Source organism: Salminus brasiliensis, chromosome 14 (genome assembly GCF_030463535.1).
Source record: "Salminus brasiliensis chromosome 14, fSalBra1.hap2, whole genome shotgun sequence".
Lineage (NCBI taxonomy): Eukaryota > Metazoa > Chordata > Actinopteri > Characiformes > Bryconidae > Salminus > Salminus brasiliensis.
The window spans coordinates 33,967,941-34,040,029 of NC_132891.1; the positions used below are offsets into that span (position 1 = coordinate 33,967,941).

General features: G+C 43.1%; 3 protein-coding genes across 4 annotated transcripts in view; 2 read left to right on the forward strand and 1 right to left on the reverse strand.

Moving 5' to 3' along the window:
- Positions 1–14,382: 14,382 nt before the first annotated feature.
- Positions 14,383–22,937, reverse strand: LOC140577167 (peptidase inhibitor 16). Its single transcript, XM_072697009.1, has 6 exons — positions 22,567–22,937; positions 18,817–18,962; positions 18,637–18,712; positions 17,926–18,035; positions 17,550–17,650; positions 14,383–16,683 (listed from the first exon to the last, which is right to left on the reverse strand). The coding sequence occupies exons 1-6, from the start codon at positions 22,717–22,719 to the stop codon at positions 16,529–16,531; spliced, it is 741 nt and encodes a 246-aa protein (XP_072553110.1). The 5' UTR covers positions 22,720–22,937; the 3' UTR covers positions 14,383–16,528.
- Positions 22,938–37,913: 14,976 nt separating this feature from the next.
- LOC140577128 (uncharacterized) lies at positions 37,914–47,557 on the forward strand. Its single transcript, XM_072696961.1, has 4 exons — positions 37,914–37,970; positions 43,212–43,369; positions 44,204–44,390; positions 44,517–47,557. The coding sequence occupies exons 2-4, from the start codon at positions 43,283–43,285 to the stop codon at positions 46,565–46,567; spliced, it is 2,325 nt and encodes a 774-aa protein (XP_072553062.1). The 5' UTR covers positions 37,914–37,970; positions 43,212–43,282; the 3' UTR covers positions 46,568–47,557.
- Positions 47,558–61,179: 13,622 nt separating this feature from the next.
- scube3 (signal peptide, CUB domain, EGF-like 3) overlaps positions 61,180–72,089 on the forward strand; it is a 116,138-nt gene continuing 105,228 nt past the window's right edge. For both annotated transcript variants that reach the window (XM_072656547.1, XM_072656546.1), the window contains exon 1: positions 61,180–61,575. In XM_072656547.1, coding sequence (XP_072512648.1) covers positions 61,488–61,575 — 88 coding nt within the window. In that variant the 5' untranslated portion in view covers positions 61,180–61,487. The remainder of the gene's footprint in view (positions 61,576–72,089) is intronic.

Consider the following 72,089-nt stretch of genomic DNA (forward strand, 5'->3'; position numbering starts at 1 on the left):
GTAAGCTGTGAGGTGAGGCCTCTATGAGCATCAGGGGGGTTTCTAATAAAGTGGCCAGTAAGTGGATGCATAAGAGGGCAGGGGGGGGGTGTTTCTAATAAAGTGGCCAGTAAGTGGATGCATAAGGGGGGTGGGTGTTTCTAATAAAGTGGCCCGTAAGTGGATGCATAAGGGGGGTGGGTGTTTCTAATAAAGTGGCCAGTAAGTTGATGCATAAGGGGGGGGGTGTTTCTAATAAAGTGGCCAGTAAGTGGAAGCATAAGGGGGGATGTTTCTAATAAAGTGGCCAATAAGTGGATGCATAAGGGGGGATGTTTCTAATAAAGTGGCCAGTAAGTGGATGCATAAGGGGGCAGGGGGGGGGTGTTTCTAATAAAGTGGCCAGTTAGTGGATGCATAAGGGGGGTGGGTGTTTCTAATAAAGTGGCCAGTAAGTGGATGCATAAGGGGGCAGGGGGGGTGTTTCTAATAAAGTGGCCAGTAAGTGGATGCATAAGGGGGGTGGGTGTTTCTAATAAAGTGGCCAGTAAGTTGATGCATAAGGGGGGGGTGTTTCTAATAAAGTGGCCAGTAAGTGGAAGCATAAGGGGGGATGTTTCTAATAAAGTGGTCAATAAGTGGATGCATAAGGGGGGATGTTTCTAATAAAGTGGTCAATAATTGGATGCATAAAGGGGGGTGTTTCTAATAAAGTGTCCAGTAAGTGGATGCATAAGGGGGGAGGGGGGGGTGTTTCTAATAAAGTGTCCAGTAAGTGGATGCATAAGGGGGGAGGGGGGGTGTTTCTAATAAAGTGTCCAGTAAGTGGATGCATAAGGGGGGGGGGTGTTTCTAATAAAGTGTCCAGTAAGTGGAAGCATAAGGGGGGATGTTTCTAATAAAGTGGCCAGTAAGTGGATGCATAAGGGGGGGGGGGGGTGTTTCTAATAAAGTGGCCAATACGTGGATGCATAAGGGGGGGACGGGTCTTTCTAATAAAGTGGCCAGTAAGTGGAAGCATAAGGGGGGGTGTTTCTAATAAAGTGGCCAGTGAGTAGACGTACAAGGGCAGGGGAGAGTGTTTCTAATAAAGTGGCCAGTGAGTGAAAGTACAAATGGGGGTGTTTCTAGTAAAGTGGCCAATAAGAGTACGCGTCTTAGTGGTTACAGCATGCAGCGAAATCTGGTGGGTTGGTCGCTGTGACCTTGACCGTGATTCTACGCCGGTCCTGTTTTCTTTTCTGCTCTGCCCTAAGCATGGAGCTGTTGGGGGTGGCGGGGTGGGGGGGTAGCAATTACACACAGAGAGAGAGATACAGGATCCTTTGTCTGTTCTACACCCTTCAGAAAGAAACAGGACCAGCACCAGTTACACAATCGCTCCAGACATCTTTCAGAAGTTCTTAATGAGCATCTCCTTCTAATAAAACAAAAGATGGCAAGTTCTGAGCCGTAATCTCTTTCACAGAGAGCTGAAGCCTGAAAAACAGAGACGGACCACACACTCCTCTTATCGTCCATTAAAGACAGAACGCGTCCGAGGCCTGGGCGTCGGTCTGAATCCCAAGCCATCAATGTCAGACTGAGTCACAGCGCTGGTGACAAAAGGGATGTTGGCTTTGAAAGGAGAGAGTGGCGTGGCGAGCTGAAAGCGCAGAATCTAATGGAGCACCCTGCATTGTCTGACACCTTTTCACTGCACTCTGAATCACACTCCGCGATGGCACACCGCATCCGGAGCCCAGGGACGGCACGCCGGCATCAGCGTAAGAGAAATGGAGATGAAAAAGGGGCCGGAGGGCCGGGTGTCTAGAAAATGAACGGATCCTGTTTGTCACCAGAATCAGACGCCACATAATAACAGAGTATTGAGCTGACTCAGGACCTGTATGCAGTTGGGCTTAAAGAAATGGTTTGGCAAACGCTCAGAATTACACAGTGTCCCACCTACACCAGTGCCAGTCCACTGCCCAAGACATGATTGCAGTCTGAAGTTTGGTTCTTTAGTTTTAAGCTGGAGTTACGAGGCTAACGCTGCTAACAAGCTATAGAAGTCAATAGTCACCCAAAATCTTTTCTGTAAGGACAAGATCCCACAGCTCTTAACCCACAGTGGCCAGTGTACAAAGGAGGTGTTCCTAATAAAGTGGTGTGTAAGCAGAAGGGGCGCGAATGTGTTTCTAATAAAGTGGCCATTAAGTGGAAGCACAAGGGGTGTTTCTAATAAAGTGGCCAGTGAGTGGAAGCACAAGGGAGGTGTTTCTAATAAAGTGGCCAGTGAGTGGAGGCACAAGTGAGGTGTTTCTAATAAAGTGGCAAGTGAGGACAAGTACAAGGGAGGTGTTTCTAATAAAGTGGCCAGTGAGTGGAAGCAAAAAAGAGTGTTTCTAATAAATTGGCCAGTAAATGATAGTACAACGGTGTGTCTAATCAAGTGGCCGGTGAGAGGAAGTACAAAGAAGGTGTTTCTAATAAAGTGGCCATTTAGCAGAAGCAGAAGAAGGGTGTTTCCAATAAAATGGACAGTGAGTGGAAGTACAAGGGAGGTGTTTCTAATAAAGTGGCCACAAGTCTTCATAAAGCACAGAAAGTAGAGAGGGGCTACGGACAGAAAGACAGAAGGGGTCGGATTTGGACACGGCTCCATTAATGAGTGCAAGTGCAGGGCAGGCACAGGATGTCCCAGAACAGAGCACAGTGCCTGAGCCCAGCTGTGTGAGCATTGTGTGTGTGTGTGTGTGTGCCTAGCTGGATGGCTGCCTTGGGGCTGCAGCAATCCAAAAAAAAAAACTGACCCACTTCTGAGACAGTGCGTCTAGGCTGGCACATGGCACCGGCCGCCCTGGTGCTTAGACACCCACGTGCCCGGTGCAGCGTCTGGGATCTTGGCTTTTGCAGAGCTTGTATTGCAGGAGTGCAATGCTTCGTACTGGGTGCTGTGAGCATCCTGGCCAATCACGGTTCTAGATAGTTGTGTTTCTGTGGGGGTTCTGAAGTCAAGGTGCTCATAATCCAACATAATGCAGGTGTGTTTAAAGGACAACTCCACCAAGTTTTCAAAGTTTCTACATAATTCATTGGTTGCCATTCAGAGCGGGTTTGGTGTGAAATGGCTGATTTTGGAGAAACTTACCAGTTCTAATTGTTATCTTTACAATGGTGATGAATAAAACCAGGCGTCGCCATGACTACAGCGCAACTACAGCCCTTTTTACCCTGTACACCCTAGGTTTATCACTCAGTTATAAACCCTAATGCAGAAACCTGCACATGCTCTGAGTTTAACATGTAAAAAAAAACAAACAAAAGGGTAATATAGTGGTAAATCAACACCCCCGACACTAGTAAGGGCAGGACCCACACACACCCCCTTCGACACATGTGCAGCTAGCAATACCTCTTTTACGAACTGCCGCTGAAGCGACGTCACCAGGCAATCAACTAATGCGCCTGGAGAGAAGCACTGTATACCCGGCTCTGGCGCATGATAAGCAGCATGATAAGGATTTGAACCGGCCAAAATATTATTTCAAAATCTATAGTAAAACATTGTCTCAGGCATCGAGCAACATATTTAAAGCCATTTTATGTAATAATTATATTAATAAAGAAGTTTTAAGAGGCATGGAGCGCTTCAAACGTCTGGTTCCATTCACCACCACTGTGAAAATTCGAACGTTACTCTAACTTAGGTGTCTCTATAATGCAGCATTTCCCCAAAATCAAACCACTCAACATGACTCTGTCTGCATTTTAACCAACTAATCAGACAGAGAGTTGGAAAATTGGGTGGAGTTCCCCTTTAACATGCATGGCCTGTATTGTGTAATAGTATATCTGCATTGTGAGGCTTTTTCAGACAACACCTTTCAGACCCATCAGCACAGTGTCACATCTAACACCCCTAAAAAGTGAAAGTGTGATACCTGAACAGAGGTTATTTGCTCTCGGCAGGTGTGGAGTCACTGTGGCTCTGGGAACAGCTCGTCTGACTGATGACGACTGGGGAAGCAGGAGTGGAGTTTTGAATTTGCACTTTCCCATGAAATGCTGCTTCCGCTCAGATTACTGTGAATGACTCGCCGTCTGATACTCAGGCAATACCCGTATCAAACCGACGGTAATTAAGAACAGTACGCGCATGTCCAGCTCCGCACAGTGACGGGACAACCGGAACAGCCAGTAGTTCTTATAGGCCCGATATTGAGTCGGCCCCCCTAGTCCCACCACAACAACAATCTCTGACCTGTCGAGGCAAAAACTCCACAAGACCTCTGAAGGCGTCATGTGGCCTCTCCTGTCTGGCATCAGCAGATCCTTTAAGGCCTATACATTGTGAGGTGGGTGGGGCCTCCATCAGCATCAGTGAGCCTTAGCTGCCTGTGACCCGGATGTCCTTTCTTGGAGCACTTTTGGTAGGTGCTGACCACTGCATAGCAGGAACACCCTAAAAGACCTGCCTGCTGTTTGTTGGAGATGTTCTGACCTTCCAGTCGTCTAGAACATCACAGTTCGGGTCTCAGATTCTTACGCTTCTCCATTTGTCCTGCTTTTAACACCTTCATCACCTTCAGAAACTGACTGTTCACTCCATGCCTGATGTGATAGATGGATCCCATCCTGTGACAGATGCTGCAGTAGATGGAGATCTTGGTAAATGAGCAGATGCTAATGGAAATATTTTAAGGGTTTTAAGCCCCTCCCACCCTCCCACACATACACATGGCTGTGGTCCTACACCTCAGGCCTAAACCATAGTCCCCCTAAGTTACAAGTGCTACGAGCCGAAGGCCCGAAGGCCCGAAGGCCCACTTACACGCCCTTAAGAGGCCTAAGAGGTTAATACTGGGCTCCCTTTAGCAACATCTTGACATACACTGTAAAATCACAGCACTTCCTGTGTTAGCTTCTTGGCCAAATCAGACACATATGAGCTTACTTACCTCCTAATAAACCAATTTTAGCTATATATAAATATATAAAATAACCAAACAGACCATCTAGGAGTAGTCCAGACAGAGCAGAACTGGTTAGCATGTACCAGACGCTAATTATTTCGAGGGTTGAATGAAACAGCACCCAGAACAAACCCAAAACAGGACAGAATTCTCAACATACAGGCAGGTTTGTTCAGCTGTGGTACCTTTAAAACAGTGCCCTGTGCCCTGAGACCAGGTACAGCGGTGCCTCATTGACTAGCCTGCATGTCCGTTTCCCCTCAGGTTGGCTAAACAGGCTAATCCTAATCTGCCCGGCCCTGTAATCAGAGAGTGGAATAAAGTTGTGAGCCAGTCAGAGCTAATCTGTCCTTGGCCCTGAGAAAAGTGACGCGGCACAAGTAAAAAAGACGACACAACACACTAATGGCCGCTGAGGGCTAACGGCTAATGGCTGCATTAGCGCAGCAGGTGCCAGTGTGCGATTACCACTAATGCTACTGTACACGATTTTTACTGTACACGAGTCTGCAGGATGGCTGATGTGCTGCTGTTGCTGGGTATGTTCATGTAGAAGCTGCAGAAGTACTGGAGTGTGCAGGTGCTCGATACTGTACATTCATTTCATTCATTCAATATATATATATATATATATATATAAAATCTATATTGAATCTACTGAATCTATTGAATCTATATTGAATATACTGAATCTATTGAATCTATATTGAATCTACTGAATCTATTAAATCTATATTGAATCTACTGAATCTATTGAATCTATATCGAATCTATATTGAATCTACTGAATCTATTGAATCTATATAGAATCTATATTGCATCTATATTGCATCTACTGAATCTATATTAAATCTATATTGAATCTACTGAATCTATTGAATCTATATTGCATCTACTGAATCTATTAAATCTATATTGAATCTACTGAATCTATTGAATCTCTATTGAATCTATATTGAATCTACTGAATCTATTGAATCTATATTGCATCTACTGAATCTATTGAATCTATATTGCATCTACTGAATCTATTGAATCTATATTGAATCTATATTGCATCTACTGAATCTATTGAATCTATATTGAATCTCTCTCTCTCTCTCTCTCTCTCTCTCTCTCTCTCTCTGTCCGGCCAATGGAAGTCAATGGAAGTCAATGTAAAAAGATTTCTATATATAAAAATAGCATTTCTATTGGTCCATTCATCAGGAATTTTAAATAATATATAATATATATTTATGATATATAATAAATAACAACTTTCAGATTGTTAGAAAGTCAAAAACAAAAAAGCACATATATAACATATATGTACCATAATTGATAATTACTTATATGTTTATATGTATTTACCTACCATTACAAAAATATGTATGCTGCGTATATCATAAATAAGTGTCCAATATATCATACTTGCATATATATATTATATTTTATTATTATTATATATTTTTATTATTATTAAAAAACATTTTGATAAATTGCTGACTATTGGATATTACACAGTGGTATGTCGTATATTTAAGTATTTTAGGCCCCCTTTCTAAATGTCTGCTAAAGCTAATCCTAGCACTACACCACATTTCACAGTTCACAATTACACAAGTAATTTAACCATTTACAACAGTTTTGTTGATCTGTCTACTGTATATCGTCACTGTCGGAACAAAACCCTGTATCTCCGTCATCTGCCCTTAAAATGTCGTGACGAATGGACCCATGTCCATTGAGCCACATCACAAAAAACGTCCATTCAATTAAAACTGTTTGGTGACCCTGTACAGCACAGAAGGGCAGCATTCACTACGTAACACCTATGTTTATAAGCCTTTCATCACAACTGTCATAAAGCTTCACAGGAGGTTATTAAGGCCTTTTCCAATTCAGTGTCATCCAACACCTGCTGAGGAAAAATGACATCCCTTAATGCACAAATAACTACAGGGAGTTTAGGCCTGCTGGCGGCCCACAGGTCCACAGGAGATGCTGTTTAGGGGGTTATTATGGACAAAACCAGCCTTAATGACAACTGTGGCAGGTTGGAATAAACCTTTATAGGTGTGTTGGGTCTATGTTGGGTTAAAGCAGACGTCACTGCTGGGTAGTCTTAAAAAGCACATGGTACGAGCACTGAAGGGAGGCATTGGCAAGGCAATAGGACACGTCCTGTATGTAAGTATTCATTTTCGGAATAAGCATGTATAGATGTATGGATGCGTATAATAGTTGATGTCAGCTGTTTTGAGAGGTTAGGTTTAATCTAATGTCACAAGTTTCAAATAATTGGTGGGAAACTGTAATGAATATAATAAAGAATTAGAATAAAGATATATTAATGACATTTATATTAGGAAGTATACATTTTTAAGTGGTGATCAAAGCTTGTGGCCGAAAAGTTAAGATGAGAACTGACCTATAACTAAATTATTATAGTATTATTTATATTTTAATAACCTTATTATTCCCAAAGTCTCAGAAATATTGCACATTTGTTTTTGTAATATTGGGAATTTATATTTTAGAGTCCAGCAAATGATATTTTTGTCTACACTGTGTTTTTATTGAATAAAATAATGATGATTAATATTGATTAATATGACAAGCAATGCCAAATGTTTTGGTACCAGCAAATTGGGGTGAGCACCCTGCTTTCTCGTAGCTTCTCCACGACTGATCGGGCCACACCCTGAATCATTTCGCACACACAGCAAAATTACCAGGGCTTAACAAACGCCTGGAGGCCTTACCTGGTCAAACCGGTGTGCAGCGACTTACATAACTCAAAAAATGTTGGTGAAAATACTGAGAAGTGAATTTCCAGGTGCCGAGTTTTGGACTGCACTGTCTGGTGATGCCTCATGTATAATGGTCTAGAACTCTGATCATCACTGCTGCTCTTCACCCCTGAACTAACCAGCCTCCGTAAATCCCTGAATTATGTGTCATGCTTTTAAAAAGGATGGTTTGAAGTTGTTTTTTTTAATGGAGTTATGTAATAACTGAAGGTTTGGTGAGAAGGACCATGCCCACACCCCTCCTCTCCATTACTACGCACCCTATATAACATCTCTGAGCTACTGTAGCCTTTCTGTCAGCTCTAACCAGTCTGACCAACCTCCATTGACCTCTCTCATCACCGACTCTGGGGTTTCTGACTGCAGAACTGGGTGTGTTTTCTTTATTGCATCGTTCTGAGGAACTCTAGACACTCCCTTTAGGGGTGTTATCAGAATTAGCATTTTGGTTCTAGATAACTCAAACTGAGGCTGAAACTATTGACTATTGTTTGTCAAGCTTCAGTCTTCTTCAGTGTGTGTGGACAGCAGTGTTCCCTGTGAGCCACTGCTTATACAAAAAGGCCATATGTCTACAGCGTGTTGTTAAAAAAGCCTTGCCCACTGCAGTCCTGACCCTGCAGGCCTTTGCACACTCGTAGGAGTCGTCCCTTATCACGGCAGGACGGCACGCCCGTGGGGTTCCTCTCCGCCGCCCACCCATCTGCCAGAGCGTGATGGGCATCAAGGGCACAGGTCCCTGCTGACTGACCACAGCCAGCGCTTCAAGGCCCTTCAGTAAGACTGTTGTAGGAGGATGGACGCACTGGCCGAGGCGAAGAAGCCAATTTGGAAGGTGAGAGCTGCTGTAAAGTGAGGGGAGGGAGGAGTGGGGGGGGGGGGGGGGGTAGAAAAAGAGGACTGGAAGCAATGAGGGTGATGACGTCCTGACTGAGCACTCAGAACACTTAGTGCCAAATCTGGCCCTGAAAAAAAATAATAAAGTGTGTGACAGCGTCCCCTACTGTGCAGGAGAGAGAAGGTTTACTTGGCTACTCGTTTGGTCGGTAACCTTGAAACCTCCATAAATTCTGATGGACGAATCCTTATGACCTCATCTACCTTCCTGTGAGAATCGGAAATGGGACAAATGGCCATATATGCACATATGTCATAAATAATTGGACATATTTTTCCAAATATATGTACATATATACATATAGTACATATACCAGATTTTTGATTGACAAGAAAATATAAATATAAAAATGTAATCTGTAATATATGTCCAAATATGTTGTAATATATTACAGAATATATGTAATATTAGCATTACTAAGGATCTTGTGAGGTTTTATGGGTATATTACATATATTATATCCTATAAATGTAAATCTACTATAGTGAAGGGGTACCAAGAACAGACCTCTGGCACATTGAACGCCTCCCAACGGCACAACAGTGGTGCCCCACAGGTCATTGATGCCGGGGGGTGGGGGATGTCGGCTCAGGCCAGTGGTACAGAGCAATGCACGCCCCACCTTCCATCACCCCAGTACAGTTAGGTCATAATATTCAGATATGACTGGATGTATATATGTATATATATATATATATATATATATATATATATACAATGATATGACAGCATCACTCAGTGTAACAGCAGGCCCTTGAACCCGTTCCCCCAGTGAGCCACAGTGAGCTTTCTGTAGGAGCAGCCTGTGCTGTGTGTTCCATGGTGGGCCGCAGTGGTCCATAGGCATTAAGTGTGTGGCGTATTTACGAGGCTGGATTAGTGTGCTCTGTGTGGACGTGGGCAGTGGAGATGATAGCCGGTCATCTTTACGACTGAATAAATGTGTTTTATCTGTTTGTGCTCCGGCTGATCCAGTCTGTGTATTGCTTCTGCTCTGAGCTGCAGTTAAACAGAGCGGGAGCCGAGAGTGTGTTCGGCCGCAAGCTCGGGGGGATTCATGGCCTGAGGAGGGTCTTCCATATGAGCTGTGCTTCTTTATTTGGCAATTAAAATTCAGAGAGGGGGATATTTTTCACCAAGATGTATTTCATATTAACTCTGAATGCAGCTCCTCTCTCTCTCTGTCTCTCTCTCTCTGTCTCTCTCTCTCTCTGTCTCTCTCTCTCTCTCTTTCTTTTCTTTATTTCTTCTATTTTCCTTTCCTTCCTTCCTGTCTATTTTACTTTCTTACATTTTTTTGTCTTTGTATCTTTCTTTTCTATTTTTCTTTATTTCATTCTCCCACATTCCTTCTTTCTCCTTATTTCCCACTTTATTTCTTTTTCTTTTTTCTTTTTTTTTTCTTTTTTAATGCTTCATTCTTTCTCAGATCACCTCTATTTTTCTTTCTTTATTTCTCCCACTTCTTTTACTTCTGTTTCTTTTTTTTTTTTTTTTTTTTATTTATGTAATTTTTATTGTTTTATTTCTCATTTCTTTTTTTTGTTGTTTTTTAGGTTTATTGTAACATTTTTAGTTTTCTTTATTTTTACTTTCTTTATTTTTTATTTTTTTACCTTTTTTCTATTTTTCTCTTCTTTCTTTTTTCTTTCTTTCTTTCGTCTTTTTGTCTATTTTAGCTTTCGTTATTTTTTTATACTTTTTTAACCTTTTTAATTTTTTACTTTTTGTGGCTTTTTTCATCATCTTAAATGTATTATTTCTCTTCTTTCTTTCTTTCTTTCTTTCTTTATTTTCTATTTTAACTTTGATTTTTTTTAACTTTCTTTTCTAGGTTAACTTTATTTTTAGCTTTGTTTATTTTTATTTTTTATTTTATATATTTATATATATATATATATATATATATATATATATATATATATATATAAATTTTTTTCTTTATTTCTTTCTCAGACCACCTTTTTCTAATTCTCTTTTTCACACATACACACATTCACACTTACTCACACACACTCACACGTACAGATATACATGTATAAGGTCAGTAATTAACAGGGTTGAATGGGTCACCTCAGGCCTGAACTCATAATAATGACCACAGAAGCGTTTCTTTGAATTATAGATGACTTTGTCTGGATGTCATGTTACAGTGACACACACACACACACTGTTTATCAACAGAGAGAGGGAGATAAAGAGGGGCTGAAAAGTTCAGTTGTGTGTGTGTGTGTGTTTGTGTGTGTGTGTGTGTGTGTGTCCTTCATCAGCTCTTTGTCTCTCATTACTGTTGTGTGTCGACAGTTAATCTCAGCCTTTGAAGGATAATGAGGGGCCAGTCCATCGGGCTGAGGGTCATTAAAACGTTCATTAACACACTGCGGGGGTCCCCCGAGCCTCACAGTCAGGGACGTGTGTGTTTCAGCAGCAGTTTCAGGTCAGGAGGATTAATCAGCCATGCTGCTGTTTTCAGTTTGTTTCCTGCCATTAGAAAAGTTCAATTAAGACTCTTAGCTCTTAATTAGTGGTAATTACCCTGCACCTAAACCTGGGCTCATCTGCAGCTCTCCTGCACTGGACTGTGTGAAGGTCAGAGAGCGGTCCTCGTTCATTTAATCCACCCAGATCGGCCTGCAGGCTTCACTTTCAGGATATTCTGAGGAGCTCCACTGACAGTAACTCTGCAGCTCCTCGTTTGGCCCGCCCCCTGGTTATCTTTACCACCTGTGTCTGGTCTGTAGCCCCGCCCTCCTGCTCACTCTTTCTAGTTCATGCACAGTGTTTTTAACCCCATTGTTTGTCCACTGAAATGCTTTGGAATGTTAATTGTCACCTGGTTTGTTACCCTGCTTCATTCAATATGTCCAAAAGTTTGTGGACACCCCTTCAGCTATTTTAAGTTGTGCACCGATGTGCAAATGCACACACACACACACACACACACACATACACAGCTTGTCTAGTCTCTGTAAAGAAGTACTGCCAGTAGAATAGGACTCTCTGGAGCAGATAAACTAGGCGAACCTATCGGCACCATGCTGCCTAATGCCAGGCGTGGGCTAGAGGGGTATAAAGCCCCCCAGCATTGAGCTGTGGAGCAGTGGAAGAACTGGGTTCTCTGGAATGATGGATGATGGCGCTCCATCCAGTACTTTTAGGAGGAGTTGGAGGAGTGGGGATGATGAGGTGGGCTGGTGATGATCATCATCCAACATCCTGACCTCACTGACCTCACACTCTTGTCACTGAACGCTCCAAAATCTAGTAGAAAGCTGACTCCATCAAAAGCAAGGTAAATAGCAACCACCTAGTAACACCCTAGCAAACAACACTTATACCATAGAAACCCTTTTAGCAACAACCTAGCAACACATTAGCAACCAACACTTATACCATAGAAACCCTTTAGCAACAACCTAGCAACATCTTAGCAACCAACATCTATATCATAGCAACACCTTAGCAATCCCCCTGCAACACAACTAAATTCTATACCACAGCAAAAACTTAGCAGCCACCTATCAAGACCTTAGCAACCAACACCTATACCATAGAAACCCCTTAGCAACAACCTAGCAACACCTAAGCAACTTCATTACTACCTTAGCAATCACCCTGCAACACAACCAAATTCTATACCATAGCAACATCTTAGCAGCCACCTAGCAAGACCATAGCAATCAACAGCTATGCCACAGCAAAACCCTAGCAACCAACATCTATACAATAGAACCTTTTTAGCAACAACCTAGCAACACCTTAGCACCTATACCGTAGCAATCACCCTGCAACACAACCAAATTCTATACTATAGCAACACCTTAGCAGCCACTAAGCAAGACCTTAGCAACTAACTGCTATACAATAGCAACACCCTAGCAACCACGTAGCAACACAACCAACTCCTATACCATGGCAAGACCTTAGCAGCCAGCAGCTATATCAAAGCAATACGTTAGCAACCAACACCTATATCACGGCAACACTGATGAGCTGCAGGCACACCCCCATTCTCTTCAGGAAATGCACTTTCTGGTCTATTTCTGGATTGTTGAGCAATAGTCCAGCATGTTCTTACATCAGCAAGCCTGACTCCCCACTTCAGCACTGTGCTGCCTTTTCATCCGAAATAACAAAGAGCTCAAGTTCAGGTGATATGACATGAATAAGGCAGCTGATGTGTCCCGAATGCCATTCGTGTGGTACTACAAGCGTCTGAGCTGAGCTAAATGTTAAGAAGCCCTGCAGGAGTGGTTTAACACCACCACAATATGACAGCGGGATCACAGCAGCTCAAACCTGGCTCTAGTGTTTTATAGCAGTGCTTTAATTCTGTAATCTGGGGTGAAGTAAGGATAGCAACTGGACTTTTGCCTGAGGGCCCAGTTCAATCAAATCAGCCCAAGATGAGATCTCTGTCGGGACTTTGGTCTCAGGATCTCTGAAGGCCATTGATGCAACAGGAAAGTCTTTGATGGTTTATGAAGGTAACGTGGAGAAATGATACATGGAATCAATACTTTGGGTTTCTAGAATTTTACCACCCTGTTATTCTACCTCAAAACGGGCCACACTGATTTTCCTTTTATTAGCTGGTTATAGCATTGGCACTAGCTCACAGAACCCACATATTACAGCGTAGTTTTAACACCGTAACAAAAACACAGTCAATAGTATTCAGTGTTAACAGATGTAGAGAGCTGCTGTCCTCTCATTGTGTCCTCTCTGCGCGATGTGCAGTTAGCAAGCTGCAGAGATTGTAGCTGGTTAGCTTTTAGCCTTCCCCTCACTCACTTTCCTGGGGTTTGTCTTTCTGGAGTCTTACTGGTACGAAAGTGAGCCGGTGTTTTCTCTCCTGATGTGAGTTCAGCTCCAGTTTGTGGAGGTCGAGCTGAGGTAGTTTTATAGTTAGTTTTCAGGGGAGCCGAAGCTGGAGAGAAGAGATGGCACAAACTAGTGTGGACTAACGCTTACTCCCCCAGATTTCGCTTCGCCGTGTGCCGAATTTGAGCTCAAGTTCTGGGGACACTGGCACAGAAAAGTCAGGGCCTTGAGCGCCTGGGTTCTGTAGCAACCTGTATTCCCCTAACTGGAGTCTGGAGGTGATGAGCTGCTCTCTAGTGTCAACACCACCGAAGTCTCCTGAAGTCACCTTTGACTAGTGCGTGGGGTTTCCGTACATTTTGGGGGTGCAACTATAACGAGTCAAGACATTTTTGATGTTTAGGATTTGGCCTGTTTTCTAGCCCTGTTTCGGTTCTGCTGGATGTTCTTCTGAAGGAGGAACAACAGTGTCTGAGGGTCGCGGTTTGTCACCTCCATGTACCGAACATCTCAAATATTACTTAGTGACTACGCCAATATAAATACAGTCTGAGATTCTAGAGGAGCCTTAAAGGTCTTGTCATGTTAAAGGACAAGTTTATTATTATTATTATTATTATTTATTTATTTATTTATTTATTTCTAATTGATCAATTCATTCAGACCCAGGTCCAAGGAGAACAAGGCCAACACAATGGACCATTAGCATGAAGGTAGAAAAGGAGGTGAGGGCTGCTGTTTGAGTAGTCATTGCTGGATGTCTCTTTTATTGGTCTCTATCTCCCTCTGGTGGACTCTGGTGGAACATTTTTAGCAGGGCCTTTCAGGCATGTACGAGTCTATTTACCACCCTGTTATTTTCTCCCAAAATGAAACACAATCATGCCCAATCAAACATGCACAACAAGCCAATATATACACACACACATAAATATAGTCATTTATTACAGCCTAGTCCACTAATATTACACTGATATGACTGCGGCAGCAGAAAACCCATGAGGAAATGCCACTGACGACCAGAAAGGGTAAAGAAAACAAAGAAAACAAAAACCAGCTATCAAAAATATTCTGCATTTGGGACATTACACAAACTGCTGCACTTTCTGTAAAGCATAATACAAAATACGATCACTTCAATAACATATACCTGACTGGATTTTATTCACACACACACACACACATACACACACACATTATTTATTTATGCAATTATATTCAATCATATATAAATCAGCAACCCAGTTCAGTCACTTCACTATTCAACAGTTCCAGTTACTCCATTTCATTCCTTTCTATTCCAGTCTGTACATTTTCCCAGGAAGCAGGAATGATTTTCCACTCATTTAGGTGAAATCTCTTATTTCAGTGCACTTATTTTTAGAGTTAAGGGCAACACAAGGGGGGCTGCCCTATATTAGGCAGGGGGTTTTAATGTTATGGCTGATCAGGGTAACATATATAGCTACACATATACACACAGACGACAAATTAAAGGAACATCCCGCTGCATGAGTGCGTGGAGAAACATGAGGACAAGTGGATAATTCCAGATATCCCACCACACCACGCTCTGTGGCATGAAAAACAAAAAAGCCCACCTTGATTTTGGGTCCAAAGAAAGTTGTATAGAAACAACCATCTGAGAGGTCAGTGGAGTAAAAGCCACAGGTACTGATCTTACTGATCTACAGAGAACCAGTGATCTGGTCAGATGAGTCACCTAATTCTCTATGAGTGGGCAAGTGTCCCATGTGTGGCGTAGGCCAAGAAATCAGTGCAGGCCTAAATTGTTGGACCTCTAGGGCTCTAGGCACCCTGTCCTGCACATGTTAGTGCTTTTCCCTGCTCCCAACACACCAGACTCAACGAATCAGCTCGTTAATAAGCCCTGTGAGAGTGGCAGTGGTTGTGTTAAGGCAGGGAATATCTGCTAACGTGCATGACAGGGTGAGGTTGGCTGGTTCACTGTTTGCTAAGGGGAGTTGGGAAGTCTCTTCCAGGATGACATTGGCCTTCATGTAAAGGCCACAAGGGTTCACTGAATAGTTGAATGGCTTCTCAACCCAGTAAAAAAAAGAATATGGAGGACCTTTGACTGATCTGTAAGGAACGAACCAATATCCTCATGAAAATATCAGCTGAGGCAACATCTTGTAGAAGAATGGTGGTCCCACAGACTTGTAGGATTTACTGAGGTGGATTGAAGATGTTCTAATGGCCTCAGGTGGCACCCTAAAGCACTTTATATTAGTTCCTTTAATTCCTTTAATTTTGTCACTTGTCTATACACACGTAGACAAAATTGTTGGTACCCCTCGTTTAATGAAAGAAAAACCCACAATGGTCACAGAAATAACTTGAATCTGCGACTGAAACCAAGCTTTCTGACACTGGGCAGCACATTTCTCTCTAGAATCCCTTGATAGTCTTGAGATTTCATTGTACCCTGCACAGATTGAAGACACCCTGTGCCAGATGCAGCAAAGCAGCCCCAGAACATAACTGAGCCTCCTCCATGTTTCACAGTAGGGACAGTGTTCTTTTCCTAATATGCTTCATTTTTCCGTCTGTGAACATAGAGCTGATGTGCCTTGGCAAAAACTTCCATTTTTGTCTAATTTGTCCATAGGACATTCTCCCAGAAGCTTTGGGGCTTGTCAACATGTAGTTTAGCAAGTTCCAGTCTGGCTTTTTTATGATTTGTTTTCAGCAATGGTGTCCTCCTTGGGCATCTCCCATAAAGTCCACTTTGATTCAAGTTCTGTGACCATTGTGGGTTTTTCTTTCATTAACCGAGGGGTACCAACAATTTTGTCCACGTATGTATATACAGCAGACTATGAGCTTGATTGAGTACATGCTGGTAAATTGTTCACATGCTAATTTCTGCTCTGGAAAATTCTGTTCTGTAAAAGCTATAGCCATATTTCAAACAACGTAGATGAGTTACATGAAATGCATGGATCACCAGATCAGAAGACCTCGTCCACCAGGACTGGCTGGTTCTCACAGGCAGGCCACTGATCCTAAAACATGACAGAGATTCAGTTGTCCAAATATAAGCAGGAAAATTACAGCCATACAAGAGAAGCCAGCAAGCCAGACAGCAGTAGCAAAGCCGCACAGGGTCTTCCAGACCCGGAGTCAGCCCATTCTACAGGCCAGGTGTGGGGCATGTCCGTCATCCACAGCTCTGTAGGCTCCAGTGACGGAAATTCATCACGAGCTGTAGAAAGGAGAATAGGGTTTTCGGATTAGGACACCGTCACCAGGTACAGTACGTTCAATGGAAGTGTACCCTATACAACAAGGTCCAATTACGTCCAATTGGAGTCAAGAGTGCATGAGACTCAACATCCTACCATTGAGGGCACCACCAAAGTGAGGGGTACCCGTCCCAGTGATACCCTAGCACCCCAGTACCTGTTAAACACTGGGTGGGGTGGATTGGGATGGGCGGGGCTTATTGCTATGACTTTTCCTGAGTTTGGTGCTAGCATTGGCCAGGGTATTCTTCCTGGACTTTTTATCTAGAGAAACTAGGCGTTGTCATGTTGCCACGTTGCCTTTTCATAGACCAATCAGCCATAATATTAGCACCACCTGCCCAATATTGAGTAGGTCCCCCTTGTGGGGCACCAAGTCGCTAGCAGCAAATCTTGTAAGTAGTGTAGGTTGTGAGGTGGGGCCTCCATGGAATATCTAGCTGCCTAGCTGCCTGATGTTTTGAAGATGTTCTGACCCAGTTTAGTTTCTGGCCCTGTCTAGCCATCATAGTTCTTCAGCACCTTTATCACCTTCAAGAGCTGACTGTCCACTGCCTCGTTTGAAGAGCCCACACCTTGACAGGAGCCACACTGTATATGATGATAATCAATGTGGTGCTAATGTTGTGGCTGATCGTTGTATGTGTTGGTAAAGATGGTACAACTGGGTTCTAGGCCACCAGCTTCTCACAGCAATCAGGAAGCCTGTTCAAAACCGTTGAGACGTGGCGTCTAGAGGCTGGGTGCATTCACCACCACCACCATTCCAAGAGCATTTCATGGACTTTCCCTGTAAATGTGTATGTAGTGTGAAAAGAGAGAGCACCTGTACTATCACAGATCTGATCCACGCAATCCCCCAGTTCCACTGGACATTTCGAACACGGTTCTCCTGCCTCATATGGTTTGTGTCCAATTACATTGCCTCTGGAATGAAGGCGAGAGAAGGTTGGGTTAATGCAAGTATTGTCAGGTATGACCCCTTAGCAATCCTCTCAGCCTTCAGCAATGGTCAGTTTTCTTAGCAGTTGACACTGATGTGTGTAAACAACCCAGCAACACTACTGTGCCCAATACATGACCACATGACCGGTGGGACCAGAAACTGACCAGTGATGAATGGGGTAGAGGATGAACAGATGGCCTACAGTCTGTAACAGTAATGATCGGTTTGCATGGTACGGTAAGCCTGACGAACTTACGGTGGGAAGTAATTGCAGACCATCATGGTGGCTTTCTCAAAATGCAGGCCTTCAACAGACTCGCAGAAGTGTGTCCCACAGCCTATCCTGTTGGTCCTCGCCCAGACCATCTGAAACAGCGACAGACACGTTACCTCGTCATGTTAGGCAATAGGTCAATGAATGAGGATCATTGAATAGACTAGAACTGAAGACAGAGCAACTCCTACAGGTCCTTGTCCCCAGCTATCTCCACTATATAGACACTGGACAAAAGTATTGGGACACATCTTCTTCTTCTTCTGTAATCAAGAGTGTTAAATAGTGTAGATCCTGCTTTTGTTGGATTAACTGTCTCTACTGTCCATGGAAGAAAGCTTTCCACTAGATTATGGAGGAGGAGCACTGCTGTGAGGATTTGATTGCATTCAGCGACAAAGTGATGATCTCCACCCCACCTCATCCCAAAAGTATTGGATGGAGCTCCACCATCCATCATTCCAAAGAGCTCTACAGCTCAATGCTGCTGGGGGGCTTTATACCCCTCTTCGACCCCACGCCTGGCATTATTAGGCATGGTGCTGATTGAGTGCAGTTCAGTCCATGTGCAGTTGAACTGCATCTTTCTTTAGAACTGTCCGAAGGGTCTCAGACTGTACTGGACAAGTAACTGGACTGAGAATCAGACCCCCATGTCGGTGTGATCTAAGATGGGCTTATCTTTGATCTCACCTGAGTGTAGTGGCCACACATCTTATCTTCAGAACAGGTGTTATTATCGTACGTGTAGTCCATACGTTCTCCAAACCTGGCAATAGAAGAAAGCCATCTGTCAGTCATCCAGTCTTTAGCTATGATAAACTCAATGATTTCTGTGGTTCAGGTGATGGGAGTGCGTTATGTCTTCCATACCAGTCAGACAGAGCTTTCTCAATGTCTATTGTTCCAGTGGTGATGAAGAGGTTCTCCCCCATTGTGTTCTTCACATCCGGGTTGTGTTCCCATATGCATTTAGTGGCATATAATACTGCCACTGCAGCAAGTTCCTGACTCCATTTCTAGAGCGCCACACAAAAGACAAGGTGACAGCAGGTGTGTTAGGTATCGTGTTTTTGATGAGAGTCATTTGCATGCTAATAAAGGGCCAGATCTTCCTGCTTGAAGACCACCGGACCACTCGGGCCCCTAGATGTAAGATTTTTATCTCCAAAAAAAGAAAAAAACTTAAATAAATAAAAAAAATTATCCATTTCTAGAGCATTTCTATTGGTCCATTTATCCAGAATTTTTTACATAGGGCACAGAAGCAGCTAAAGGTTTCAAACGATGGACAAAAATGGAGATACATGTTTTTCACTGAACAGCAGTGATTTATTTGATCAGGACCTGTGTATTCGTGGTGTATCTACACACATTCTACACACTCCTGCCACATTTCTGCACTGATAACCGCTGAATAAGCAGAACCCATCTGAAGGCCCATCTGCCCGTCCACTGAACACACACCCCTGAGCTCATGCTCTGAATTCCACCCCTAAAACTAGCAAAGCAGACCGGCCACATGGGGGTTTTAACTGTACACACACACACACACACACACACACACACACACACACACACACACATGTTGGAGTGGTCTCAGATAACACTCACATTCCTCAGTCTGCTTACTCTCACATATTGCGCAACATAATCCACAGAATCAGGGCACACCCCCACCCCCACCCCTACAGTCTAAACCGCTGCACACACAGATCCGTCCTCAGCGAAAGTCGTCCATGTGTACCGTAACCACCGCAGTGCCGGGACCCCTGTGGCCTGTAGCTATGGATGGTTCGGGTGGGGAGTTGGGTGGGGAGTACCCTGCTGATGAGCCTCTGGTTACTTCAGCTATGGTTGTTTTCAGTGCTGGTTTTGTTACTGCAGTGTTGCTAGGAGGTTGCTATATAATCTTAGGTGGTTGCTATGTGGTTGCTATGGCATTGCTAGTCAAGTCAAGTCAGATTTATTTGTATAGCTCTTTTTACAACTGTTGTCGTCACACAGCAGCATTACATAAATAGTGTAAAGTTGCTATAGTGTTGCTAGGTAGTGTTGCTAGGTAGTGTAGGTGGTTGCAATAGTATTGCTAGGTATTTGCAATGGGGTAAGTTGCTAGATGGTTGCTATGTCATTGCTAGGTAGTTGCTATAGTGTTGCTATGTGGTTGAAATGAGGTTTTCTAGGTAGTAGCTAAGTGGTTGCCATAGTGTTGCTAGGTAGTTGCAATGGGTTTTCCAGATAGTTGCTAGATGTCTGCTATAGTGTTGCTAGGTCGTTGCTATGGCATCGCTAGGTGGTTGCTATAATGTTGCTAGGTGGATGTTATACTGTTGCTAGGTAGTTGCAATGGGTTTTCTAGGTATTTGTTAGATGTTTGCTACGGTGTTGCTAGGTGGTTGCTATGGCATTGCTAGGTGGTTGCTATAATGTTGCCTGGTGGTTTCTATAGTGTTGCTAGGTAGTTGCAATGCGATTTCTAGGTAGTTGCTAGATGTTTGGTATGGTGTTGCTAGGTGGTTGCTATGGTGTTGCTAAGTGGTGGCAATGTGGGTTTCCAGGTAGTTGCTAGATATTTACTGTGGTGTTGCTAGGTGGTTGCTATGGTATCCTAGGCACAAACCTGTATTCCATTAATTCATAAAGTGGGGGATTATGACACATCTCATTATAAGGAGGTCATTTTTCATAATTACAAGATGTTTGATGTTCATCATTACAACATACAGGGTTTTTAATAAACTTTAATGAACTTAAGACACTACGGTCATTAGTAATTCTGAATGCTTCGTCTCCTCATTAGAAGCAGATCATTACTGTTTACAGTCACTAACGCTTTCATGCGCATGACTGACAGCAGTGTGGTTTGGAACTGTACTGGTCACACATGTTGCAGAATGTCCAGGAAATCTGTGGTTTGGACTCAGCCGAAGTGCATGAAGCCAGAGATGAGTTTATTTAATGATTCAAACCAGACTCCCACTACAGCAATAAACAGAGTCGGATCTCGGTTCTGGTCGACATTTAATCATCTTCCAATCCGGTCAGAGTAAAAAGGGTCAGGGTCACGATGGGTGACCATAGCACAGATCGAACCCACAACCCCTGATTTCCTAAAGGAAATGCAGAATGGTTCATCTTAAGTGATGCAAGCTGTTGCTAGGTTTCATGGTCACTAGGGTGTTTTTCCTTGTTGTGGTTGCTGTGGCATTGTTAAATGGTTACTATGGGGTTACTAAGTGGCTGCTAGGTGGTTGCAATGGGGATTCTAGGAACGTCTTCGATTAGTTGCAATAGTGTTGCTAGGTGGTTTCTATGGCGTTGCTTGGTGGTTGCTATGGTGTTGCTAGGTGGTTGCTATAGCGTTGCTAGGTAGTTCTAAAGGGTTTCCAGAAAGTTGCTAGATGTTTACGGTGGTGTTGTTAGGTGGTTGCCATGGTATTCTAGGCACAAGCCTGTATCCCATTTATTCATGAAGGGGAACACATCTCTTAATAACGAGGTCATTTCTTCTTACTACAAAATATTCTTGTGACATATGAGGTTTTTGCGACATATCAATGTCAATGTTCAATGTCATCTTTACGACGTGTTTTATTTTTCTTTGACATCCCTAATTATAATGAGGTACTTTTAATATAATTACCAGATGTTCTTTGCCATAATTATTATATAGAAGGTTTTTATGATGCATTTTTATGATAAATTCTACAAGACATATGAGGTTTTTACAGTGTATCGTTTAATATTTAGGGATTTCCTCTCATAATTATGACATTAGGGTTTTAAGACATATCTCAATAATAATTCTCATGGCTCTCATAATTACAGTTTCATCGTTATTCCTACATTATTTGCCATAATCATAACATAGGAGGTTTATGTGTCATAATGTCGTAATAATTAGGTTTTTTTCTTTTTGTAGAATTACAATATGTTCAATATAATCATTATGAAATCTGAGGTTTTAAAGATGTCACTATGAGATATTTTCTTATAAAAATACATTTGTCATATTTTCAACATAACGTCATAAAAATTAGATACTTTTTTATTACAAGATTTATTATGCAATTATGAGATTTAATAATAAGATATTTTCCAGTAATAATTCCACCAACAAGCTAAAGAGACTTTTATTTACCTGGCTTGGCAGAAATCTGCCTCCGTACACCAGTGAATGATACCGATAGCTACAAAAACTTTTCTACATTTACATTTACAGTAGATTTCATTGCTGTCCAATGAAAACCATGTATCTCCATTTTTGCAGTGTGCCATTAATTCTGGATGAACTGACCAGTAGAAATGCTCTAAATGACTCAGACTAAACTCTTACATTGACTTCCATTCAAAGTTCAGAGCATTTTTGCCTTTTACTGTCAAGTCTCCATTTAGGAGATACGTGTTTTTCATTGGACAGCAATGCTTTGCTTCCTGGAACTGTCTCAGATCTCTGATCTGACTTAATGTTAGGGTTAACCGCAGTACGTAAGATTCCCTTTCATGTCATTTTAGGGGAAGAGAACAGAACAGCTTCATCGTTTTATTATGTTATGAAGTTATGAAGGACAGCAAGAGCCTGTTGGCGGGCAGATCTGAACAGAGACAGTAGGTACTCACCATGTGTGTCATGTCTGCAGCTGGAGGTTCAACCACAGACCTGTACTGGTTGTGCAAGTGCACGATCTGCTGGTGGTCTTCCAGGAAGTGGCCTCCTCCTACAGCCACAAGCATCCAGATTCCAGCGCAGATGAGGGTCCATCTCGGAGCCATCTGCACGTGCAGGGTGGTTGAAGGTACGTCCAGGTTTCTGTCTTTGCTAGCCTGTCTAATATGTGGACCTGTACTCTACCTGTTGCCTTTGGTGGTGTATCTCATATACTGGTGAAACTGGCTGTCTGTACATCTACCTTTGTCCCTTGTGAGCATCTAACTGAGCAGGTAAGTGTCCAGTCCCTGGCTGAGAAGGAGCCTCCAGGTTTGTGAGTATGTGTATGAGTCCAAAAGCACTCTGGACCCTCTCAAAGCAAAGCCTTCAACCGTAACTCCCACCCCTGCCGTCCTTGCTCAACCCGCCCAGGCTCATGTTACATGTTTTACTCACACGCACCCAAGCTCACACTTACACCCTTGGCTGCCTCCCTGCCGGCTGTCAATGATCCTGTTTAGTCATCGACTATCTGCCCCAAGAATCGGAAAAAAGGGCCCGAATCGGAAGCGGTGAATCAACACGAAATGTCCATCTCAACCCACGTCAGTTTGAGTCTCAATCTGTGCCCTAACACCCTGGCCCTGTTTCCTCCTCACTGTCTGCTTCATAAGGAATGGAATGCTCCGCATAACAAAGGATGCACTCACATTCAGTCCACCCTTGTTTTCCCAGAGATCGTGCTGCGGCTTCTCCAGTCGCTTTCGTAATTTCCTCAGCACCAAGCTGCAGAGAGCCATGGGCCAAGGCTTATCCTGGCAGACGTGAGGCAAAACCCCCAAAGGATGACTCGATTACAGGTCAGAAAGACACGAGTGACCTCCAGGATGTTCAAAATGTTGGCGGACACCCCTTCCCTTAACGCTTATTGCTGACACAGATGTGCAAATGCACCAACACATACAGCTTGTCTAGTCCCAGTAGAGAAGAAGGACTGCCAATGGAACTGGACTCTCTGGAGCAGATAAATAAGAACCTATTGGCACCAGGACCAATGCCAGGCATGGGCTAGAGGGGTAGATAGATAAAGACCCCCAGCATTGAGCTGTGGAGCAGTGGATGAACTGTGTTCTCTGAAATGATGGATAGTGCTCCATCCAATACCTTTGGGATGGCTTGTAGAGTTGAGGATGAACGTTCTGATCTCACTGACTGCACTGAGTGCAATCAAATCCTCACAGCAGTGCGGATTTTCCTCCAAAATCTAAGAGAAAGCCTTCTTCCCTGGACAGTAGAGACAGTCACTCTAACATAAATAGGATAAATTATTTTTAATATCCTTGATTTCAGAAGAAACAATGGATGCTCAGGTGTCCCAAAACTTTTGTCCAAATAGTACATTTGTTTCTAGCACAAGGCTGTTCCAGCAGTTCCTAATTTAGCCTTCTATATATGTTAGAAACTAATTCCGAAAGGGGTGTGATGAGAGTTTCAGTATTTTCTCAGCTCTACAACACCTGACTCAGCTAATGATGCCTTCTTCAGTAATAAAGCGGTGGATCTTCAGGCATGTCACAGCAGGATCAGCCCTAAAACATGCTGCACCCACACTCTTCGAGGGACAAGCAGTGGTCTGTTCTGTCTTGTCAGAGGATTTTATTCCAGGTCATTTCGGAACATTTTTATTGAGATACAAGGTTTTTGCAGGACAATACACCATATGTCCAAATGTTTGTGGACACCCCTTCTAATGAATCTATCAGTTACTTTAAGTTGGAGCAGATAAAAATGCACCTATTGGCACCAAGCTGCCTAATGCCAGGTGTGGGCTAGAGGGGTAGAAAGCCCCCCAGCAGTATCAGTGGAAGAACTCGGGTTGGTGCCCCCCATCCAATACGTTTGGGATGAGTTGGGGAGTTGGGGATGAAGTGGGGTGGTCATTATCCAATATCCTGACCTTACAACATTCAAACACTCTTGTCACTGAATGCTATTTTCTGGACAGAGAGAAGAAATACTGAAGAGCAGGTGTCCCAATACTTTTGTCCATATAATATATAGGTATGTACAGTATTTGGAAGCGTCAGCAGAATTTCTTAGGTCTGTCCGGTCTGGTAATTGACTTGGCCAGTCTAAAACCTTCCACTGTTTTCCCCAGATGAAGTCCTCTATTGTGTTGGCAGCGTGTTACGGGTCATTGTCTGGCTCCGTGCTGAAGGTCCTCCAGATTAGACTGATATGTGTCTCTTTAAATTGGCAGACAGAAGGTTTCTCCAGGCTCCTGAATCCACTCCGCTGCTGCCATCATGAGTTAGATCATCAACAAAGATTAGTGAGCCCGTTCCAGGAGAAGCCATGCAAGCCCAAGCCACGGCACTACCTCCGCCATGCTTGATGAGCCCACCAGATTACGAGCTGATCCTTTCTTTCTTTATTTATGGCTTGTCCATCTTTTTGGTGGAGGTTTGTGTTGGTCCCACCACACCTTAACTTTGCCTGGTTGTTAGTACACTCAAGGTTTTTTCATTTTTCAGGACGTTCCAGCCTGTTGTATTGGCTATGCCCAATGGCTCTGATCAATCGTCCCTTCTTCCACAGCTTCAAAATGGCTCGCTTTGCTGCCATAGGTAACTCTGTGGTCTTCATGTTGGTTTATCCTTTTTAGCAACAAATGCTAAATGTTTCCTCCAGCATCACTGAGGGATTAAACCAAGAGTATCTATCAATTGAAGCAATCTATTAATTGAACAAGCATTAATTGAACTCTGGGTGCTCCGAGTGGCCCACTGGGTCATGAGTTCGAATCCCAAGCCATGCTGCTTTGCCATCAGCGGCCGGAGTCTGAAAGAGCACAATTGGCTGTGCTTTCTCCAGACAGGCAGATGGCGCCCCCCAGAAAGCCCCCCAGCAGCATTAAGCTGTGGAGCAGTGGAAGAACTGTGTTCTTTGGAATGATGGTGGTGGAGCTCCATCCAATACGTTTGGGATGAGTTGGGGAGTTAAGGATGAGGTGGGGTGGTGCTCTTTATCCAACATCCTGTCGGCACTAGCGCTCTTGTTGCTGAATGCATTCAAATCCTTACAGCAATGCTCTTCCAGAATCTAGTAGAAAGTCTTCTTCCCTGAACAGTAGAGACAGTTACTCCAACAAAATGTTGAAATTTTACCCTTGATTTTAAAAGAAACCACAGAAGAGCACATGTCCCAATACTTTTGTCCATATAGTGTATGTGGAACATAGCCATACTAGTTTACAGTTAGCAGGAGTGTACGTAGCCTAGTGTGAGTAGTGCAGTAGTATGTATTTGGACACAGTCAAAAGTTAACTCCAGTTGCCACCAAACCACCTGAGCGTAATAGCCAGGTCTCAAAAGCATGAACGCCCCACCAGGAGTCCATCTTCTCCTTTCTTACTCAAATATTCCAAAGTGATTTCGGAAGTCCCGGTCGTATCATTGGTTAAGCATAAATTCTTCCTGAGCAGAAACCTCCATACGCTGCAGGGTGCCACCTGACCGAGGAATGCCAGTGTGTGTGTGGGAGGATCAGCAAGGCATGCAAGGAACTCGTGTGAAAACTTCATGAGAGCTTTATAAATAGGAGCCTCTCTCCAAGATCTCCAGTGTTGAACAGACACACAGTTAAAAGTAACAGGTTTGAGGCTTTTGTAACATTTAACCTGTCGTGATCAACAGAACCAATACAACCAACAGAACGCCAGAACGTCCGCTGGGGGTACTGTACCTCGAGACTGTAAATCTGCCCCCTGCAGTGCTTCAGTCCAACATCTAGTAGAAAGCCTTCTTCCTTGGACAGCAGAGACAGTTACTCCAACAAAAGCAGCATAAACTCTATTTTAATACCCTTAAATTCAGAGGAAACAATGAATGACCAGGTGTCCCAATTTCTTTTGTCCATATAATGTATTTGCAAAACATTAACAGGTGATAAAACATTGAAACTGTATGTATTTACAAGTGGTGGCACAGTGGCCTAGCAGCTTCAAGGGCCTGGCGCTGTGGGTCCGGGCCTTATCCTTACCGTCTTCCTCCCACCTCCTAGAAAAACACACATGATAAGGGTATTCCTGCCTTCCTGTGATGTCCAAAACATTTTTAATCAGGATCAGATGTGATTTCAGGTGAAATTACATTTAGTCTTGCTTATTTTCTCTCAGCTGCCGGCTGCTGGGTGTGGACCGTCCCCGCTCTCAGTCGAGCCAGCTCAAGGGCGAGAAACTAGCGTCCACACATAGCAACCAAGTACTGCTCAGCGGCTCAGCGGTTAGAGCGCCGGGATATTGATAACAGGGTTGTGGGTTCGATTCCCGGGCTCGGCAAGCTGCCACTGTTGGGCCCTTGAGCAAGGCCCTTTACCCTCTCTGCTCCCCGGGCGCTGGAGTTGGCTGCCCACCGCTCTGGGTGTGTGTGTGTACTCACTGCCCCAACACATGTGTGTGTGTGAGTGTGTGTTCACTACCAGATGGGTTAAATGCGGAGGACACATTTCGCTGTACAGTCCACACTGTACAGTGACAAATACGTGCACCTTTACCTGCAGACCGACAGGGCAGTGATAAACCCACTAGCACCACTTCAGTTCTGATATTTGTGCCCAAAGAGACGTATTAAGAGGTCCAAACTATTGTTAATGTGAATTTTTGATAAGCAGTAAAAGTACTGAATGAATCCTAGACTGCTTACAAACCTATGCTAGTCCTAAACAGTTTGCTAGCCTAGTGTTTTACTTGCCTTGTGCTATTCTTGCTTTGTGCTAGCAGGTAGCAGCTACATCACTGCGTACAACAGTCCAAACCAGAAAGGACTGTTCATAGATCATCATAAACATATATTTTTTTTACATTTTGATGAACTTTTACCTCAGAAACAGTCACGACAACTGATGCTAGTTGAAATAAGCCTCTGTAAATATTCACGCAGGTCTTTTTTAGGTGTCATGAAGGGTTTATTAAAGGGTAAAAAACATGAAATTTTGATGAGCAGTAAAAGTACTGAATGAACGCTAGTCTGCTTACTAATTGAAAACACAACCATAAGCTGTTCTATGAAACACACAGGCATTAAAAACTAACCTATGCTAGTCCAAAACAGTTTGCTAGTCTAGTACCTTGTGCTTTACTTGCTTTGTGCTAGCAAGGCTAGTCTTGCTAGCAGCTAAATCACTGCGTACAACAGTCCAAACCAGAAAGGACTGTTCATAGATCATCATAAACATAATTTTTAAAAAATTTTGATGAAATTTTACCTCAGAAAGAGTCACTGCAACGGATGCTAGTTGAAATAAGCCTCTGTAAATATTCATACAGGTCTATATCAGGTGTCATGAAAGGTTTATTGAAGGGTCTAAACCTTTGTGTGTGAAATTTTTATGGGCAGTAAAAGTACTGAATGAACGCTAGTCTGCTTACTAATTGAAAACACAACCTTAAGCTGTTCTATGAAACACAGAAACACACATGCAGTAAAAAAAAACAAACCTATGCTAGTGCAAAACAGTTTGCTAGCCTAGTGTTTTACCTACTTTGTGCTTTACTTGCTTTGTGCTAGCAAGGCTAGTCTTGCTAGCAGCTAAATCACTGCGTACAACAGTCCAAACCAGAAAATACTGTTCATAGATCATCATAAACATAATTTGGAAACAATTTTAAAGAACTTTTACCTCAGAAACAGTCACGACAACTGATGCTAGTTGAAATAAGCCTCTGTAAATATTTATGCTTTTTTAGGTGTCATGAAGGGTTTATTAAAGGTTAAAAACCATAAAATTTTGATGAGCGGTAAAAATACTGAATGAACGCTAGTCTGCTTACTAATTGAAAACACAACCATAAGCTGTTTTATGAAACACACATGCATTAAAAACTAACCTATGCTAGTCCAAAACAGTTTGCTAGTCTAGTACCTTGTGCTTTACTTGCTTTGTGCTAGCAAGGCTAGTCTTGCTAGCAGCTAAGTCACTGCGTACAACAGTCCAAACCAAAAAGAACTGTTCATAGATCATCCTAAACATCATTTTTAAACATTTTGATGAAGTTTTACCTCAGAAACAGTCAACTGATGCTAGTTGAAATAAGTCAAGTCAAGTCAAGTCAGATTTATTTGTATAGTGCTTTTTACAACTGTTGTCGTCACAAAGCAGCTTTACATAATTAGTACTTAATTACATAATAAGTACTTAAATAAGCCTCTGTAAATGCTTAAGCTGGTTTATATCAGATGTCATGAAAGGCATTAGTAGTGCATTTTAACATATTTTGTTAGATTCAGTTCAGTTTTGGCCTTAAACACAGAAAATGCTTGGGTCTAGTTCAGTCTAATTGGAACGTGGTGCTGTAAATTGGGCTGAAACAGAGCATCCTCAAGACACTTGGAGTTTACAGCCCGGTTACAGTCGTAAAAGGAGACAAGACAAAGTGCTAACTCAGATGTTTTTCACTGCGACCGATTCGCAGTGAAACCAGTGGACATGTGAACACTGTTTTCCCTTCTGGGGCCTGTTGGATTCAACTCGCTATTTAGCCTAATTATCAGGCTCTGCATGAGCTGAATCAGGTGTTTCAAAGCAAGATAAGCATCGAAATGTGATGCTCATATGGGGGTCAGCAGTTACCGAAACTGAGAAACACTGGTCTGACAGTGGAAGTCTTGGAGTTTTAGAAAGCATGGAGACAAAGGTGTGATGAAGGCTGAAGGCTTTAGCTGAGGTTCAACAAGTTCAGTTTTGAATTTAAGGTGGCTAAATTTAAATAATGATACTTCAACGTTGGTTGATTTGCATCTTAAAGCAGCTACTCAAACTTTTTATGCATACCTAATGCCCAGAAGAAATGCTACTAGTCCCAGCTGAGCTTATTAAGCTTTTATGTATAAGTCACAATAACCCGTTTAAGTCTTATTTGCAACTAGGAGCCTACATGTACAAATACAATCAACATGAAGAACTTCGTATTTCTGTGTATTGATCTGTATCTACGACCCTGCATTAGCAAACAATAGGCCTTATTCACCCATTTTTAAACCACAGAATTGTTTGCAGCCATGCTCCTATAATGATGGATCTCATTGTCCTCGTAAATTGTTTCAAAATCGTGAAACTTGAAGCAACTGAAGGTAAATATCTGAAAGATGTTCTGTTGATGCCGTACTGACGTTAAGTATCTCTGCTGGTCTGTAACATCAAGTAGACTTCATATATTACTTCAATTAAGCAGAACCTAAACCACCCTTACCCAAAACCTAACCCTAACCCTGGCCCTAATCCTAATCCCTTAACCTCAACCCAAAGACTAATCCTAACTCTTGGCCTATCCCTTTTCCTAATCTTAACCTCAACCCAAAACCTAATACTAACCTTCATCCTGGCCCTAATCCTAATTTTAACCTCAACCCAAAACCTAACACTAACCATAATTCTGGCATTTTTCTAATCCTAACCTTAACTTCAACTCACAATCTAATCCTAACCTCATTCTGGCCCTAATCCTAACCTTAACTTTAATCCCAAATCTAACCTTAACCCTCACCCTGGGCCTAATCCTAATCCTAACCTCAATTTAAAACCTAATTCTAACCCTCATCCTGGCCCTAATCCTAATCTTCACCTCAACCCAAAACCTAATCCTAACCATCAACCTGGCCCTAATACTAATACCTCAACCCAAAATCTAATCCTAACCCTCATCCTGGCCCTAATCCTAACCTCAACCCAACACCTAATACTAACCATAATTCTGGCCTTATTCTAATCCTAACCTTAACCTCAACCCAAAATGTATCCCTAACCCTCATCCTGGTGCTAATTCTAACCTCAAACCAAATCCTAACCCTAACCCTCTGCGTGGCCCTAACCCTAATCTTCACCTCAACCCAAAATCTAATCCTAACCTTCACCCTGGTTCCTTAATCTCAGCCTAATCCAGTTAGTCTCTAGTTCCAGGTTGGTCTCAGCAGCAGATCTACAGCAGCCGGTAGAGGATGGTGAGATGGTCAGTATTAGAGCTGCGAGATGACGGAGAGTCAAGCACCACTCTGAATAAAATGTCCCCAAGAACATTTGGTCAATAAGGCCGATGACTTTTTCATCTGGATTCGATTCATCACTCTGAGCTTGCATGGATGTCATTTGTCCTGACTACATCGAAACACAGGAACATGGGAATACTCTCGCGAACTGCTGACACCACAGTACGTGGACGTCAAACCTGTTTCACCCACAGTAGTAACAGTAGACCCATTTTTCCCCACAGGAGGCAAAAACCTGCTGATGTTGCATGGGACAGGTGAAGTCCAGAATCCACCCTACACCCGAGATCTTTACAGATTTGTAAGCCAGTGTTTTCTCATGGACGCTGATCACACTGAAAGTTACTGATGTGGACTTTACACCTCTCTTCTCACCTCTTTAATTCCAAAATGCCAATATAATGCCAGTTCCTCTTGCTGTAATGTGTGTATGGTGTAATTTTACAGCTTGATCCTGAACTTCCACTCATAATAATGAGACACCACTCAACAAATCTGCCAGGTTTGGGGAGGCTAGTCACTTCCAGTTCCACCTCCCATTCTTCCAAAGAGCTAGAGGGCGCTCTCGAGTGAGTCCTTATAGGATGAGGCTTCATAGGGCTGAAAATAACAACGTACATAGGTTTCTAGTCTTTGTAGAAGTAGAAGAATTGAAAGTTGAAGAGTTTTCTTATGATGACTCTTATTCTATGAAGGTCATACAGCAGGTGTCGCTGCACAGTAGAATAGTGCACCTCTTACTTAGCTACTTAGAGTCTGCTAGGTCTTCCTGAAGTTCTCACTTTCCCTTAAAAGCAGTCCTGCTACTAAGATCCCCATAAAACTTGTGCATATACAGTCAAGGTGTACCCCGATACACTACAGCTCCCGTCCACTGGTGGCGCTGTTTTACCAAATACACACGGCCTGTTTGCCAACTTGACCTCCACCATTAAGAACTGTTATTTGAACTCCCATGCTGACAACCAAGCAAGGCCATGGAATTTAACCCCTTAGACCTGAGAGGTGGTAACACTAGCCTTAGAAGCCATATGATGGTAGTGTGGGCGCTGGGTTGGGACAAAACAGGTATTGCCACAGGTGAGAAATGAGCTTCTGTCAGCTCATCCCAGAACAAAGCCGGACTCTCTCTGAACAAGCAAATCTGAACAACATGTTGGTCCAGGAGATCCAGGAGAACCAGGAGATCCACCACCCTTTAGAGATTAGCTCCACAACCTGATCCAGGTTATGAAGGAGGATCTAAATATAATCTGGGATATGGGTGGATCTGAAGGGTGCTAGATCTAGGTTTGGGACCAAGGTTCTAGATATAGTGCCGTCTGGGCAGATGATAAGGCGGTGACAAGAAGCAAACGTGATGATGCCTATTGCTTTTTAATTTAAGCATTTTTTAGACCAAACTGCAGAGTTTAGACCAAGGTTAGAGTCTAACTAACCCCAGTTCTTATGCTGAGACATGCACCAGATTTTTGGACCTGCTATTAAGTCTCACAGCTGCAGCTGCTGGATGCATCCATGTTCTGTGTGTCAATAAAGGCCAAAGCATCTGCTATTGCAGTGAAAGTGAAAAGGGAGCGACCTGCAAGTTGATGTGAATCCCGGGGATTTCCTGATGGGTCAAAAAAAAGAGTTCCAGTGGATTTGAAAGAGCACAAATAACATGCAGTGAGTGGTACAGCCCCTTTTTTTGTGTAGTTGTCTTCCAAGTGTTGTTGCAACACACTCTATACTCCCCACTGGGTGGCGGTATTTTATGCACACAGACTATTGCTCTGAATTTCTTCACAGTAGAGAATATCTGGGCAGTAAGCTTTTATTCAACCTAAAACGTTACAATAAAATTAAACAAACAAGCCATTGTGATTTTAAGTTCTCGCGGAGGAAGGCCAGTATCCCCAGTTCCTATCCGACAGCTAGTTTATCTAATTAGTAAATAAGTAAACCATGCAAGCTGCTGGTGGAGCTGAACTAATCCGGACAGTGTCTGAAATACACTAATTAAGGTGCCAACATGGGTCCTATGGAGTGATGGTCATTATTGGAACTCCCCTTGAAGATGTAAGATCCTACCATGGGTTCTCAACTCGTCCTTTCTCTTTCTTTCTCACCTCGAACCTGGCACCCAGGCTTCAGTTCGCACCTCAGCATGTTTCGTTGACATCTCGTCTGGGATGGCAGCTCACCACCTTAACCTCAGCCCCAGCAAGACCAAGCTGCAATGCATCCCTGGAACTGCTGGAGTTCACCATGATCTTGCCATGCCTTTAAGAACTCACTGGTCACTCTACCTGCAGGAGCATGAAGTTTTGGTGTAGCCATGGATGACCAGTTATCGTTCTTGACCCATGTTGCAAAGCTGACTCGGTCAAGCAGATTTCTCCTTTACAACAACTGGAGAATCCGAAAGGTTCTTCTATGGCCCCCTCTCAAAGAACCCTTTGTGGAACCTGTTCGAGGGTGCAGCAGCCTGCTGAAGTCATTTCATCTTTAAATCTGGTTCAAATGGTGCTCTGAGTTGTCATGGTTCTGTACAGAACCTTTAAAGGTGTGGATGTAAACATTGGCGTGTGGAAGTGTTGAGCTGATGCCGTGTGGAAGAATGTTCCCACTACTTCACTCAGCCCAGCCCAGAGCTGCAGAACTAGGGGCGACGCCTAAGCGTACTAAGCAGTGATCAGCTCCAGATGTGTGGGGAGTGTTGGACCCGATCTCCATGGGCCTCTTCCATCACAGCTGTTCTCCAGGTCACCGGAGATGTCATCGACTGGACACCCCACCCTTAATCTGTATGTATTTCAGTTTTGTTCCCAAGGCAACAAAGGAATTCAGAAGAAGAGAGGTCTGAACTTTCAGAAAACATGTTGACGTTGCCAGTAAATTTGACATTGCTAAGTATACTCTCGCTGTTGGTGATTTAATAGGGCAGAGCAGAGCTGTGACAAATGGCTTGTCCTTCATGGCTTTGCCCTGAGGGAGCGTCTGTCTGCTGACCACCCATGAGGTCAAGTGAATAACACTGATGATCTGGTTCCAATGGCACCTGTCAAGGAGTGGGATCTCCACATTAGGCAGCAGGTGAACGGTCAGTTCTTGAAGGTGATTATGTTAGAAGCAGGACATGCATATGAATCTGAGACACTTTGACCAGACCAAACTGTGATGTTCTAGACGAGTGGGTCAGAACATCTCAAAAGCCAGGTCTTCTGGGGTGTTCCTGATATGCAGTGGTCAGTACATACCTAAAGTGCTCCAAGGAAGGATCATGGGTGCCCAAGTCTCATCTCACAATTCACAGGACTTGAAGGATCTGCTACTAACATTAGTCCTGGTGCTAGATAACTCGGAACACTTTCAGAGGTCCTGAGGTCCTGGGTTATATTCAAGGGTGCTGCCAGGGATTTTGGACCCCGTTAGGAAATACAACACTGGGCCCCACAAGCCAGTCACAGGCCCTTACATTCCTTATGTAATCGGGGCTTGAGAACCTCTAAATACTCTAAATGTTCTAGGAAGAACCATTAAACTGGTTGACAACCATTATTCTTTAACCTTATGAATCTCCAGTTTAGCAGGAAGACCTCCATGAGCTGATCTGTGCAGCATGGACAGTCACCAGGCCTGGAGTTAAAAACCATTGCTTTAGAGAGTTGTTGTTTGCAACATTGTCCTCAAGGGGTCGCTGTAGGCCAAAGACAGAACAGCAGAGCTTCTACATCTTGAGTGTACAATTGTGGGGAATCCATACCCACCATGTGTCAACAGATCACCTAATTATTCATTTCCATACAGAAGATGGAAGGAGAAGGAACGCTGTAGATCACGTCATGCTAAAACAGTGAGCCATAGTGGACTAGTGAGGTCATCTCCCAGCACCAGGAACGCACTGGTATGGTTTATCATGAAGAGCAGTTCTCAGCGCTTACCTGAAGAGTGGAAAATGTCAAACAGTGAGAGAAACCACATTGGCAAATGCACTGGACAAAAGTATTGGGACACCAGTGTATGGGTTCAGTGTTTCGTTCGAAATCAAAGGTATTAAAAAGATTTGCTCCTGCTTTTGTTGGAGGAACCATCTCTACTGTCCATGGAAGAAGGCTTTCTACTAGATTCTGGAGAGCATTGCTGTTGGAATTTGATTGCATTCAGCGACAGAAGCGTTAGTGAGGTCAGGATCATCAACCCAACTCTCCAACTCATCCCAAACGTTCTGGATGGAGCCCCACCATCATTCCAGGGAACACAGTTCTTCCACTGCTCCACAGCTCAATGCTTAATAGCTACCCCTCTAGTCCATGCCTGACATTAGGCAGCATGGTGTCAATCGGTTCATGTTGATCTATTGATCCAGAGAGTCCCATTCTATTGGCAGTACTTCCTCTCTATAGGGACTAGACAAGCTGTGTTTGTGTGTTTGCACATCTGTGTCAGCAATGGGTGCAAATTAAAGTAGCTGGATGCATTTATTAGAAGGGGTGTCCATAAACATTTGGACATACAGTATAGTGTATATTAGAGTTGACTTAACAGCACTATGTGGTTAGCTCCTCAGGTCAACCCAGATGCTTTCCTGACAGCTGTTGTGAGTTCGATACCCAAGTTCACCAAGCTGCCAACTGTTGGGCCCCTGAGCAAGGCAAATTTGTTAATGGCAGAAGGGTACTTACAGAGTGTTATGCAGCAAAATAGTCCTTGAATAGTCTATTTATAGATTTTTGACTATTTTACCATTGTCAGCATTATATATAAAACTCAGAAGACACGTGTAGGTTGAGTGTTGGCTTTGGAGAGTCAGTAAAATGCCTATATTTTTAAGGGCGTTAAGAGGTTAGTCCATCAAAACTGTGAAGAGTGAAGAGAGATGGTTAAGGGAAGTAATTCAGGCTCATTTCTGGCCTCGAAATAGGACGGGGGAATGTGATGCAAGGCATCTTCATGGGCCGGTTTGACTAGTCACCCACTCTGAATGCATGAACACACACACACACGGATGTAAAGTGTGTCTAATAAGAGATCCCTGGGTCTGGGTCATTGTTTATACCATTAACGAGATGAATGATCTAGTTCCAATGGCACTCGTCAAGGGGTGGGATCCACATATTAGGCAGCAGGTGAACCAAACTGTGATGGCTAGCCGACTGACTGGGTCAGAACATCTCCAGAACATCAGGCAGGTCTTGTGGGCCTGATGTTCCCGGTATGCAGTGGTCAATACCTACCAAAAGTGCTCCAAGGAAGGACAGTCGGTAAGCGTTTGCCCTGTGAAGGTAATACTAGCTTCCACTAAGCGAGCCAGGGCCGTGCTAACGCCCATCTAGCTTGCTACCGTGGCATTAGCATGGCTGGCATGCAAATACGGAGCCAATCAGCAGACCTCTATGTCATTAAGTCTGCTAAGCTATGGTTCTGGTTAGCTAACCATGCCGAGCCTGGTTTGTTAGCGTTCCGTGCCGAACCGTGTCCCTGTGGGGGGAAATCCGCAGGAGCGGTTACCCTCGAAAGCGGCCATAGATGCTCATGGAGGCCCCACTCACCTCACAACTTACATACCTTCGAGGGTCTGCTGCTAACGCTACCACAGGTGACCTTCAGAGGTCTTGTAGAGTTCATTGCTTATTGGGTGAGAGCTTTTTTGGTGGCACAGGGGGGCGGGGGGGTCTACTTAGTCTTAGGCAAGAAATATCCACCCTTGTCACGTTTCCCTCCCTAAATGAAACCCTTCTTACCGGTCTTATGATTCTAAGGAATGCGGAAGAACGCTTGACTGTCATCATTAATGTGGCGTGAACTTTCATTTTTTACCTCTAGGCCCACGCATAAAACACACCTGTACGACGGCTAGCGGCTTCTGTTCCTGCATTTTAACAGTGATCTAAGTGACACAGCAAAAAAGCCCCACACCAAACAAACACCACAGGGCTGAGTGATAGCTTAGTCATGAGGCTGTAAAGTCATATGTACACACTGCAGATACACATTACCAAAGCCCGTACTTCCCTACAGGAATGGGAAAGGCTCAGATGCTTTGTACGTAAATACAGGGGAGGAAGTCTTCATGTGGGGTTAATAAATAACCCGGACGAATGTCAACGTTGCCATGCGCCGCTCACTCCGAACCCAGCTCCTTTGTTTGCAGCGGTTCTCTTGTAGAACACTTGACCCTCGCTAATATCCACATCCTGGATTCTGGCTTTGTTGGCTTTCTGGAAGTGAAGAATAACGCTGTGTTTACCCACAGCAATGTCCCAGCCAACATGCTCACGTGGGGCTCGCATGGGTGGAACGTGGGTGTGGTGGGTTCCGGATGGGCCATGCCGGTCCAATCATGGCCCCGTATGCAGTGCGCGACCCAGATGGTTGTTATGGTTCTATATAGGACCACCACTTTCATTAAAATGACATGTATATAAATGAGATGGACAAAAGTATTGGGACACCTGCTCGTTTATTGCTTCTTTCGAACACCAAGGGGTTGTTCCCCCCCTCCCCCCTGCTGTCCAGAGAAGAAGGCTTTCTATAGATTTGGGAGGATCACTGCTGTGAGAATTTGAAAGGATGTTGGATGATGATCACCACCCAACCTCATCATCCCCATCTCACCCCGAAATCCATCCCAAAAGTATTGGATGGAGCACCACCACCACCATCATTCCAGAGAACAGTTCTTCCATTGCTCCACAGCTCAATGCTGCTGGGGGGCTTTTTATACCCCTCTAGCCCACACCTGGCATTAGGCAGCATGGTGCCAATAGGTTCCTCATATTTATCTGCTCCAGAGAGTCCTATTCTATTGGCAGTACTTCTTTCAGCTGTGTGTGTTTGTGCATTTGCACATCTGTGTCAGCAATGGGTGCAAATGAAAGTAAGCTGAATGCATCTATTAGAAAGGGGTGTCACCAAACAAATGAGGTATTAGCTGCACCATCCACTGATGGTGGATCCCTGCACCCCAGCCTCTTTTAATGGCCTATTAATATGTGCAAATCAGCCCCATGCAAAGCAGATGTCAAGAGGCGTGTGGGTATTCCCAACTAAGGGAGGTGCAAAGGCCTGTGCAGATCCCTCAGGCTGATAAAGAGATCAGATACAGCACGGCTGAAGTGAGTCCAAGGGCAAACAATAGCACTGATGTGAAACCATTAGACCCGGAGCCATGAGGAAGGGAAGGTGACACGCATTCTCAGCATTTGCTGCTCTCCCATTGGCCATCTGATTGGCTGAGGGGCGTGTACTAGCGCGTGAGTCAGGTGGAGGACTTGGCTGAGGTGCTTAGGTGAGTGAGGGCGAGCGAGAGCGCGCGACAAGCAACAGTGGCTGCACGTCTTTCTGGCCAGGTAAGAGTTTACCTCAGGGCTGTTCTGAGGAGAAACGTTTGTAGAAAGGTCGCCCATGGTCGTTTTACATGCCTGCTCTGGCTGTTTTCCTGAATAGTCGACGTTTCCAAATGTTTTGAAGATGTTTTTTAATACATTTTTGTAATTTATCTTAAAAAATGAACCTTAGAGGGATAACATGGAGGACAGCCCTGTTGGAAGTAGCTAAATAAGCATGTTTTCAGCTGTGCTTTCACCTGCATGTCCGGTTCTGACTGGTTGGACTGGAGTCCAGTTGGAAATGTGGCCTTTGCTGCCTTTGGGAGTCGGAATCTGACCAAGACTTGGGGTTATCCCCTCAGAAGGTGGGTCAGGTAGCTAGCTAGCTCACTAGTACAAGCTTAAACCAGGAAGAGCATTTTCCTATATATTGTTGTTATGAGGTAAACACCACGTATCTCCAACATGGGAGAACTTTCAGTGGAAGTCAGTGTACACATCTAATCTCAAAAATCAGTCTGTTGGTCCATTCTTCATGGAAATTGGACAGGATGTGAAGAACGACATTCAGAGAAAAGTGAAAAATGGTTGACATAAATGACGATTAGGGTTTAATCCACAGATTTATCAAATGTTCTACACAAACTAACGTCTGGACAAAGCTATTCAGACTGGTTTGCTTCGGGTAGCATTGTGAAAGTTTGGAGAATGGTCCCAGACATCTGAAGAGCTTCTCAGAAAGAACGCTGTCCTAAGAAATGTCTTGTCTAATGTTTGAGACATTGGTTTATTAAGGGTTTTGAGATCTTCTATAAAGCAAAAATGGTCTCTAAAATAGTCCCCCGCCCAATAAAACCACCATTTAACATCAACATTAGAATACATGAGAACCATAGAGGAGATTATGAGTTATGATTCACTGGCAATTTTGGTCCGGAAATCTGTTTGAACCTCCATAATCCACCTCTTAGAGCAAGGGAAGGTAGACGCACCGTTGAGGAATATCACTGTTTAGCTGGTTCCAGTGGCTCCTGTCAAAGAGGTGGGATCTAAATATTAGGCAGCAAGTGAACAGCCAGCGCTTGAAGGTGATGGAGATGATGAAGCAGGACCAATAGGCAGGCGTAGATTCTGAGAATTCGAGCCAAAACATCAGGCAACATCAGGAACCACTTTGGGACAGTGGTTGGAAAGCGACATTGGTGAAGTTTAAAGAACCTCCACATACTGCTAAGGTTCTATGAAGAACCCTTAAATTTCTATAGAGTCTTCGCATTAAGGTTTATGTGGCCCAAAATCTTTGGGCAACCGAAACTGACTCTTCTATGGGCCATAGAAGCCTTTTTTGGACACTTAGCTCATTATTAGCCCAGTACTACACTATGTTTACTACACGGTCTACAAACAGTGTAAACAGATTAGTTCAGAGGGTTCCAGCAGTGTTCTCAGTGTTTGGTCATTTTAAGGGTTAAGGTCCACTTGAAGGTGGCGTGCAGCGTCCTTCAGAAGCTGAGTTAATGTGTGATAGTGAGGAGGGTGACCGAGGGAGTGTTTCGGCCAAACAGCATATGCAGTGCCAAAGCATGGGTCAACTAAGGTCCATCTTTACTAGGGAGGATGTTGATGGACGTGTTGATGGGTCCACACAAGAGGCCCTTACTCCACAAGACCCCTGAACATGTCCTGGGTATCTGGCACCAAGTCAGCAGCAGATCCTTTAAGTCCTGTGAGGTGGTCCAGTTGTGAGGTGGGGCCTTTACTGATGAGCATTACTGAGCCTTGGGCACTGGTTGGCTCTTCCTTGGACGTTTGGTAGGTACTGCCCACTGCATACCAGGAACACCCCCCAAGACCATTCTGATCTTTTGGAGATCAGAGAATACTATTGATTATATGGTTCCAATGGCATGGCACCTGCCAAAGGGTTGGGATCTACATATTAGGCAGCAAGTGGACAGTCAGTTCTTGAAGGTGATGGAGGTGTTGAAGACAAGAACTAAACTGTGATGTTCTAGACTACTGGGTCATCGCATCTTCAAAACATTAGGCAGGTCTTGTGGGGTGTTCCCGGTTTGCAGTGGACAGCACGCACCAAAAGTGCTCAGAGGAACTGGAGACATCTGGTAAACCGGCTTACGACAGGGTCATGGATGCACATCGAGGCTCCAGAGCTACCACATATACCACAGGACACCTTCAGAGGTCTTGTAGAGTCCATAGCAAGTGAGATCACACCAAGATATTCCACTCCAGAGATCATTTGTTGATGTTCTGATGTTTGTTACCAGCAGGCATGTAAAACATACAACTCAGAACCAGTGGTTCGTTAATGAACCGTATATGGAAAGGTTCTACAGGCGTCGCACCAAAGAATCCATTGGTGGCGTTGTTTGTAGTGGCACATACGTGCCTCTGCTGACCGGACTAGGCCACTCTGTCTTTGTGTATCTACTGTAAATGATTGTCCAGCCTTGATGGCTGCACTCAGAGGACACATAGTTCACATTCCGTTCAGCTTCCTTCATGTCAAAAAAGGCCTTCATCCTTTTCTGAAGGCCATTTCTTCTTACAAAGATTAAACCCTCATCCTGAAAACTCTCAAAGCAGTCCAAGACTGGTCTGTATGAAGGAAACCACTGTGCCCGATGTGCAATGTGTTGGTGCATGCCATTCCAAAGGCTTGATGTGTTGGTGCATGCCGAACAGGATCAGAAAAACCGTTTGAGGAGATAATTACTACTATAATTGGAATGTCACATTACTGGGAGTGCCCTTGGTGATGGAGCAAACTGTCACCTCTAATAATAATAATAATCAAATTAAAACACATAAGATTAGGCTTAATCTTAGACCAGAAAGACTGCTCAGTGGTAAATGATCATTAATGCTTCAAGTTGATCCTAAGAACAGGCCTAATCCATGCCTAGGAAACCAGGCCATTGGGTTTATATCTGAATATTATGACAAACTAGTGGGCCAGAGTGGTATAAAGCCCCTCAGCATTGAGCTGTGGAGCAGTGTTCTCTGGAACAATGAGTGATGAGAAGGTGTGAATGAGAAGGTGTCCCAATACTTTTGTCCATATATATATATATATATATATATATGTATGTTCTAGTATGTTCTTGCCAGAAAACACAGCACCAGAGCATAAGAGCTAGCCCTAGTGCTCGTCTCTACGAACAAGAAAATAACAAGCATGATCTATGATGTGTGAGTTGAGGTGTAGGCCCAGGCTCTGCCTACTGGATCTTCAGGTTTTCAGGGAGGACTCACACCGTGGGCCTCTATTGTGTATTTCATCTACGCCCAGCAAGACGTGTGTGCTCTTGCAATTAGCACTGTTTAACGAGGCAAGATTGAAGGTTTGGTATGCTGAACAACTTGAAAACCTCCCCACATGAACAATGATTGCTATTCATGCGCGCTTGTGTGCCTCCTAGCTGCCCTCCCCGTGCTTCAGCTGCTCGGGAAGCCTGGGTCTGCACCGAGGTTCCTCATTCAGGTTTCTTTTGGGTGTCTAGTGCACTGTTCTGTAGCTGTTCTGTATTATAGTGGCTGTTATATCAGATTAGCCTTTTCTTCTATAGGAGGTAAAATTAAACAGCTAATTATTAAGCCCGGTGGACGAGGTCTGATGGAGAAGGGAACTTGCTGAAGCTCTCGGAAGTTCTCGGAGTGCCTATGACTGTGGGGATGTAAGTGCAGCACGGTATTGGCATTGCTCATGTAGTTGTCGTCGTTGTTGCTGCTGTTGTTGCATTATCAAAAGACAGGCTGTGGCCAGGGGTGCCATACGGGTAGGGGTCAGGACAGGAGCCCCAATAAATGCATTAGTTGAGTATTTTGGCAGTATTGTTGTTAAGTTGTTGAGTTGTGGGGACCAGTGTAATGTCTTTTCATGGGGCCCAAAATCCCTGGCAGGGCTCCTGCCATGACTAAGACTATAATCACTACTGATTATATTAGTAATTCAAATGGACTAACCATGCATAGAAACAGACCATGCATAGTTTTTCAAATATTCCAGATTCATCTGTTGGAAAATGAAAGAAGAAACAGGCTGTGCAAAATAGGCATTTTAAAAATCCAGCCTGCCAACTAATCGCTGCCAATTTATTGACAAAGTTGACACGTTAATTAACCTCATTACTTTTATTGAAACCCGGTTAATGTGCTGTTAATATATTTTCTGAGCCATAGTAGTTTGAGTGCAGGGTACTGGGTTTGTTGCTCTGACAGAATCCGTAATTGTAGACCTCAACGCTCACTCTGAGCCCTCTTGATAAATCCGTCAGCATCAAGTTAACAGAATCAGCAGCAAGGTGAGCTTCACATCCCCTTGAGAGCCTCCAGGAGGAATCTGGGAACGTTGCTTGCCCAAGTATCACAGTGCTGGGGGGAAGCTGTATCTTCAGATTTGTGCTGCCTGGCCCTCTTAGGGCATCAATCTCAGCAGCAGGAAATCGTTAAAGTCGATGGTAATTGGCTTAGGGTTTGAAGGTGTCCTCCTCTTGCTTTGTTAATGGTTAGCTCTGAAAGTCACTGGAAGCTTAGGAATGGATGCCGAAGTTATCAAAATCGCAAATAATAAAACAGGATACTTTTTTAAAAAGTAAAAATTTAACTTATGTTGAGAAAATTGAAAAGCTAATGACATAAATGACTTTAATAATTAATGGCTGTAAATTGTGAAGCTTGATCGATCTGAAAGTTTCTAAGCAAAACCGTTCACACTGGTGGTGAATTGAATCAGACGTCTGAACTTAGTGAATTTGAGTGCTGTTCCTTTATTGAAATATCACGACCTTGCAAACACTGTAGCACCCATCTAGCAAGCACAGCATAGCAACTACCCTGCAACCAAGTAGCAACACCATAGCAACCACCTAGCAACATGGTAGAAAGCACCTGGAAAACCACAGCAACCATGTAGCAACTGGAAGTGTGCAAATATAAAGTTTCCTTCAGGAAATGCACTTTTCTAGTTGTGATTGATGATTTTCTGTATTATTTGTATTGAATAAGTGGGTTGTGTATGTGTCAGCTGATATTTCAGACTCCTGTTAATGTTAATGACTGTATTTGTTGCCGTGGTTTCAGTCAATCATCAGTTGGAAGTGGCTGCATCTGCTTTGGACAATTGAAACAGCCCATGGGGTCAACATGGCGACAATTAGAGGACTAAAGCCTGTTCATATCATCATTAGTACAGAATAACGTTGCTGTTGATCACCTTTGCCACATTTTCCTCCCACACAGGAAACCATTGGTCCGACAACCGTACAGCTCCCTGAAAGTCTTGCGCCAGGAATCACCGTGCCTCATGTGCCATGCCAGCAACTGACACCTGGCCATGCAGCGTCAGCATGAACAGTGCAAGCAGCTGTGACAGCATGGTCAGCACCAACTCTGGCTTTGTGAGTACCAAAATGAATGATGCATTCCAGGGCTCTGTTACTAGAATCTGGAATGGCCCAGAGATGTCTAAATGAACCCTAATGAAAATAAGCAGCTCAGTGAAGACCAGGCAGATGAGCATGCAGGAATGTGAAATGCCTAGTTACACAATATCTGTAGCATAGATTTATCAAACAATCTTGTGACGTTTAGGCAGTGACGTGACACCTTTTGCCCAAAGCAGCTAACTTTCCTGTATCTACAGAGGCAGGTTTTTGGGTGAAACTGAAGTTCAATACTTTGCTCAGGGGTGCTTTAGTAGGAAGCTTAAGCCGGGAACAGCCGCAAGACAACACACCTATTTATTATCAGTGTACAACACTCAGATTTGGCCGAACTGACCCAATGCATGTAAAAGTGAGCTCAGAGGCGGTGTTGTGATGAGTAGGTTAGCTTGTCATTCCATCAGGGAAGTAAGAAAGTCAAGGTTCAGGTCTGCTCAGATTGGTTTGCGGTCTTTCATGCCCTGCCGTAAAACCACAGAGGGAAGTACTCAGAAAACTATGGTAAAACCAACCCCCCTGAACTGTAAATGATGCCTCTGTGGTCAAAAGAGGAACATTGAAACTAGGAACTAGCTTGTCAGATAATCAGATTATAATACTGTGCTCGTTTGAAAGCGAGGAAGTAGGCATTAGTTTAGAAGTTTGAGACAATGGTCAAACCAGTCCCTCCCAATGCTCTGATCATCCCACATTGTTCAGGAAAGTCAAATAATCAGTGCCACTAATGAAAACTGCCACTAATTTGTTACAAACCGTCACTAATTCAATTCTGATCCTTTCTGAGAGTAGAGTGACGACAGTATGGAGTACCTCTCTGCTGAGGAACGTGCATGCCTCATGTTCCTGGAGGAGACAATCGAATCTCTGGAGGCAGAAGATGACAGCGGTGTCTCCAATGATGAACCAGACGTTTTAAATTACAGTCCAGCAACCAAAGTGGCCCACCTTAGCCCCATTAGCCAAACCAAAACAGAGGGTGAGTACTAGCAGTCTTGGAGTACCACAACTGTTTGTTCTTCTCCAGTTACATTGAGGGGCCCAATCTCAGGATCTTCTTAAAGTTCTGTATCTGTCGTTTCTGTATCCCACTTTTGTCTTTCAGAGTTATCGTCCTATGATGATCCCAACAAGGTTTTGGGAAAGGACCATAAACCAAACAACAGTTTGTTTGTGCCAACTCCACTAGTTCTAGCCAATGGTAAAATTCTGAAAAAAGCTGATGAGGCCAGCGCATCAGAACGAAAAGTAGTTCCATCAAACTCTCACCGTCCTCCAGCTAGCTTACCATCTGCAGATGAACCTGCCAGGTCAGCAACAAATCCTGCGACATCCGAACCAACTGCTGACCGATCAAATGAACTACCTGACCTGCCACCGCCTTTCATACCTGAGCCTCCAGTTAAAGCTGGATCCTCCATTCATTTGAAAACGAATGACAGTCCTCTTAAGGCCCAACTGGATCCCAGGCTGGTTCAGAAGTCCAAGAGTGCTTCAACGAATATGCTAATGGAGCTGATTCCACCTCCTTCAGACTTTATGGATAAGCCAGATCCCTCTCCCCCAGTACCAGCACAGCTACCAAAACAGAGTCAACTACAACCTCAAACACAAGCCTCAGCCAAACCTCAAACACAACCCCAAACCCAAGCCCCAGCACAGGAGCAGGTCAAACCCCAAACACTAACCCAAACTCAAGCCAAACCTCAAATGCAGCCCCAAGCCTTAGCACAAAATCAGGCCAAACCTCAAACACAAGGCCAGACCCAACCCCAAATGCAGCCTCAAACCCAAGCCTTAGCACAAAATCAGGTCAAACCTCAAACACAAGGCCAGGCCCAACCCCAAATGCAGCCTCAAAATCAGGCCAAACCTCAAACACAAGGCCAGGCCCAACCCCAAATGCAGCCTCAAAATCAGGCCAAACCTCAAACACAAGGCCAGGCCCAAACCCAAGCCCCAGCACAAAATCAGGCCAAACCCCAAACACAAGCTCTGGACAAACCCCAAATTCAACCTCAAGCACAAGCCAAAGCCCAAATGCAATCTTCAACACAAGCCCAGGCCCAACCTCAAACCCAGCCACAACCTCAGCCCCAGCTTCCACTCCAACTACAGACACAACCACCTGCAGAAGGCATGACAATTGCTCCTCCACCTGGTTTTGGTGGGCAAGCTGAAGGTGATAAACCTCAAAGCACAGGGACTCCATCTTCAAGAGGGCCGCTGTCTCCCAGCCAACTGGATGTTTTGCGCAAAAAGGCCTCCCTAAAGAAAGCCCCTGAAAAAGCTCCTGTAGCTGCAGTACAACCCTCTAGCCAAAAGGTGTCAAAACAGGCCAGTTTTCCTGTTTCATGTCCAGAAGGCCATCCTGCTACTGCATTAGAACACAGCGAACCTAGAAGCCCGCCAGCGGTGGCACCCAAACCCAAGAAACTCCCTTCCACAATTGTCCTCAAAAGCCTCAAAGACTCTGGGCCTGGTCATTCTCTTGTTCCACCGAGCGATCGCGTGATGAACACACAGAAGGTTCACATCGAGGCCTTGAAGAAACTGGGCTTGCTGAAGGCTGATGAGCCTGACTCCGCCCCCAGTCTCAGCTCCAGTGCGCCCGAGAGACTCCCTCCACCTCCTGCCTTTAACATGAGCACTTATGCAGCGCCATCAACTGGAGATGGAGGCCAGGAGATGAAGCATGCAGAAGTGGAGGCGCGAGGGAAGATGGATGCGATTTCATCAAGTCCTCTGATCCCAAGGGAGAGCCCAAAACCCTTTGAGATCAAATCGGCATCCCTGGAGCGACCAAGGATAGGTTTTAAAAGCGTCACAGCTGACCATTCCTCCCTCATTATGGGCCCAGAGAAGAATAACGTGGAACTGTCCCCTGGACAGATGCGAAGGAGCCGACCTCGACCTGCTTCTGCAGGGAGCCGGAAGGAGATGGGAATCGATCAGCTGCCTTCTGATTCCGGGCAAAACAAAGATGTCAGGAGGTCTCTGGGCTCTTCGCCCATTCCTCCACCAGTGCAGCCAAGCACAGACTCGCAGGTGCCTCCCCGTTCCCATGGCATGATCAGCGTGGTATTCACTCCACATAGTAAAAACGGGGAAGAGCGCAAGCAGGCCCTGAGGAGACTGGGACTGATAAGAGACTGAGGATCAGCCTGTCTTCCCAACAGACTGCTCTACACTGTGTTGTACAAACGTCTGACAGTAGGAACACTTATCAGTGTTGGACCTTTAACTTTCTAATTGTTGGGCTGGAATGTTTTTGATCTTTTACACCCTTATCTGAGACGAAGGTACCCATGGGTCACTGTATATGTATCTACACTGGACATACTGATGCATACAGGACTGTGTTTATTGTATTTGTACCTGAATGAGCTCCCACTGAGATTTGCTGAGCAACAAAATAATGCATAGCAATGCAAAGCAACTTCTTTAACTAATCATTCATCAGGAAGTAGATATTCATAAGACTCCAAATAACTTGCACTAGAGCTTTTTCCGGACCCAGGTCTGCTTGCTCTGTGAGTACGGTACATTTGATCAAACCTGGTTTTTGAGCCTGAGAGCAGGCCAGAGCATCGATCTTCGGTCCTCCTGAAATCCGTGGTGTTGGGTTCGCTTCTAGCAAACTCTGGTAAGGCCCACTGCAGGTGTGCAAGCTATCTGCATTTTTCATGTAACTGCTTCAACCCCCTACAAGAAGGTCTTCTTGTTTGCCGGTGGTTCTGCACGGTGAAAGGAAGGCCACGACTCCAGAAAGCGCTGTTCTTCACTGCTTGACTGTTTGTATCCAAGGACAGGTCCTACTATTTTGAAAAGTGACGTGCAAAATTGCTCAGTCGATCCACGGTTCGAATGGGATTCTTCTGTGTGAAAGCAAACCAGTGATGATGAGGCCCTCCCCCAAACAAGCCCAGAATCGGTCCTGGCTGTGGTTTTCATGTATTTGGGGCAATTGTGAAAACACCCTTAGGTGACTAAAGGTGTCTAATCTCGATTAAGTTCATGAATATTCAAAAACCTGTGCATCTTTACTAAAGTCTATGCAATTTTCAATTTTTAGAGACAGAATTCTATAGTTCTCTTTTTGGATAGCACTTTAATAAACACTTGGTAACATAATAATAAACGTTATCATCACAAAACACTAAAAATAAAAAATATGTAAAAAGCCAGTTACCCTTTTTTAAGATGGTCTAGTCATGCTGCAGGTATTGCCTTGTCAACAGTGTATTGTATGTATTCGGGATAATTAGCAGTGCTGAGTAATGTGGAGCTGTATCATGACCCCTTGTTTTCACACCCTTGGGCAATAGCCTTCGAAGATGCCCTTTCCTACAGTTCACACAACAGCATCAGCAATCCCAATCACAGCCTGAATTCACCAATCACCTCAGAAGTAGGAGTGCTGAACTAGAGTCAGTTTTTTTCCCGATGTCTGTGACCTTCATAAATACAGGAGAACTGATCCGACATCAGCCCTGTTCCTCGGATTCCTTCGCCAATACAAGCACAGGCGTGAATGAGGTGCGTCTACAGCAAGGTCTTGAGTCATCAAGCCAAGTTCTGTCGAGTCCTACAGATGCCACTCCGTGTTTTGCATGTCAACACGAGGCTGGCATACTGAGGGTTCTTCTCATAGCTTCAGCTGATTCTAATCTAATCCTGCAGAAACCAGTCAGACCTGCTGCCAGGCACCAGGCCCTCATGGTTTTAAGTTCAGTCTTCTGTAACATAATTCCTCCCTCGCTTTGTAGTTCTGAGTTCTAGCATGTATTGAAGACACATGACCTCGTTCAGACCTCATTCACTTTCACAAGGTCCAAATATCTGCAAGATGGCATGCTTTCCATCGTAAACATGTCACATGAGGCACATTTTTGGGGTAAAATGGCCTCGGTCTCCTTCTTGCTGGAGAGGTAGCGCTTTGCCCTTGCTTTTGAACTTGAACTTCAGAAGCTTGAACCGGTTCTTGCTATTAAACTCCTTGATCTTTGGACAAATACTGAGGAATTCCAGAGGAATTCGCTCCTGAACCAGAACCAGACCTCAGTGGTTTTTAGATGGGTTATTTGACTGAAATAGGATGTACTACGATCTGTGTTAAAGGTGCTTTAGCAGGTTCTTTGAGAGATGCCATAAAACTCAAGTCAAATTCAAATCATGACCTTGAATCCAGTTTCTAGTCCTGGACTTTGAAATGCTTGGTAGGTGTGACACCACACGTCCGTTAACTTTCAGCGAGGACACGATTCAGGAGAAGGTTCTTCACACTCTCTCACACATCTCTAGCTCAAATATGCTTCTTTATAGAACCAAAAGTGGTTCTTCTACGACTTCCCTCAAAGAACCATTTGAAGCACCTTCATTTTTAAGAATGTAACATGATAATGTGGGTGCTCCAGTTTCATCGTACCTTTCAGAAGCACACATTGGCTATGCTAAATTACCCCAGGGTGTGAGCAAATGGGTGTGCTATGGACTACTGATCTGTCCCTGCCTTAGGCAATGCACAATTCAGGTCCAGACAGTAGAAACCACCCCAGGGTTTGGTTGTTGTTGGAGGACGAAAGCATGATAAAATCATGTAGACCATGTAAGACAGGTGCGCTTGCAATGGTGTGCCACTCACAAGTCCAATGGAAAAGGCTTGCAGTGCCCTCTGGTGGATGTAGGATAACAGCACCACTCTCAGAAGCATGGCTACCTACATTCCCTACAACTGATCTGAGCATTCGAGGGTTCGGGTTAGCTGCAGATCCTCTTAAGTCCTCTTAAGTTGTGAGGTGGGCTGGGCCTCCATGGATCGCACCAATGAGCCTTAGGTGCCGGTTAAAGATGGTCCAATCCACTTCCAAAAGTATTACCATAAACTGTCAACACTATTAGCAGTTTTGCTAACAGACCTAAGGCTCTAGCTCAGCTTAGCTGACACCACGATGGGGAAATGGAACACCCCGAAATGGCCAATCTACCAACCAACCATGCAAACCACAAGCGCTCCTCTAAGCATCATGGGAGCACTGCTATGCCTTGTCAGTGGGGGGCGCCCTGATTCATGTTTGTGAGTTATAGGCAGGCCACTGCTTGGGAAAGTAGGACTTGGGGAGAAGGGGGCAGGTTGGAAAGGTAGGAAATCTGTCAAATAGAGTGAAGTAGCCCCTGGGCCGGAATCAGTGAATCATACCCCTGGACAGGGTGCTAGTCTTTTACAGGGTAAACCCCTAGAATCCATCCATCCATCTTCATATCAGCTTCTTTCTGGTCAGGGACGTTCAGTGGTTCCAGAGCCTACCCAGAATCATTAAGTGCAGGGTGGGAATACCCCTGGACAGGGTGCCGGTCCTTCATAGGACTTAGGTTGCCAAGTCCTCTATCAGTAATGTGATGGCTAATACAAGGTATTGTACCATCGGCATAGAAGGAGACTTGGGACAGCAGGTTTTTCGCTGTAATGGGAAAACAAGAGGTTCTTTAAGGAACCAACGACTGAGCTGAGTCAGTTCAGAATCAGTGGGTAAATGATTCACAAAAATATGAGTCAACACACACACACACACACATACATATACATAGTAGACTAAGAGCAGATCTGATCGTGGCAAGACCGCCAACAGTCAAGCAGCCAACCTGCTCCCAGCTGGCTACACCCGTCCAGCAGGGCCAGGCGTAGTGCTCGGTACCCTCTGGGCTCTGTCTCTGCTTAAATTTTATCGATGCACTGCTCGTCTTCTGGCTAGACGACACAGCACCCCCTAGCGCCTTCTTCGATCTTCGCTTTCAGGTTCATTGATGCATTACTCGTCTCCCTCCAGCTTAGCAGCAACATCCCACTTCTGACACCAACTAGAGGTGGACGCCACATTATTGCATTCAGCTAGCTTGCGAACTAGCCAGCTACAGGCTACATGGCTAACAACAACAAAAAGGAAGGCAATACACTCCTGATTTTTGAACCAAAGGTTTAAGTTCATTGTGTTCAAGTTATTTCCCAAAATCATTGCAAAGTTTGAACAGCTAGCTGATTAGCACACTGAGGCTAACTTAGCCAAGATTAAGTGAATTCCAACTGAAAACCCCTGAACACTCCTTGGTGTTGCATCGTAGGTGGGACGCATTTCAAAGTGATTAGTTAAAGGACATGTTAAAACAGTACTAAAGCAGGCCCTGGGTGGTCCCGCCACTGTGATCAGAGGATCACTGGTTCGAATCCCGGTCACACTGCTAGCCATCAACGGGTTCGAATCCCGGTCACACCGCTAGCCATCAACGGGTTAGAATCCTGCTCACACCGCTAGCCATCAACGGGTTTCACTGTGTACTCTGTATATAGTTGAAATGACAATAAACCCACTTGACGACTTGAATCCTGGTCACACTGCTAGCCATTAACGGGTTCGAATCCTGGTCACACTGCTAGCCATTTATGGGTTCGAATCCCGGTCACACTGCTAGCCATCAACAGGTTCGAATCCCGGTCACACTGCTAGCTATCAACGGGTTCGAATCCCAGTCACACCGCTAGCTATCAACGGGTTCGAATCCCGGTCACACTGCTAGCCATCAACAGGTTCGAATCCCGGTCACACTGCTAGCTATCAACGGGTTCGAATCCCAGTCACACCGCTAGCCATCAACAGGTTCGAATCCCGGTCACACTGCTAGCCATCAACGGGTTCGAATCCCGGTCACACTGCTAGCCATCATTGGCCAGGGCCCCAAGACAGTGCAGTTGGCCTTGCTCTCTCTAGGGTGGGTAGATGGCGCTCTCCCCCCACATCACACTAGTATATAGTGCTTTCCTCCAGGCATGTTGCTTCGAAAAAGAGGTGAGGCTGGCTGTGCACAGGGATGATGGTGGTGGTTGGGTAAATGGCGACCTAAATTGGTAAGGAGGTGGGTTAGCACAGTGCTAGGTTTCATGACAGCATCTAACCCATCTAACTCAACTCAGACTGCAGCTGGGAGACATAAACCATCACCAGGCCACTAACGTTAGCCTCATAGCTGCAGCGTGAAAGTAAACAAGCAAACCTCAGATCAGCCCTGCAGACGTCTTTTGGGGAAATGAGGGAATTGTGCAAATGAGGCGCTTTTGCCAAACTGTTCCTTTAAGCGGCTATCTCCTCTCTGTCTGTTCCCTTCAGGAAGAGGAAGTGGCAGGATTGGCCGAGAGCGGTTTATTGCGACACCCTGGCGTGCTCGGGCCGCAAGCCCTGAGCCCACACACCAGGCCGAGGACGATGAGTAACGTTAGTGGCCTGGTGATGTGGTTTATGTCTCCCAGCTGCTCCTTCCAGCTCCTCTGCATGGGGTCCTTTCTGACTAACCCACATAAACAATAACCGAGCGCTTGCGGTTCACCAGCAATCTCCTTAATAACTCCCACCAGGCACTGCATTAATGACTGTACAGAGGTTCCCTTATTTGCGGAAATGAGGCTGTGGCTGGACTCTGATCTGATGCTGGTATATTAGTTCATTCTCCTCGTCCTGTTGACGTGATGAAAGCAGAATGACCATTTTAGGGCATTTTAAGGCCTCGCTTGGCTCTCTTGGATGTTGCTGTAAGAATCTTAAAGTCAACCCGAGATCAGAATTGAGGATATTGGGTTATTAGAACATTAACGGTACCACAGAATTCATTTATTCAGTATTTACATTGTTGTTTGAGGTATAAATACCAAGCATGTGGCTTTGATTGGGGTGAAAAATGCCCAGATGAAGCCTTTACCATTTACCACCCTGTTATTTTACCTCAGATTATATCAAATCACACATTAAATATACAATTAAATATAATAATAAAAAAAGGTGAGCATACTCAAATATATATATATAATTTTTTTGTTAAAAAAGGTGAGCATACTCAAATATATATATATATATATATATATATATATATATATATATATTTGAGATTCACACTCAGAACTGGTCAATATCCCACAATGCAATGGGAAACAGAAAGGGAGGAGCTACACCTGCCTGGAACAATAATAAGAAAAAATGTCGGATAGCGATGCAAGGGCAGCTGCGACGGAGGAGGCTGGAGAACTTGCAGTGATGCATGTTGGCATAGCAACGCTTCATCGTTTCCTGTTAGCGGAAAAAAATGGGTTAGCATGCTAATACCGAAATTAGTATATAGTCTGTACCTTATAGTGTTAGTGTGTGGTACGCAAGTGGGCCGCAGCCTCCGTTTTTCCCTTTATGCTGGGCTCGCGAATAATTTAAGAGCTCTGATTGGTTGGTTTACATCAGCATGGCGGCTAATTTGAGCTATGTAGCATAGCATAGCTTTGTTTTTAGCGCTATAACACAAACATTGTAATGACGAATGTTTTTTTATATATGCACATTTCCCACGTCTTACCAGACTGGGTTGCTGTCCTCTCTGTGTCCTCTCTGTGTCCTCTCGGTGTCCACTCAGTGTCCACTCGGTGTCCTCTCCGCACGGTGTGTGGTTAGTTAGCTGAAGTGATTGTTGCTGGTCGGCTAGGGTTAGCTTTTTGCTTATCTTGAATACTCTGTGCAGGGCTTACCTCAGCAGGCTAGAGTTAGCCTTTAGCCTAGCGTGGGCTCCTCTCTGAGCGGTGCTTGTCCTAGTTGGCTAGGGTTAGCTTTTAGCTTAGCACAGATTTCCGAGCGGTGCTTCCTTGGTCGCCTTTGCTTAGCATGGATACCCGCTCGCTTCCATATATTCTCCTTTGAGGAAGTGTTTAATGTTTTAGACTAAGCTGTAATTAATTGACTCATTTTTTTTATTTATCATGTTTGTGATGTCATAACCATCCACACATTTACACATGACTGCCCATTCTACCTACATGGGCGTCCTATATGGGCCCTTTAATGTTGGCTAAAGCAGGGATCCCCAAGCCAAGTTCAGCTTGTGTGTAGCCACTCTGGATTCCGGTTGCCTTCGTTGAATAAAGAAGAAAAAGACTGGGAATTTCCACTGGTGACCCCCCACCCTTCACCCTCCACCCTCTACCCTCCACCCTCCAGCACCTCTGATTACCTGTACAGGTCATTTCTCTCTTCATTCGCTCTCTCAGAGATTAAAGACTTATCTGTGATTCCCCGCCAGCATGAAATCAGAGACGGAGAGGGGTGCTAACACAGCTGGGGATGACGAAGCACTGCCCAATGACTGTCCATACATGCCTAACCCTTAGGCCACACACACACACACACACACGTCTGCTCGTATCGAAACTCTTCCCACAGGAGGGGGACGTCAGATCGACGGAACATCAGAAAACAAACCTGCATCACTTACAGATTAAAAGCCGAAGAGGTGACATCACTTCATCAGAGGACACTCGGGCCCGCGTTTGACTCACCTGTGGGTTCTGGCTGCCAGGCAGGGCTCTAATGCAGCGGCTGACGTGTGGAACAGGCCAGTGAAGATCAGTGTTTGGTGTCCACGCCCTCACCATGTCCGACTATAGCAGCTGAGAGAACTCTGAGAACTCCTGCTTTGAGCTACACCCATGCAGGGCTCTCATGGGTGGAACATGGGCTAGGTGGGTTACAGCTGGGCCTGGGGCTCTGAGTGGGTTTGTACATGCATTTTTTTTTCCTGGGACCCAGCTGGGCTTCCCAAATGGGCCCCATCGTTACAGCCCACTTAATCTCACATGGATCCCATCTAGGCCCTGTATGCAGTGCACAACCCAGATTGGGCCCATGCTTAACCCCTCCTGGTCCCACCACTGACGACAGGACGAAACTTTCTGGTTCCCGGTTGGGCTACCCATACAGGCCCCACATGGGACGTTGGAGGGGGACCATCAAGCCTCACTAAGCTCCATGTACTTGTGATGGGTATTGCATTGTGACGTGCTTGGTGACATTTGTGAGGGAGACTAGGCCTGAAACTCCAGCCCAGATAACTTGTCCATGTAGGTCCTGTAGGGGTGGCCCAACTGGGAACCAGATCGTTTAGTCCTCGGGTTCCATGTTGGCCCCGCATATGGATGCCCACCAGGGTCAGTGATGAACCTGTAGGGGTTAAGCATGGGCCCAGCTTGGGTTGTACACTGCACATGGAGCCTAGATGGGAAATCTAGATGAGCCCACGCCTACCTGGAACCCACCCAGCCCATGTTCCGGCCATGTGAGCCCCACATGTTGGCTGGGATGGTAAGGAACTTACAGAGGAATCAGCCAGTCGCGTATTGGTTTCCAGTGGGTGGAACCAATTTCACCAATCTCCAGCCAAGTTGGTCAGTTACCTTAACCGGTCAGATCAGGCACATGAGCCTAATATGCACCATGTCTGATACCAACCATTAGCTAGAGGGGTCTAAAGCCCCCAAGCAGAAGAAGGGCTGTCCAACATCTGCACCTGACCTCCAAATGCAATCAAATCCTCACGGTAATGTCCCAACATCTAGCGTAAAGCCCTCCCAGAACAGTAGAGGCTATTACTGCAGCAAAGGAAGTCAAGCTCCCTCAGAATTGAATAGGCAGGTGTCCGTAGACTTTTGGACGTGTGGTAAATTCTCGGTACGTCCTCTAGAGGTCACTATAAAGGGCTTAGAAACCGAAGCCCAAACAATAGGTTGGCAAAAGCAGCGTTCCCGTTGTCTTAGGCGGAGGCTCTGCCAGCCATGAGGATAGTATGCAACAAATCAGAGATGACAGGTGTTAATTATGTAGGTTTATTGATCTAGGACAGAAATCTATTGTTCTCGTTTGGGCCCAGTTCGATGACTCAGGCCTTGAGCATTGGTGGACTGGTGCGGGAAAGTCCACCAAACGAAAGAGAATTCAATTAGCTTGTTTGATCGTCAGAAACTCAGAACATCCTTTAGTCTGGGTGGTCCAACTCCAGGCGTTCGTTCAGGACGTGAGTAGACTGGAGAGTCGAGCAGAATATCTGTAAACACTTTTAAGATGACCACCAGACGAGGCCCAGTCAGCAGGCCTATGTGCAGGGCTGTGGAACCGGCTGTCTTTCGCTGGCCTTTACATGTGAGACCCTGAGCCAAGAGACGCACTTCAAAGATGGTGGTTTGTCACACAAAATAAAGAAAAGATAGAAAACAGTGTTTGTCGCTCGAGGGGAAGCCTGGCATCGAAGCCCACTTACGGTACCAGACGCAGGGCCTGGGCCTTGGCCTGGGCCTAGGCCTGGGCCTGATTACATGCTGGTACCCAGAGTGTGCCCAGAACATGATAAAGGACATGTTTCAGTTTGATGCGCTGTGTTAACATGTTAACCCTTTACTCCCACGTCTGTATACTTCCACTCATATACGTGGTTGGTGTGGCGCAACAGATAACACCACTACCTGCCACTGAGCTACCACACCATGTGGGAGACTGGGGTTCGATTCCCAGTCAGAGTGACTGTGCTGCGCTATATCAATAAGAGTCCTTGGGCAAGACTCCTAACACTGCACTGGCCCTCCTCTGTAATACCAGTAACCTTGTAAGTCGCTCTGGATAAGAGCGTCAGCTAAATGCTGTAAATGTAAATACGGAAACGTCCGCTTGTGATTGATCATTGTTCTGATCTCACAAACAAGAATATATTCACATATCAGGATCTATTCAGTTCCCAAGTTAAAAATTCCAGTTTTTTTTTTATTTCAGAGTTCAAATGTAATTCTGGTTCATTTTAATGTTAAAGTTCTACTTCATTTCAGTCTTTTTTAATTGTAAGAAATTACAATTAAGTTGTAATTAAACCTTATTTAATTTCAAAGTTAAAATTCCACTTATTTTACTTTGAAAGTTAAAATTCCTCTTTATTAAATTTGAAAGTTAAATTCCACTCTTTTAGTTCCAAAGTAAAGATTCAATCCTATTTAGTGTCAAATTTAAAATTCCCCTTTTTTCAATTGCAAAGTTAATATTCCACTCTTTTAGTTGCAAAGTTACCATTCAAATCTATTCAATTTATCTATCAAGTTAAAAATCCTCTTTTTTCAATCTCAAAGGTAAAATTTCATCCTATTCAGTTCTATTTCAAATTCCTCTTTATTCAGTTGCAAAGTTGCCATCACGACAAGTCACAAAGTTATAATTCAACCCTATTGCATTTCAATATTAAAATCTATTCAGTTTTAAAGAGTTCCATTAACTGAAGTTAAATTCCACTATTTTAGTCTCAAAGTTAAAATCAGTTTTAAAGTTAAAATTCCTCCCTATTCAATTTCTAAGGTAAAATTCAATCTTAATCAATTTCCAATTTAAAATTCCTCTTTATTCAATTGCAAAAATAACATTCCACTCTTTTACAAAGTTAAAATTTAATCCTATTCCGTTTTAAAGTAGGAATTCCACTTATTTTACTTAAAAAGTTGAATATTTGAAAGTTAAATTCCACTCATGAAGTTAAAATTCAAATCTTTCCATTTTAAAGTAAAATTCTTCTTTATTCAATTGCAAAGTTGCAAATTCCTCTAGATTTATGTGCAAAGTTAACTTATTTAGTTACAAAGTAAAATTCAACCCTATTCAGTGTCAAATTTAAAATTCCCTTTTTTTCAATTGCAAAGTTAATATTCCACTCTTTTAGTTGCAAATTTAACATTCAAATCTATTAAATGTTCAAGTTAAAAATCTCTTTTTTTCAATTTAAAGGTAAAATTCCATCTGTTTCATTTCAAATTCATCTTTTTTCAATTGCAAAGTTGCCATTACAACAAGTTACAAAGTTATGATTCAAACCTATTAAATTTCAATGTTAAAATCTATTCAGTTTTAAAGAGTTCCACTGATTTTACTTAGAAAGTAAAATTTCTCTTAATTAAATTTGAAAGTTAAATTCCACTCTTTTAGTTTTAAAGTTTAAATCCAAATCTGTTCAGTTTTAAAGTAAAAATTCCTCTTTATTCAATTTCAAAAATAACATTCCACTCTTTTACAAAGTTAAAATTCAACCCTATTCAGTTTTAGTAAGAATTCCACTTATTTTACTTAGAAAGTTGAAAATATTCTTAATAAAATTTTAGTAAAAATAAAAATAAGTAAAGTAAAAATACTTGCAAATTCCTCTAGATCTATGTGCAAAGTTAACTTATTTAGTTACAAAGTAAAATTCAATTCTATTCATCTTCAAAGTTAAAATTCCACTCTTTTAGTTACCGAGTAAAAGATCAAATTAAAGCTGTGCTGTAATAAAGGTGAACGTCCACTCCTCTGTTCCTCTGTGTGGGTTAATGTCCTCTGTGCCGGTGGACATTAGCAGACTGCAGGAGTGATGTGGTGGTGAAGCAGCGTACACAGTGTATTTCCTCTCAGGTGGTCTTCTGCAGACCCCGCGTCTGTGCCAGGTGAAGTGCAGCTTACCCCCACAGAGGGGTAAAGGGGGTGAAGGGGGGTGCAGTGATGGAGAGGCTGCAGGCTGGAGCTCTGGAGGTTGCAGCTGTGTTGTCCCACTAGGCCGAGGCTTCACAGGGAGCACTGCCTGCACTGGAGGCCTGGGCTTATCTGCAGGGCCTGGAGCTCAGAGCAGTAGGTTCCTCCTCCCCTCGCCCACAGGGGGCGCCAGGGGCGCTGGGAAAACACCGCCACTGAGCTGAGATGCGTTGCTGTGAGGTTAATTGCCTCCTTTTAAAGATGCTGTGTGTGTGTGTGTGTGTGTGTGTGTGTGTGTGTAAGGCGTGTAAGGACTCGCTGGTTCTCCCCCGCTGTCAGCCTTTAAGCAGGGCAGAGGAGCTCACTGTGGGTGTAGGGAACCAGACGGCCTGTGTGAGATACAGCAGATACGGGGGTTCGTGAGTTTCGGTCTCGCGCTGACTGAGCTCTTTATTCGCGCGAGCGGCTAAACGCTGCTGCAGGGCTCAGGGTCCGCGCGCGTGCGCACTCCACACGGGTCTGCCTGCAAGTGGCCTCGGAGCGTCTGACCTCCCGCGCACACGGAAGCCGTTTCCACGGCAACCGCCCACTTCAGCAGTCCGAGAGAGAGAGAGAGTGAGAGAGAGAGAGAGTGAGAGAGAGAGAGAGTGAGAGAGAGAGAGAGAGTGAGAGAGAGAGAGTGAAAGGAGAGAGAGAGTGAGAGAGAGAGTGAAAGGAGAGAGAGAGAGAGAGAGTGAAAGGAGAGAGAGAGAGTGAGAGAGAGAGAGAGAGAGTGAAAGGAGAGAGAGAGAGAGAGAGAGAGTGAAAGGAGAGAGAGAGAGTGAGAGAGAGAGAGAGTGACAGGAGAGAGAGAGAGAGTGAAAGGAGAGAGAGAGAGAAATGAGAGAGAGAGAGTGAGAGTGAGAGAGAGAGAAAGGAGTGAGAGAGAGTGAGAGAGAGAGAAAGGAGAGAGAGAGTGAGAGAGAGAGTGAAAGGAGAGAGAGAGAGAGAGAGAGTGAAAGGAGAGAGAGAGAGTGAGAGAGAGAGAGTGACAGGAGAGAGAGAGAGTGAAAGGAGAGAGAGAGAGAGTGACAGGAGAGAGAGAGAGTGAAAGGAGAGAGAGAGAGAGTGAAAGGAGAGAGAGAGAGAAATGAGAGAGAGAGAGTGAGAGTGAGAGAGAGAGAAAGGAGTGAGAGAGTGAGAGAGAGTGAAAGGAGAGAGAGAGAGTGAGAGAGAGAAAGGAGCGAGAGTGAGAGAGAGACAGAGAGAGAGAGAGTAAGAGAGAGAGTGAGAGTGAGAGAGAGAGAGAGAGAGAAAGGAGAGAGAGAGAGTGAGAGAGAGAGAGAGAGAGAGAGAAAGGAGAGAGAGAGAGTGAGAGTGAGAGAGAGTGAGAGAGAGAGAGAGTGAAAGGAGAGAGAGTGAGAGTGAGAGAGAGAGTGAGAGAGAGAGAGAGTGAGAGAGAGAGAGTGAGAGAGAGAGAGTGAAAGGAGAGAGTGAGAGAGAGAGAGAGAGTGAGAGAGAGTGAGAGAGAGAGTGAGAGAGAGAGAGTGAAAGGAGAGAGTGAGAGAGAGAGAGAAAGGAGAGAGAGTGTTATGAATGAATGTAATGGTAAAGGGGGGGGGGGGGTTAAAAACTCCTCTTTTTATTGAAGGTTCCTCACAGTACCTAAAGAGGTTCCTCCACTGTTTAAAAAACCTTCAAAAGTTCCTCAAACCATCTCGTTCCTCCACTGCTTAAAGCGCAGAGCAGCAGCAGACCTGAACGCCACGAGTGTTACTGAGCCAGCCTCCAGGGCCTGCTGCTGCTGCTGCTGAAGAGGGGCTCTAACGGACCGTCCGGCGAGAAGCAAAATAGGGTCTGGGGAGGATTCAGCAGTAATCATGTACGGAACCAAGGGGCAAACCCAATTCCAATGGGCCAAAAAAAAGGTTGTCTTTAAGGGTTACCATGACAACGAAAAGAACCCAGTGAATGTTTCAGTGGTTCTTGCAGAGGATGGAAGACCTGGTGTGAACGGTTCTCACAATGATCCTACGTAGAAACCAGAAGGAGTCATATGGAAGAAGAACCTTTGCGAAGGATTCCTCTTTAAGCACGGTTCTACACAGAACTGCAGCCTTTCTAAAGAACCACTGAAGAACCGCTTTCTCAACATTAGGCTTTTAATGCTGCATGTTCTTCAGAGAACCATCTACAAGACGTTTTCATCATATACATAAATATGAATAAATGTATAGAGTTTTCTACATCTGATGTTTTTTCATCACAATATGTATATATAGTCAGTGAGTCTTTAAAGAACATCTGCAAAATGTTTTTTTCGTCATAAATATATATATATATAGAGAGAGAACGTTTTCTACATCTACAAGACATTTTTCATCACAATATGTATATATAGAGTGTAAGTCTTTAAAGAACCACCTACAAAACGTTTTCATTATATACATATATATCGTTTTCTACATCTAAAAAACCTTTTTATTACAATATGTAAATATAGAGTAAGTCTTCTAAACCATCTGCAAAACGTTTATCATATTATATTTATATACCTTAGTGTATATACATTATGTATATATATGTATGTGTGTATATATATATATATATATATATATATATATATATATATATATGTATACATAGGGAGACAAAAGACAAAAAGACAAAAGAGTCTTCAAAGAACCATCTACAGGACGTTTTTATCCTATATATGTGTAGAGAATTTTAGACATTTCATATATATTCAATCATATATTGAGAGTGAGTCTTTAAAGAACTGTCTACAAAATGTTTTCATTACAATATGTAAATATAGAGTAAGTCTTCTAAACCACCTGCAAAACGTTTTTTTTATCATATTATATTTATATACCTTAGTGTATATACATATATATGTATATATATACATATTTACATACATACATATAAGAGAGAGAAAGAGAGAGTCTTTAAAGAACCATCTACAGGACGTTTTTATCATATATGTGTATATATATATACAGATTTAGTGTATAGATATGTATAGATAGTAGTTTTCTACATCTACAAAGCATTTTTTCATCACTATATATATATATATAGAGAGAGAGAGAGAGAGTCTTCAAAGAACCATCTACAGGACGTTTTTATCATTTATATATATTTAGTATATATATATGTATAGATAGTAGTTTCCTACATCTACAAAACGTTATATATATATATATATATAGAGAGAGAGAGAGAGAGAGAGTCTTCAAAGAACCATCTACAGGACGTTTTTATCATTTATATATATTTAGTATATATATATGTATAGATAGTAGTTTCCTACATCTACAAAACGTTATATATATATATATATATATATATATATATAGAGAGAGAGAGAGACATCTCCATCTCTCCTCCCCCCGCCCCTCTCTCTCTCTCTCTCTCTCTCTCTCTCTCTCTCTGAGGTGAACATGGTCTGTGGACGGCGCTCGTCCTCCCCCGGCTGCTCTCTCTCTCTCAGTCCGGCTACATCCACCCAGTCAGAGCAGCAGGGCGGCCGCAGGGCTCTGTAACACCGCGGGGACTACACGGCTTCACCCAGCGCCTCCACCCACATACCCCCGCTGAAACCCCTCTCTCACAACAGCTCCTCTCTCTCTCACTCTGCTCTCACTCTGCTCTCACTCTCCAGCGAGAGCGGCCGCTCGTCCCGTCTGCGTGCCCGGGCGCGAGGGGCAAACATTAAACGACTCCTCGCTCTTCTGGTTGGTGCTTCTGCTGGTGGTGCTGCGATGCGCCCGAGCTCCGGATTCGTGGCCCTTTGCCTGCTCGCTTTTGTCCGGCAGGCAGCTCGAGCTTCCGCGAGCAGATCAACACAAGGTGAGGAGTTTAAAACCTGCACGTGCTGCCGTGTGTTCCTGTGTGTTTGTTGTGTTTGGGGTTTTTTTTTTGTCCTGCAGCTTCAGTAAGAGTGTTCTCAAAAAGTAGAGGACACTTTCTGCAGAGTGTCTCGTGCTTTTTTGGTGTGCACCCCTTATTTGTGAGGTGTTGCATTGTTTGGCGCGTGACTGGTCTTGCACGCATTTTGCAAAGTTGGCTTTTACAGCAGCTTTACTGCTGGGCTGCAGCTTGCATTGTTGATTGAATGATGCACGAGCTGGGTTTACCGTGTGCAGAGGGGAATGGGCAGCAGTTCTGGCAGGGGTAGGTTGGAGGGTTCCTCTGGTTGTATGGGCTACTGAAGCTGATGCATGCAAGACTAGCTTTTTCACTTGGAGAAACCACACTCAGGGTTTTCACGCTTCCTGGAAAACCTGGAGTCTCCCAGTCATGGGAACTCCTAAAAATGTCCTGGAATTATTAGTGAGCCTGAGATTGCAGATTGTAGTTGGTGTTGCTCTCTTTAGTGAAGTTTTGGATGCTGCACTGTCATGTGGACCGATGTTACACTACCACCACCACCATGTTTAACAGTGTGTAATGCTATAAATGGGGACGAAGGCCTAAATATCTACTAATTAAACACATAGCTGATGTTAATGAACAGGACACTGCTTAACACACACGTACTTCACACATATCTGAAAGGTTTCTTTGTTAAGTCAGTTGTTTAACTGTTAGCAACTTTCTTTAGCTAACGCTTCCTTTCTAGCTAGCATCAGTTAGCTAAATTGAGTCTAGCTGCATGTCATTTGTTCCCCATTTTGCACCAAACACCAAAGGATCTTCCGAAGGATTTGCATCTTATGGTGATGGAATTGTGTGCAAAACTTATTTATACTGGCTTTTAATAAACGTATTGTCCCGGGAAATGTCCCGGGAAATGTCCTGGACATTCCTGGAAAATGTTGTCCTGAAAAGAGTGGGAACTTAGACACTGCTTGGCTTTATCCATGTATATGTGGTGCCCAAACCTTTGTCTTGGGGTGACCAAAGTACAACTTTGTGGTGGACCAAGAACCAAATAAGGACGAGCGCTACTTTTTCTACGATATACCTTCTAAATACAGTGTTTTCCATGGGTTCTGTAAGGGTTCTTCAAGGGTTCTTTAGTTAGGGCAACAGTGTTATATAAAAGCGTGATAAACCAAAGAGGTATGTAGATGTTTGACGGTTCTTCTCTGTCAAGGAAAACCTCTTGTAGATGTCCTGGAAAACCCGGACACTAGATCAGAGGTGCCCAAAGTGCCATGTTTGCGGTGGGCCGAGAACCGTCAGCCAGGGTTCCAATCGAGTTCTAAGGAATTTCACTGTGTTGCAAATTTATGGTTCTATACCATACCACTATGGTTTCTTCGAGGGTTCTGTAGTAAAGGCAGCTGTTGTGTATAGAATTGTGAAAATGTAAAGAGGATGTTTAATGTTCTTCTCTAGGAAGGGGAACCTCTTGTTGATGGTTCTTCGCTTCTGTATATCACCAAATATGTTCCATATTTGTTACAAGTCAAAGAACCCTCTTGTTCTGTTGTTCTGTACCATATAGAACCCTTCTTGCTTCAAGTTTTCTCTTAAAAAGGGGTTATTCAAGGGTTCTACTCACAGGCAGTGGTTCTATATAGAACCGTTTGAATGATTAAATGGTTCTTTGCGTGGTTTAACGGTTCAGTTCTTGTATGTAACGCAAGATGGTTCTCAGAAGAATAAAAATGGTTAAAAATTGGTTCCACTCTTGTTGGGTAATGGGGTTATTCAAGGGTGCTTTGAAAAAAGGCAGCAGTTCTATGTAGAACCTTGACAACTCAGAGAGCCCTATGGTTCAATTGGTTCTTCTTTTGTATGATGGAAATCTTCTTGTCGATGGTTCTTTGAAGAAGCCTGGTTCTGTGTATCACCAAAAATGTTCCATTACGGTTACGGGTCAAAGAACCCTTTTTTTCAGCAGTACATCTGTACAAAGTGGTTCTCCACAGAACCATTTAAAAGATTAATTTGTTCTTTGCCTGGCTTAACAGTTCATGATGGTTCTTAGAAGAGTCATCTTCTAAAAATGGTTCCACTGTTGTTATAAGTTAAAGAACCATTTGCAGTACTGTTGAATGGTTCTGAAACTATTGTATATATGGTTCCTTTAAAATGGTTCTACCTAGCACCAAAAGGCCTTTGTTTTTAGCACTACGCCCTTAAAAACAGGTTCTTCAAGGGTTGTTCAGTTGGTTGTGTGCAATAGTCCCACACAGAACCATGACTAAAGAACTTGAAGAACCTTATCCGTCCTTACTTCATAGGAAAAGCTTCAAACAACCTTCTAAAATGGTTCTACGAAGAGTCAGCAGAATGTTTGTCCTCTCGGTGGGTGAGGGGTGGGGTGGGGTTAGGGTGACTTTCTGGCTTTTCTGGCCCGCGGGTCACACTTTGGGCAGCCCTGATCTAGAGGCTAATCTGCTGTGAAGATCTGAAAGGGTCTAGAGGTTCTAGAAGATCTACAGAATCAGGTGTCGGACCACCAGGAGCTATTTAGCACTATAAAGTCAAGCATTTGACACTCATCTGCAATGCCGTGGCGGACACCTTGAACCCGGCGCATGTTGCGTAATAGCTGCGTGCGCTATTAGTGTGTGTGTGTGTGTGTGTGTGTGTGTGTGTCGGTGTGAGTTTTGAGACGTTGGAGAGAAAAAGAAAAACATTTTTCAGAGAGGTTCTTCTAAAGGTTCTTCTAAAGGTTCTTCTAAAGGTTCTTCTAAAAGTTCCCTTCCGTCTTTCTTCAGCAGCCCTGAAACTAAAACACGGACGGTCGTACGGCAGAGCCGGTGATCTGACGAGATTTGGCCCAGTGAGGGTATGTGTGTGTGTGTGTGTGTGTGTGTGTGTGTGTGTGTGAGATGCATGGTGACGGTTCACACTCAGACACACAAAAAGCTGTCCCCTGGGCCGCTGACAGAGCGTAGGACGGTGGGGGGGCGGGGAAAGGGGGGGGGCATCTTGGGTGGTCTGCTTCCCATTGTGGGAAAACCCAATATTTACATTTTGCAATTAGAACTACTTTTCCTCTTTTCATTTTTCCACAACATCCATTACACACTCCTCACAGGGCCGGGCTGAAGGTAGCTGTAGCTCGGGGAGGATCGGCCGACACCTGTTCACTGTGGTGCGGTACTGCTGTTCCACACTGGAAGCTGGTTTACTGGTTTAACCCCTTCAGCTGCAGGCCTGTTACTACTATCAGCTCACTGGTTATTATTCAGTAACAACCACCGAACTGCTGTGTGCACCTCCTGCTGTCTGGAGAGTGAGGAACTGGAGAGCGGACCCTTGGACCACTCGGCCCAAACGTCTCCTCAACCTACCTTAACCACCTAAACGCCGCTAGGATCTCCTCCAGCCTTTCAGCTCTAGTGCTTAAAGGGGTGAAACTCAACATCAGGGTTTGGAGCTGGTTAGTCCATGAACATCTCCGCAGGGCGTGTTTGTTTGTTTAGCAGCAGGCCTGGCCTCTTCAAGGGTTCTCTATGGGTTCTTTAGTAGTAGAAGGCAGTGGTTCTATATAGAAGTATTTGGAAGCTTAAAGGGTTCTTGGTATTGCTGGGAAACCCATGGAGATGGTTCTAGTTTTTTTCTATCTAATTAATTTAATTTATAATAACCCATCCACTGAAAGGTTCTTTTAAGGGGGGCCACACACGGTTTTTCTTAGGTATCACTGAAACAGACCCTTATTTTTATATTGATTTTAGTTATTTTAGTTCATTATGATTGTAAAGGATTGAAATTACAGATTGAATTTTGGAGTCTTTTTGATAAAATGTCCTGCATTGAACCAAGTGGGTTCCACTATCACTATACAAGCCAAAAGAACAGGTTTTTAGTACTACATAGAACCCTTTTTGGGAGTGAGTGTAGGGAACAGCAAGAACTGTTCTGGGGAAATCTCCCAACATTGAATCATTTTGCACCAAAAAGCTGCAAGAAAAGTTTTTAACTGTTTTTAAATATTAATATTAATATTAATCTTCAGAAATTAAGTTTTTATGATGTTTTTAGTTTTCTGTTTTAGGTTAAATTTTCTTTAGGTTTTATTGCAACAAAAACATTTAGTTTTTTAGTCCTAAAAAACACCTATTTGTTATTTTACTGCATTTTTACTATGCTTTGATACACTGATCTAAAAAATGCCTGAAAATGTTGAATTTTAAAAATGTTAGAATTGATTTCTTATTGATTATATTTAATATTTAATAATGTTTCACTCGAAAAAAGTTGTTAAAAAGTTTGCTAGCCTATAGAATGTTACCTAGCTTAAAAACATTAGCTAGCTTGTAACATTAAAACGTCTCAGTTAACTTTCTACTTTAAGTTTAATTAACTTACGTTTTATAAATTAAACAAATTAGCTTCATTTTTAACTTTTTAATTTTTATTAAGTTAATTTTTATTAAGTATTACGTTTTATTAAGTTTATTTGAAATGCAAATTTTATATTAACATCTAGAGCCCTGAGAACACTGAGTACTGGCTAGTTCCAGCTACCGAACTTTCTATTTCTAATTTGTTCAGCTCTAATTCTCTATACGAGGTTTTCTCACATTTCAGAGCTTATTCTGTCCAAATCCAACTAAAATAACTGGATCCGACCGAATTGGATCGGTGTGAACATGAGAAGCCCCTGGACTCACTGAATCGTTCTGTAATGAATCATAACGAGGTCAGAGATTCGCTCTTCTGATGAGCATGATCAGACTCATACTGGGTGTTGTTTATACAGCGCTGAGGCAGGCTAGTCCTCGATGGCTCATCGGTCTGGAGAAATCACCCAGGCTGTAGACGACGGACAGCAGAGCTGAAGTAGAAGGAGGAGAGATTGTAGGACACTGATTTTATGTATATGTATATTGTGTGTGTGTGTGTGTGTGTGTGTGTGTGTTTACAGCGTCTACTCCGGCCCTTGGTGCTTCTTCACTTGCCGCCTGATTACAGGGACGCAGTGAAGAGACGTCAGTAATTCGGGCCAGACAGATTTTTAAAAAGTCATTAAGGATGCTAAGGCTGTCAGTGAGGAGGTCCTGGAAAGTTAGACTAGCTGCAGAGGAAAACAGGGAGGAACGGAAAAAGAGGAGGAGAAAGGATTAGAGAGATGGGATGGGTAGAGCGAGAAGCAGAGAGCTAGAAGGTCTGGGTCAAGCTTCACTCAGCCGCTCTCTGCCTTGGTGTTGATTGAGAAGTGGAGGAGCTCCAAGGCAACCGCTGGTGGAGATGTGACATGCTGCTGCAGGGTTTGTTGGTGTAACTTCTGCTCCGGCTCCGTCCACCAGCCCGGAGGAAGAGCGGAAAGTTCAGAAGAAGGAAATAAAGAACCAAAAACGTACGAGTTTAGGAATTAAAACAATGTTCAGAGCTTTTTTTTTTGTTGGATGGTTTAAAATGCATCAAAAATCAGCCGTAATCAGACCTCTGCACTCTAAGATATCTAGAAGATATCTAGAAGATCACTTACTAGAAGAACTCAGAGAACATGTACTAAAAGAACATTTCTAGTACACATTAAGAGAACATTTACTAAGAAAACTGAGATCTAAAAGTGCATAGAACATTTACTAAGAGAACTAGGAGAACATAATCTGAAAGAACTTGAATGTTTATTAGAACGTTTACTAAGAGAATGTTTAGTAGGAGAACTAAGAGAACGTTTACTAAGAGATCTAGAAGATCACTTACTAAGAGAACTCAGAGAACATGTACTAAAAGAACATTTTTTGTACGTTTTAGTACAGTTTGCTAAGAGAACATTTGCTAGGAAAACTAGGAGAACATGTTCTGAAAACTTTTACTAGAACGTTTGCTAAAAGAACGTTTAGTAGGAGAACTAAGAGAACGTTTACTAAGAGATCTAGAAGAACACTTACTAAGAGAACTCATTTTTAGTACATGTTTTAGTAGTTTTTTACAACGTTTACTAGGAGAACATTTACTAAGAGAACTAGGAGAACATGTTCTGAAAGAACTTTTACTAGAACGTTTGCTAAAAGAACGTTTAGTAGGAGAACTAAGAGAGCGTTTACTTAGAGATCTAGAACATTTACTATGAGAACTCATTTTTAGTACATGTTTTAGTAGTTTTTTACAACGTTTACTAGGAGAACATTTACTAAGAGAAGTTAAAGAAAATGTACTGAAAGAATGTTTACTAGAACGTTTACTAAAAGAACGTTTAGTAGGAGAACTAAGAGAACGTTTACTAGAAAACTGAGATCTAAAAATACATAGAACAGTTACTAAGAGAACTAGGAGAACATTTAGTTGCAGAACTAAAAACTAAGAGAGCGAAGAACATTTACTACGAGATCTGAGAACTAAACATACTTAGAACATTCACTGGGAGAACTAAGAGAACACTTAGTAGAAGAACTCAAAACTAAGAGAACTAAGAACATTTACTATGAGAACTGAGAACTAAAAATACTTCCACTGGGAGAACTAAGAGAACCTGTACTAGGAGAACGTTTAGTAAGAGAACTAGGAGAACACTTGGTAGGAGAACTAAAAACTAAGTGAACTAAGAACACTTACTGAGAACATTTTAATCGAGGAACAGCTAAAAGAACATTTACAAACATCTTCTACTTTAACAGTCATAATCAAGCACAAGGGTTCTTCAGAGTGATCCCAAAGGAGAACCACATTTGGTTCCCCAAAAGTGCCTTTCAGCAGACGATTAACTAAAGAACCCTTTTTAAACAAGGCCTGTGACTGGGTGGAACCTTCCTAAAGTTGGATCAGCCTCCACACTACGCTCTGTAAGACTCGTTCTCGGCAGTGGAACAGACAGGAACAGCTCGAGTCGGCCGCTGTTGTGTGGGGTCTGCAGGATGCTCTCAGTGTGGGAACAGCGCCGTGGCCGGAGTTAGCTGGGGAACGAGTGCCAGGGAGCACGGAGAAGGCCAGGCTGGTACTGCAGACTCCCACGGAGAGGGGAGAGGAGGGGGGCGGAATACAAGTTACTCCCTCTTTATTCGGCTTTGGGGGTTTGTTTGCTTTGTCTTGCCTTTCACTCAATGAAGTTGCCGTATCCTTTTGTTGGCCCTGAGCAATGGCCTTGTCAGAGGCACGGATCTCGTGCTGCAGGCATGGGGTGCTAGGTTCTCCTGTGAACGTTCGCTAGCGGCTAAAAAAAAGTGCTGCATTTCAAAAAGCATCAGAACGCATCAGGTTAGCATGCCAAGAAAGCTGATCTAGAACCGGTGCCAATTCTGTGGTAATTTTATTAACATAGGGTCAGTTTAGAGACCAGTTCTACATAAAACTGGTCCTGAATTACCTCAGAACCAAGAGAACCAATTTTATAACTTTTTACTGAGAGAAATGAGAACATTTAATAAAAGAAAGAGAACTAAGAGAACCCTTACTTCAACACTGTATAAGAGAATTGAGGGAATATTTAATAAAGAACTTTTTAACAAAAGAAGTAAGAATTTCTTTACTGAAAGAACTGAGAACATTTACTAAGAGAACCTTCACTGATATAAATAAAGAGAACATTTACTAAGAGAACCATCACTGATATAAATAAAGAGAACATTTACTAAGAGAACCTTCACTGATATAAAGAGAACATTTACTAAGAGAACCTACACTGATATAAATAAAGAGAACATTTACTAAAAGAACCTTCACTGATATAAATAAAGAGAACATTTACTAAGAGAACCTTCACTGATATAAATAAAGAGAACATTTACTAAGAGAACTTTCACTGATATTAATAAAGAGAACATTTACTAAAGGTCCTCTGAATATTTACTAAAACAAGTAAGAGAACATTTACTAAGAGAACCTTCACTGATATAAATAAAGAGAACATTTACTAAGAGAACCTTCACTGAAATAAATAAAGAGAACATTTACTAAAAGAACCATCACTGATATAAATAAAGAGAACATTTACTAAGAGAACCTTCACTGAAATAAATAAAGAGAACATTTACTAAAAGAACCATCACTGATATAAATAAAGAGAACCTTCACTGATATAAATAAAGAACATTTACTAAGAGAACCTTCACTGATATAAATAAAGAGAACATTTACTAAGAGAACCTTCACTGATATAGAGAACATTTACTAAGAGAACCTTCACTGATATAGAGAACATTTACTAAGAGAACCTTCACTGATATAAATAAAGAGAACATTTACTAAGAGAACCTTCACTGATATAAATAGAGAACATTTACTAAGAGAACCTTTACTGATATAAATAAAGAGAACATTTACTAAGAGAACCTTCACTGATATAATTAAAGAGAACATTTACTAAGAGAACCTTCACTGATATAATTAAAGAGAACATTTACTAAGAGAACCTTCACTGATATAAATAAAGAGAACATTTACTAAGAGAACCTTCACTGATATAATTAAAGAGAACATTTACTAAGAGAACCTTCACTGAAATAAATAAAGAGAACATTTACTAAAAGAACCATCACTGATATAAATAAAGAGAACCTTCACTAATATAAATAAAGAACATTTACTAAGAGAACCTTCACTGATATAATTAAAGAGAACATTTACTAAGAGAACCTTCACTGATATAATTAAAGAGAACATTTACTAAGAGAACCTACACTGATATAAATAAAGAGAACATTTACTAAGAGAACCTTCACTGAAATAAATAAAGAGAACATTTACTAAGAGAACCTTCACTGATATAAATAAAGAGAACATTTACTAAGAGAACCTTCACTGATATAAATAAAGAGAACATTTACTAAGAGAACCTTCACTGATATAAATAAAGAGAACATTTACTAAGAGAACCTTCACTGATATAAATAAAGAGAACATTTACTAAGAGAACCTTCACTGATATAAATAAAGAGAACATTTACTAAGAGAACCTTCACTGATATAATTAAAGAGAACCTTCACTGATATAAATAAAGAGAACATTTACTAAGAGAACCTTCACTGATATAAATAAAGAGAACCTACACGGATATAAATAAAGAGAACATTTACTAAGAGAACCTTCACTGATATAAATAGAGAACATTTACTAAGAGAACCTTCACTGATATAAATAAAGAGAACATTTACTAAGAGAACCTTCACTGAAATAAATAAAGAGAACATTTACTAAAAGAACCATCACTGATATAAATAAAGAGAACATTTACTAAGAGAACCTTCACTGAAATAAATAAAGAGAACATTTACTAAAAGAACCATCACTGATATAAATAAAGAGAACCTTCACTGATATAAATAAAGAACATTTACTAAGAGAACCTTCACTGATATAAATAAAGAGAACATTTACTAAGAGAACCTTCACTGATATAGAGAACATTTACTAAGAGAACCTTCACTGATATAAATAGAGAACATTTACTAAGAGAACCTTCACTGATATAAATAAAGAGAACATTTACTAAGAGAACCTTCACTGATATAAATAGAGAACATTTACTAAGAGAACCTTCACTGATATAAATAAAGAGAACATTTACTAAGAGAACCTTCACTGATATAATTAAAGAGAACATTTACTAAGAGAACCTTCACTGATATAAATAAAGAGAACCTTCACTGATATAATTAAAGAGAACATTTACTAAGAGAACCTTCACTGATATAATTAAAGAGAACATTTACTAAGAGAACCTACACTGATATAAATAAAGAGAACATTTACTAAGAGAACCTTCACTGAAATAAATAAAGAGAACATTTACTAAGAGAACCTTCACTGATATAAATAAAGAGAACATTTACTAAGAGAACCTTCACTGATATAAATAAAGAGAACATTTACTAAGAGAACCATCACTGATATAAATAAAGAGAACATTTACTAAGAGAACCTTCACTGATATAAATAAAGAGAACATTTACTAAGAGAACCATCACTGATATAAATAGAGAACATTTACTAAGAGAACCTTCACTGATATAAATAGAGAACATTTACTAAGAGAACCTTCACTGATTTAATTAAAGAGAACATTTACTAAGAGAACCATCACTGATTTAATTAAAGAGAACATTTACTAAGAGAACCTTCACTGATATAAATAAAGAGAACCTTTACTAAGAGAACCAGAATCATTTACAAGAGAATTGAGAACATAATAAAAGAAAACTTAGAAAACTGAGAACGTACTCTTAGTTATCAATTATTCTCTTAGTAAATGTTCTCTTGGTTCTTTTTACTAAGAGAACATTTACTAAACCTATGAAGACAGAATTAGCAGCTACTAAAAACTTGAAATTACTAAGTGTACTAATATTATTATTAAAAGAACTAAAAGAACATTCACTAAAAACATTTACTAAAGGAGAACGGAGAACATACTAAAACAGAATTAGCAGTTATATTGAAAACATGCTATTAACTAAGGCTTTCCTGTTAGCGCTTAGCAAAGGCTGTCATGCTAATTTATGTCTTAAATGTC

Excerpts from the sequence above, each read along its gene's own strand:
- LOC140577167 (XM_072697009.1), bottom strand. The coding sequence starts at position 22,719 with ATGGCTCCGAGATGGACCCTCATCTGCGCTGGAATCTGGATGCTTGTG. Across the intron at positions 18,963-22,566 it reads CTGCAGACATGACACACATG|AAATGGAGTCAGGAACTTGC; the intron begins GTGAGTACCTAC and ends GTGGCGCTCTAG. Across the intron at positions 17,651-17,925 it reads GTCTGCAATTACTTCCCACC|AGGCAATGTAATTGGACACA; the intron begins GTAAGTTCGTCA and ends CCTTCATTCCAG.
- LOC140577128 (XM_072696961.1), top strand. The coding sequence starts at position 43,283 with ATGCCAGCAACTGACACCTGGCCATGCAGCGTCAGCATGAACAGTGCA. Across the intron at positions 43,370-44,203 it reads TCAGCACCAACTCTGGCTTT|AGTGACGACAGTATGGAGTA; the intron begins GTGAGTACCAAA and ends TTCTGAGAGTAG. Across the intron at positions 44,391-44,516 it reads TAGCCAAACCAAAACAGAGG|AGTTATCGTCCTATGATGAT; the intron begins GTGAGTACTAGC and ends TTTGTCTTTCAG.